The sequence below is a fragment of the Taurulus bubalis genome (assembly GCF_910589615.1).
Source record: "Taurulus bubalis genome assembly, chromosome: 14".
NCBI classification, from domain to species: domain Eukaryota; kingdom Metazoa; phylum Chordata; class Actinopteri; order Perciformes; family Cottidae; genus Taurulus; species Taurulus bubalis.
This window is the reverse complement of record NC_136602.1, coordinates 23,958,554-24,030,642: the sequence shown is the minus strand read 5'-3', so window position 1 is coordinate 24,030,642 and position 72,089 is coordinate 23,958,554. Positions and strand designations below refer to the sequence as shown.

The window sequence follows — 72,089 nt, the reverse complement described above, 5'->3', positions numbered from 1 at the left end:
ACAGAAAATAATGAACATGCAGTGGGGGTGATAGGCCTTGATTAAAAAAGAAACATGTCATATCACTGACTACTATCACTTTACTGCTTAAAGAATCTAGTAATGTATTGCATGATAACTGGTAAACACCCCTGGTCAAGTAGCTCAGTTAAGAATGGCTACAGGCATGTTTAAAAAAATAACTAATCTAAAATATTACTTCTGAAGTTCCCTAAGGCACTGTCTTAGATACATATCTGTATATTTTGTACACTAGTGCAGTGTCGTCTGAGGCATTCCCATTTGGAACGAGCCAGTGGTTGGATAAACCATTTGTCAATCAAACTTATATGAAGCGAGTCAGGGGAAGAGCGAGAACATCAGTGTTTCAGTGTCGTTCTTCTCTCTTCATTCAATGAAGAAATACTCTCCAGTTGTGATAGAACGAATGCTACTGTAGCATAGCATCTACGCTCACCACTTTAGGAGCCGCCACTGTTGTTCAGAACGACTCCTCTGGTTGTATAGAAGTCTATGCTTCATGTGTTAAAGCTGCATCCTCTCTCCCTACCACCAGGGGGAGACTCCTCTGGTTGTATAGAAAATTATGCTTCATGTGTTAAAGCTGCATTCTCTCGACTGACCACCAGGGTTTGACTCCTCTGGTTGTATAGAAGTATATGCTTCATGTGTTAACGCTGCATTCTCTCTCCTGACCACCTGGGGGCGACTCCTCTGGTGGTATAGAAGTCTATCCTTCATGTGTTAAAGCTGCATTCTCTCTCCTGACCACCAGGGGGTGACTCCTCTGTTTGTATAGAAGTATATGCTTCATGTGTTAAAGCTGCATTCTCTCTCCTGACCACCAGGGGTTGACTCCTCTGGTTGTATAGAAAATTGTGCTTCATGTGTTAAAGCTGCATTCTCTCTACTGACCACCAGGGGTGACTCCTCTGGTTGCATAGAAGTCTATCCTTCATGTGTTAAAGCTGCATTCTCTCTCCTGACCACCAGGGGGTGACCCCTCTGGTTGTATAGAAGTATATGCTTCATGTGTTAAAGCTGCATTTTCTCTACTGACCACCAGGGGTGACTCTTCTGGTTGTATAGAAGTCTATGCTTCATGTGTTAAAGCTGCAAAAAGCTGACTAACGCGTTTGAGCGAAGGACGCGGGGCGAAGTCGCGCCAGTTGAAATATCCCAACTCCGGCGACAAAAACGCGCGAGTCAAAGTTGCGTCATCCAATCAGCGTTGAGAATCAGCGTTGAGAAGCTCCGCCCGTCACCACCGCCGTCTTGCCGCCGCTGAATCAAACTGCTGCTGCTCCGCCAGAAGTAGCGCTGGTAGCGGCTTCATTCAGACGATGTTGTGGGACTACGGATAATATATTGAACCCAGACACCATGGAGTTTGATGTTCCGACGTATGTGGAGTTTACACAACAAGTATAAAGCAGAACTAGTGGTTATTTCCAAGGTGGATGGAGGAAACGGTAACTGTTTTTACGGAGATAAGCCAGACGCAGTTCCTGGAGGAGTCGGTGAAATTCACCGAGCTGTGTGCGGCTACGGATGATGTCATGAACCCAAACACGAGGGCGTTTCATGTTTGGGACTTCCACAACAAGTATAAAGCAGAACTAGTGGTTATTTATTCCATAGTCGATTGAGGAAAAGATAACTATTTTTCACGGGGAGAATCGACGGCGATAAGCCACGCCCCCTTTGTAGGGGCACGATTTGTCTTTGTGGCGTTTGGTGTGGACACCCTTGTTTCACTCGCGCGACCAAACTGAAGCGGTAAGCGCGACGCGACAAATCGTGTCGCGTCCCGTGTGAACACAGCATTAGTTTTGTTTTTACTCATGCTGTGATCTAAAAATGTTCTGTCACTGTTTTATGTTGTGTGTCTGAAACTTTGTTTAATGTGCTACTGCTGTCTTGGCCAGGACAATCTTGTAAAGGAGATTTTTAATCTCAATGAGGCTTTTCCTGGTTAACTACATTTTAAATTAAAAAAAAAGATACATGTATAAATCGATGGATAAACTGGTAGGTTTGCATCCTCCTGGCCTACTGTCGTTAGCTGACTGATGCTATCTAGCTTCTCCCTGCATGTACTCAATCGCTCACCTACATCAGAGGGAAACAAACACAACATGCATCCATTGCATCAACCTGAGGCCTGTATGACGAAGCAGGATTTGGGGTTAGCGAGGTAACTTCAGGGTTAACTCTGGGTTTTCTGTTTCACGACGGAGGTGCACTTCTTACCGGGATGGATCACCATGGTTACTTATGCTGAACACATAACCTGCTCCCGAGCGTGTCGGTTGTGTTGGAGATGAGAGATCAACTTGCATGAAAGTACCGCCTACTGACCAATCAAAGCTCAGTTCATGAACCGTTAGATAACATCAATGAAGAAGTTTGAGTCATAATCCAGACTAAAAGCAAAACACAAAAAAGACAGCAATGAATGGACACAATTAGCAATTAGAATGTGTGTCAGCTTCTTGAGCCGTGAGTCGCAGTGGGTTGTTGGAGTCGGGTCTCACAGACGGGATGCAGTGTTACTTTGAATATGAATTATAGAAGGAAACTTTTTTAGTGCTTCGAATTACAATTTTATATTTAGCTTTATTTGCCCCCAAGTCCGTTTCATACCGCTGGAGTTGCAAAGCTGAAAGAATACATGGAAGAAACATAAACATTAACATTAAGCGGTGATATTATAAATCATTCACACAGTCTATGATTTCTTGCCAGTTGTCCTTCCTGTCTGTTTTACTTTCAGACTGAATCGTGTGTTTAACTTCTTTGTATTTCTCCGATATTATAGTTTTCTCTTAATTTGTAAAACGCGGCGCTTTGCTGACGGCAGCCTTGTCCGTGGTTGTGTTTGGTGTAAATCACTTCAGTCTGTGGAGAGACGTCACTGGCAAACACTTCTTTCTCAGCGCAGCGTCCTCCAGCCTGTCAGCGTCATGGCTGCTTAGGGGATTATCCCCTTTTCCTACTGCTAATCTCAAGCAGTATTAAATCAGGATAGCTGCGACATCTTCCTCCCCTACATCCACAGAATCACGTTGATGGAGCCCGGAATAGAACTTTGATGATTGTTTCTGGTTTTCATTTACTTTTCACATTTGCCATAGGACTTGCACCCACTTGCAGTGTCTATCATTTACAAGAAAAACATATTTAATTATGTGCTTATGCTACCAATCTATCAATTGAAATTCCATACAGTAATTTACGAATGGAACGTGTGTGTTGTACTAGAGCAGTGGTTCTCACATGGGGGTACGTGAGATACAAAAATATACATATTTAAAATTAGCATCCATTTAAAAATCCTTTAATTTAATAAATATTCAATAAAATAAAAGTGTAAGTTCATGAACTGAATTGTACATGTGTTTCACTGTGTATTTCATCTTTTTTTCAACCCAAAATGTTTTGTGCTGGTTAGGGGGTACTAACTGAAAAACTATTTCTCACTCGAAAAAGGTTGAGAACCACTGTACTACAGAGTACATGCTGCACTGCAGTACACGTGCAGTAATCTTCACACATTGCAGTATTGAGTGTGTTATATTTTTGGGGATGTGGAAACTGAGCACATCAGTCTTTTCTCCTCCCCAGTCATTGTGTGCAGCCGAGAGGCCAAGACGCAGCGTCCTCAATTCATTTCCCAGGCTGCGGCTCTGCACCACAGCTTGAGAAACCCAGGTCCCCTTTAGTCGCTCCCTTCTTTGCCTCCTTTTTACCTTTCCTAAACAATGGACCCTGTCCCTCTTCAAGCAGCAGCCCCCCAAACACTCAGTGAATAAAGTTAGTCCAACATGCGGCCCTTAAACCCACCCCGAGACTGCTGCCGGGCAGCCACACTCGCAGAATTGTTTGTTAATAGTCCAATTAGATAATTGCCATCTTTCACTCCTTTTCCTCCCCGTTTCCCATAAAGGCATGAATGGCACTCAGGGAGGGGGGCAGATTTAAGAGGGCTTCTGGTCAGCTAAGGTGACAAGAAGGGCCAGAGAATGCTCCTTGCACTAGGCCACGGGTTTGAATTGAATCATTGTGGCCTAATCAATGGTCTTATTGGATTACTGGCCACTGCTGTGTTCAGAGATATTGTTGCACTGACAATGAAAATAGCTTTGAGTTGGTGGTTGGGTGGGTGTGTAGTGGGCTGGAAGGCGAGTGGTAGAGAGAGGAAGGGGCCATTCCAGAGGTATGCGTGTGTGAGAGAGTGTAGGCAGCCTAAACACTAATGACAAGCTTTGTTCCCCGTTTTTGTCGTTTTTTAAATGTGCAGGTTAAGAATATGAGAGCTGAAGGTGGCTTCTGGGTTGCAATCATTTGAATACTGAAGGATGTGGCGTTAGCGGCCGGGACCTCGCTGGGTTGCTCTGAGTAAACACAGGAAACGTGAACGCGATCCCCTGGTAAAGTCCAGCCTGGCGGTTTTGCAGCGCTCAGACCGGCTGGGTCCTCGTTGCCTTGATGCATTTTGAGCGGCGGGGATTTGTTCGTCATCCTTTTCCCCTGTCTCTCTCTCCGGCTCGCTCCCAGTGCCTCTCGCCTACGATAGCATAGTGGCGAGATCCGCACATTGCAGAATCCCGTTGATTGGTGAGAGAGCCGAAAGGAAAAACAGGATCAAAGTTCGCTGACATGCTGCGGCAATCAGGTGCGCTGTGAAAAGTCGGAGGACAATTGTCTGGCTGTGGTCTGCGGACGGAAGAATGAAGAACCCGGGAACTTTTTTCAGGTCTGGAAGAGTCGTACCTCTGTGATTGTGTTGGCGGAGGCTTGGTTGCGAGGCAAGACCAATCATTTGGCTTGATTCTCTGGGCTGAGAGCAGCGAACTGAGGGGGACGGGACGAGCAAACCCCTCTATCAAGACCTGATCTATTTCCCCAAACAATTTAGTGTATTCATGAGGCTACGCAAATGTGGAGGCAGCGAAATTACCGTAATCAATTGAAACAGCGAGTGCGCATCCATGGCTCTGATTATCTGGAGATCATCTATCAGCCTGATGTCTATGTAACGAGGAAAGGGGGGCATTGAATTACTGTTGAGTTTCACTGAGAAGTCCATGATCATTGGGCAAGGGAGTTTGGTCAGTGATAGTAGGGCTCCTCGGTCGGCGGACGGAAGTATTTCAGCAGACATTAGATAGCTGACTCTGCCCTGCTGAAAGGTGCTGTTTTGAAACTAAACCCCACAACTGTCCAGACGACCGGCGGCACCGCGCTCTCTGTAATTTTTTTTAAACCCGACAAAGGAAAAAAAAGAGGCGGACGAGCCACAGGTCCAGGAGGATAAACTGAGCATGGAGGTCAGGTACAACCAAGAGACGGAAGGGATGGGGCTGAGGAATGGACTAAAGAAGGGGAAAGACGACAAGGACTCCCAGGGAAGCTTGTCCAAAAGCTTCCTCAAGGAGCAGCCGGACTCCTTTTCCCCCTCGGGGGCCGTGGACAACTGCGACAAGAACAAGGGGATCACGGCGGACCCAGACTACTGTCGGAGGATACTCGTCCGAGGTAAGACTTGTGCTCTTTCTCTTTTTTTGTCGAACTTTCAAGATCATACAGTTCTCGTACGTAATCTTGAGGAAGCATCGTCTAGAATGCGGTTAGATGACACACATTTTACGTTGAAGGGAATGAGAAAGTATCTTTAAGAACAGAGCTGAAGTCAAGCTTTTGAAATATCAGACAGTAGTTGAAGATAAATAAAGAGAAAGTGAACAATTCGGAGGATTTCACTTAACGAGCAAAAATATTAGCAAAAATATTCTCTTTAAACTAAAATTCTATTTTAAAAAAAGAAGGTACAATTATAGGAATATACACTTGTAAGATAACTATTTTGTCATGAATATTTTTTATTCTAGGTCAGATTTATGACTTTTTTAATACACTGTGACGGGCAACATTTTGGGAGGAATTTCATACTGAAATAATACCTAATGTTAAATTACAAAAAAAATGTTCAATGTTAATTATCAAAATGAACAATTCACTTATATTCCCCTGGGTCCATTTAAATTCGACTCTCAGGCTGATAAATATTGAGATTACAAATATGAACACATAAAAAAAGAAGATGAGATTTGCTTTTACAGAAATTTAAACACCTGATAGCGTGACAGTGTGTGTGAGTGTCCGATGCCCAGAGAGTGATTCATGTAATGTCCTCCATGATGTGTTGGCCCAACACTGAGAATGAAAACAAACGATGAAAATAACTTCACCAAAACAATGGATTAGTTACGCAAGATGTAATGAGAAAGATCCGCCTCACGACAGGAATATAGAGAAACATTCCCCATTAAAATAATCACTACATTAATATTTGTTTTTAATAATATTAATCTATTTATTGCATCATTAAAATCACATTTATTTATCATTATATGGATTTGTAGTCAGTTTAATACTTTAACATCTTAAATAAATATGCACATAGTTGAACGGAGGTTGGGTTTATTTTGGCCTACACCCATTGTTGTAATTTCTCTTTGTGGACGACATGTGTGAACTGATATGGAACCACAAAATGTTCCTGTTATTCATATTATAATTATTTTTAATGTTGTCACTTAATTTGTGTACACATTTGTAAACATGTTGTAATTACGTAAATCTAACTTTTCAAAGTAATCTCATCTTTTTATACCAAATAGCAGAAATTTGAAGTTTTTTAATTCATAACATTTAATTCTGACTGATATTCCCTGAAATACAGACTTAATGTGTCGTAAACTATTAAATGTAGTGCATTATTCAAACAAACAGCATTTTTTTCTAATCACATAATATTACATTTACTTCACGTTATACACTTACGTTCAAATTAGTAAATAAAAACTGTATTTGACTGTATTATATATTCTCATAACCTCCATTACTGTGCTATAAAATAATAAAAATAATGTGTTGTGTCATGAAAACCTGTGTACACACAGGGAGATGTTTCTTATTTATCGGTTGTAATTGTTTGTGTTGTTAATCCAAAGTGAATTCAATTGTTCCAGACGCTAAAGGCTCCATCCGAGAGATCATCCTGCCCAAGGGCTTGGATCTGGACCGGCCCAAGCGAACCCGCACCTCCTTCACCGCAGAGCAGCTCTACCGGTTAGAGATGGAGTTCCAGCGGTGCCAGTATGTGGTCGGGAGGGAGCGGACAGAACTGGCCCGTCAGCTCAACCTGTCTGAAACTCAGGTATGCATTGTTCTTGTTCCACACTGGGTTCAACTGGACCGTCTAATGTGCAGAAGACATGACGGCTGCTTTTGCTTTTAGTGAAATAGCAAGAACATATAGTGTGGATTTAATTTAATTTCCTTTTTGTGTGCGTCTTCAGTTTTTACACCAAATACTTCCATCTATTTTGATTTAAGATGATCGTGTTACGATCTTTTAGGACCACTTGCCTTGTCACAAAGGACGGTGGAATTACCCATGTAATACAATTCATGTTGATTCATTTGCCTCTGCAAATAAATAATCAAGTCCATTCCTGACAAAGCAGTTAGAATATTTTAAAGACGCAATACATTTTCTTCCATGTACCATGAGGTACACTCACAGTTTATACGCCTGTTTGATGACAACTAATCTTTAAAGGCACGGATAATCATCCAAACACGGAGCAGGTTCCAGCTCAGTGTTTTGAATGTAGGCGCCGGGTGAACCTTTGTTTTGCATTCAGGTCTTGGGTTGTGTCTTTAAGGATTCCCCTCAGAAACAGTTCTAGTGCGCGATGCATTCGTTTCAAGTGAGTGCATTGGCCTCCTTCATAAATCGGCTGCGGTGTCAACATAGCGTATGGAGTGTTTGTCATTATTACCCGAAGCTGCTGAAATGAAAGCTGCCGTTAGAAGAAGCGCAGACTTGTGGGGTCAGCGGCGGATGAGCAGCTCTTTGCAGCCTGCCGCCAGTCGACCGGTCACCATGGAGGACCTGGACTGTTCCTTCAAAGCTTTGCCGTGTTTTCAGCTGCAGTCTCATTCATACTCACGTACTTGTTAATTCTATAAACGTGCAAAGCGGCTAACGGGCCACCTTGGTGTTCGGTGCTAATGCGTCGGGAGGAGGTCGCCCTTGAGTGGAGGTCTGCGAGGGGTCAACCGGTTCTCACCAAATCATAACCGGGTACTTGAATCTGTTTGTTGACGTGCAACAAACTCACTGTTCCCTTTATCAACAGCTACTTTCAAGTTTTTTAGCTTTCGTTTTTTACATTTGACATATTTTAAAATGTTGTCATTTTTATTTGACCGACACAGTTGCTGCTTTTCTTTTTTTTTCACAAAAATGAAATGCAAGTTAATAAAGTGTGTGAAGATGTTATCTGGCTCACACAAAGGTGATCCAGACAATAGCCTTTACTCCCTACTTAGGCAGGACAAAGCAGTGCTGATGAAATGCCTTTTAATGACAACATGGTGGAATTAACCTGTTGTTCCCTGCTACTCACGGCGTGTTGCATTAAGGAACGACAGCCATTTGCTGTGTGACAGCCTTCATCCTGTTAGAGCTCTCTTTGCACTGACTAAAGAAAAAGGATGTGTCTTTACGTGGCAAACAGGAACTATTGGATGGAGCCCCAGGGATTCTTCATGCAAAATGATTGTTAACAGCTGGTGGAGTTAAATTACAGAAAGAAAAATAAACCAAGATCATGATTGTACGAGCAGTAGGATTGCTGCTTATTCCATATAAAAGCAGTCAGGTAGATGTACAGGTGCACATCATAGAAAACTTAATGAAGATTATCTGGATATGTTGAGTCAGATGGGTGACTTGACCTGATTATTAAATTATCAATAAGAGCGCATTCTTTTTTCCTTCTTAGGTATGGCAATATATATATATATATATATATATATATATATATATATATATATATATATATATATACATATATATATATATATATATATATATATATATATATATATATATATATATATATGGGCGTATGAGTTGTTCTTCTTCTTGGTACCATTAACTACTGAATATGTACTGGACATACTTTCCATACGTTCTCAACAAAGTGTGAAACATTTGCAACATTTCTGAAAAGAGTAGATGGACTTTGCTATCAGAAATTACAAGAATAGCCAATAAAATGTTATCATTTTCCAAAGATAAGGTAATTATTTCAGCCTTTTCTTAGATTTTCACAGAAGAATTTTAGAATTTCTCAATTTTAGTCTGAGATTTTATATAATTCTACGTGGCTAGGAAATCCCCGGTGCTCATTAGAGAAGGTACGGGTCCTTCATGGTGCCATGTTCAATGTGGAGGTTGGAGAGAAAGAAGTTTAAATGTGTAGCTACAGTTTACAGCTACTGTAAACTTACAACATTAAGGGTGCAACTGAAATATTCACGTGATGAGATTTCCAATTGATTGCTTAGTCTATAAATAAATCCACTAAGATATTACATTTGCAATAATAAAAACACCAAATCCTCACATCCGAGAAGCGACTCCAGCTAATGTTTACGCTTTGTTTTTTATTATATTTTCAGCTGAATAAAATATAATGCTCGTTTTCTTTCAACATGATGAACACAACAAAAAGCAATAAATCAATAAACAATCAAATAACTGTATTCTATGTAGGTTTCAAAGACAAAATAAGCGTTGCGCTCAGAGTCCATGCTTGAACCTTTGGCCGTGGAGGCGCTGAAGAAGGTCTGCAGTGTTTCACATACAAAAGGCTCCGGAGCGAGTCGTGAGTGAATTATCCTGCGGCAGCGTCGCAGTGAGCCTCCTGCTCCATCACTGCAGCTTGAGATCAATCACCACCTGGCCGGTAACGCGAGGAGGCGTCCCTACATATGGCGCCGATGCATTAGTGAGTATCTGAAAGTGCACGTGGTCAATGATGCACAGGCGCTCTGCTACTTCTGATTTGTGAACAATAGCAATGAAGCAATCGAGCTCATCTGTGGAGACACCGTCGTATCGCTCATGGTGCACTTATCTCCAAATACTGAGATTATCAGATGTACTATTATATGGACTATTATCAAACTTAACTGGCCTTTTTTAGTGTCTTTTTTTGGGGGCATCTTTATTGAACAGTTGTGGGTATGACATGCAACAAAGGTCATGATGTGCTGATTACCTATCAGCTGTTTTATGATTGCTACACCAACAGTAGACATTTCTCTTTCAAAGTAATGCTCTACGTCAGGGGTGTCAAACATGCGGCCCGCGGGCCGGATCCAGCCCGCCAGGGGTCCAGTCCGGCCCGTGGGATAATTGTTAAAATTGCAGAAAAAAAAGAAAAGAAAAAAAACTACCTGAGTTGGGACTCAAACCACTGATCCACTGATTGTAAGACGGGCATGCTAACCATTGAGCCACAGTCGCAATTAATTTCAACACTGACATTACTAGAGATATTGCCCAACTGCGAGGGAATCTGCAGGGGTGACAGTGGTGTGATTTTACTGGTCCGGCCCACTTGAGATCAAAATGGGCAGCATGTGGCCCCTTAACTAAAATGAGTTTGACACCCCTGCTCTATATAATCATTTAGTTTTTTAAATAAATATAATAATACATGACTAAACTATAGTACATGAAGCACGTGTCTCTAAAGGCTCTCTCTCTCATCTGCGTTGCTCTCCAGGTGAAGGTCTGGTTCCAGAACCGCCGCACCAAGCAGAAGAAGGACCAGGGGAAGGACTCTGAGCTGCGCTCAGTGGTTTCAGAAACAGCAGCGACCTGCAGCGTCCTCAGACTACTGGAGCAGGGGCGGCTGCTGACGCCTCCGGGGCTGCCGGGGCTCATGCAACACTGTGGCAGCGGCGCACTGGGCTCTGCCCTGCGCCCTCCCTCCATGGCCATGGCCATGGCCAGCGGCGGCGGCGGCGGCGGCGGCAGCGGCGGCAGCAGCAGCGGCAGCAGCACCGGCACGGCGGGTGGCAGCCCTCCGCTGCCCACCGCCAGCAGCTCGGGGACAGCGGCCGGCCTGCAGGGCTCCCCGGCCGCTCACGGCCTCTTCAGCTTCCCCATGCCCTCCTTACTCAGTGGCGTCGCCACCCGCATGTCCTCCAACCCTCTGTCCATGACCGGCTCGCTGGCCGGAAACCTGCAGGAACTCTCTGCCCGCTACCTGAGCTCCTCTGCTTTTGAGCCTTACACGCGGACCAATGGCAAAGAATCCATGGACAAGAAAAGTGTGGAATGATGCTTTGTTTTCACATAAATGGATTCTTGTTTCGTCTGGACACGTTCTGGTTGTTTTCCTGGCTTCTATTGTCTTTGTTTGGTTTCGCTCATTCTCTTTCATCCGTCTGTGTCATGTTCTGTAGCAGTTCATGTATTCCAGTGGCACATCTGGCGCCTTGTAGAAGGAAGAAAACAAAGACCGACACAAGCTCATCTAAAAAGACAGGGAGGCGGAGGAAAGATTTTGCACAAAAGGTTCATATAGGACGTTGTTACAGAGACTTAGAAAGACTATTAATGAGATTAATGAGTGATTAACAAGTTTAGTTCGTTCTGTGAATCCCAAATTACAATATACGCATCACAGGGACCCAGAGAACATGGCTGCTTCTTACCTGCCGCTGTAGAAGTGGTCCATAATGTATAGCGAGGACCAGGATTGGTGACAGAGAGTGTAACGTGACGGTACCTTCCTGAATTGTGTTTCATTATGTGATTGTGTTGGGTAGATGTAGAGAAAGAAAGCTGTCAAACATCTGAGCAGAGGCCGGTGAGATCCAATCAGCAAATCAAAAAAATGTAAATGTAGAATGCAGCATTATGAATGAAGAAGCAAGGCCAATTTCTCAACACAGAATTGGGGGCGGAAAAAAAAAAAGTGCCTCCGTTTGAAGGTCACTGCAAGGCCGTTGTCAGCACCAAACCCAATGCATTGACACGTGAATGCGATTTGCTCACACGGATGCCTCGCGGAGATTCAGCGTACAAAAAGATCTTTTGTACGTCCGTCTGTATGAGTTTGGACCGAACCAAAACATAATCCAGAGAAGGTGTTGTCATACAGTACGATTGTTCAAGTGTTCAGTGTTGTTTTCTCTATGCTTTGGTGAGGACTTAAACATTTCACAAAAGAAGTCTTCACTTTGTGGCATTTTCGTCTTCAAGATGCAGTACCTGACTCTTCTTTTGTCTGTGATTTTAATACCACTGTGAGTTCTCAGAGTATTTGGTGTACAGTTTCTATTCCATGCACGAGCTAAGCTAAGGAAGGAGTCCCTGAAAGGGGGAGTTCTGCAGAAAAGCTTTTCAGCGTTAGTTGGCTGCTTGCTTTGTTGAACACGACAAGGTAACAGTTCTTCAACCATTAAGACAATACAACAACCTTTCCTTCCTGTGTGAACATAGCACAGCCTTCATAAAAGACTATTGCATATGGAGACTGGATGGAATATTGTAGTATAAAAGTACTGGAAATTCAAAATTGTTATTTTATTGTAAATTATTCACTTCTGTATCTAATAGATTATTAGTATATCTGGAAAATAATGAATGAATGAATGTATTAGCGGGTTGAGGAATCAATCAAAAGCTCTTTGGTGCTGTTGTTGTGAAATATCTTGAAATTTGTGAAACATGTGGTACAAATGTGCATATATATTATGTATGGCTACAGACAAAGACGAGTGAGTTTTTCATTTTTCTTTCATACATGTTGCTGTGAATCAAGTTATGATAAATTTCATGACTGTTATACCTCACACACCACTGCCTGGGTTATTGCTACCGGTACTTAGGATGTTATCGCCGCTAATCTTTGACTGGAGTGGAGCGACAACAGAGTCAAACTGGTAATAATAGAGTTATTGCAAATTGGAATGAGAGGTTTCAAAGAGCCATGACAGGAGCGCTAGCAGTCATGATGTTGGGTTCAATTTTGAGTAGATTTCATTTGGACTGCAGCTAAATATTTTCAATATCGTGGGGTTGATAACATTTCAGAGGACTGTGAAAAAGGCCGGTCCTTATTGGTCCCAATTTCCAAGGTGATGTCTTCAAACGTCTTGTTTTGTCCAAAACCAAAATATATATTACATTTACAAAGAAACAGAGAAAAGCAAAAAATCCCCACATTGGATATGTATTTTTGGTTTAATGTGTTTGTGTTATAAATAACCTAAATGATTAATCAACTATCAAAATAGTTCCCAATAATGTTTGTGTTTATCAAATGATTAATTCATTGAGTATTTGTATCACCTCTGGGTTCCACATTTGCCTGAAATGGGATATCCACTTTGTGACTAATGGAGGATAAATATGTGTCTCAGCAGGAAAGGTATAATTCCAATGGGAATGGGAACGTCCCCTCTCACTTTGGAGAAATATTATTTTGTCTCCCCATATTTACATACAGTTTTGGTTTAATATACCAACTCAAATCTCTCTGTCCAGCTGCTTTTCACCCGATGACGGAGTGGAGCTGACCTGAATGAGGATATTTATTCATCCATAATTACTGTGAGCTTCATGAGCAGCAGCCAGGGCTTCAGAGAGTCTGGTCGAGTCCCACCAGCGACCTGCAGACTACGTTCATGACTTCAAAGGTCCTTAATGTTGCATCTTTTTAGGGTGGAAAGAAATCATATAATACTCATTTTTATTTAGAGTTAATATTTAATCAAATAAAGATTAAAGATCGTTGAATCAGGTGAACTAAATATGATTTTAATATTTTAATATTTTGTTGGAAAGAACCAATTTCATTATGATGTGTAATTTATTAGAATGATATACATTCATGTAAAAGCAAGAAACAGCATTAATGAATCAAAACTCAAGGTCAACTTACTAGCTGTTCCAGAGCGTTCAACCATCTCATGGCTTTATTTACATTTGCTAATAAAGACTGTGAGACGTGGCTGAAAGGTCTAAAAAAAGATCTGTTTCTGTCAATTAAACTGAACCACGGTTTCCAAGGTTAATATTGAACGTTGGCGCTCCTCGTGTGCGTCCAGCGTTAGTTTACGGAGCACGACTAACCATTCATCGAGGACCTGGACTGAGCTGGCAGCGGGACACATGGAGCAGGAGAGAGGTTCTGGGTGAGGTTCTGGGTGAGGTTCTGGGTGAGGTTCTGGGTGAGGTTCTGGGTGAGGTTCTGGGTGAGGTTCTGGGTGAGTCTGCTTTGCCGGTTCCACCATTAAGAACACAACACCTCGCTGCACCATGAAAGACACAGGTCTCTTTTCAGACACACGTGAAAGACACTGAAAGCAACTCACGACAAAAACAGAGTCTGGAGTAATTTAAGCGTTGGCAGTCGGTTGTTGGACCGCAGCATCGGTGGTGTGTGTGTGTGTGTGTGTGTATGTGTGTGTGTGTGAGTCATGGTGTGCTGCTGGTGCCAGCATGAATTTGAGCTACTTCACATTAAATATATCCAATTTACATCAATTCAAAAACAAATCAGAGGCCATTATTCATATATTAATACATGTTATATCTCATTTTCAGATCAAGGTTTTACAAATAAAACAAGATCAGTTAGATACACATTAGACTTAGAGTAGATCTACATTTTCGAAGAATGCTTTAGTAATTTTCCTGCAGTAAAAGTTGCAAAGGGGCGTGTACAGTGTGGCTCTGCAACTTTTACTCAAGTAAAGGATCTCAGTACTTTGTCCACCGATGGCTGTCGCTGTGAACGGGAAGAATAAGACTTTGTTCTGTTCCAAGTTGAGGTGTACTGCTCCTGTAGAAACACAGGGACTGTCCAGCAACAGAGGAAGCTGAGGCTCTTTTGTGAGCAGAGCCAAAGAAACCAATCCTCCCCACTGTGTCTTGGGAATCTCCCCGGAGGAAAGAGAAAGGTCACATTTACGCCTCCTCTCTCCACCCCTCCCATTCTCTCCCTTCACCCCAAGTCCAATTAGAAGGAAGGTCGGGGAGGTTTTTGTAAGTGGGGGGTTTCGGGGAGCTGTGTGTGTGTGTGTGTGTGTGTGTGTGTGTGTGTGTGTGTATGTGTGTGTGTGTGCATGCGCAGGCAGGGCTGTTATAGCTGCAGACCACCAACACATTCTCACCCATCACATGGTCCGTCTTTAAGCTCAGGTCTTAGGAGGTGAAAGAAAGGCTACATCCTGTCTTGTTTTCCGTTGCTGTTTTTGGCCTCGTCCTTTTTGTGCCATACAGTGAATCTGGGGATTAACATGCAAAAGTTTTTCTGGAGAAGCGACCCTCTTCCAGCACGCTGATGCGGCAACTTAAAGCTAAGCAGAGCTACGTAGCTACAGGTTGTGAAAACCTGCACAGTTTAGTCACTCTGCTTCTTCAAAGAATAATTAATCCCATTAAGTAATCAAAGAGTGAGAGGAGGGTAAGCCTCTCCAAAGCAAGGGTTCCACTTGTGTATTCTGTGAAGCACTTAGCACAAAGCCATGAAATAACCATAATTACCAAATGTGTTGAAATACTACAATGTTTAATTACATCTGCAGCACCGTTGCTACTGTGTTGTATTGGCACTGAGTTTGCAGTTTCGAATACCAATATAGACACGTCGCTTTGACAATATCACTAATGCTATCAGTGGCTACTGGGATGGAGCACCACATCCTTAGTCAAATTAGCTACAATGGCTTTTGCAGTATAAGTATGTCAATAAAATGAGCAAAGCTAAAGACATTTAGTAGTGTCTCTATTCTGTTGGTTACTTATTTATGTATGGAACCACTTAAAGCTGCACTAGCGTTCCCTTCATATTAACAGCAGGTCACGTGACTGAGATGTAAAAAGATGACTGCAGTTCTCCCAGTTCTACGGCCTCTTTGAGCTCATTGTTTTAACTTTAAAGTCAGCTTGTTTGCCCCGATTCTGATTGTCTGTCTAAGAAGTTAACAGCAAGGCTTGAAAAACCTTTTTATATTGCAAAAAAAGAAAGAAAGGATGGGATGCGGCTGCAATCAATAATAGTTAAATAAATTAATAAAACAGAAATAACAAGGAGATATAGTCTGTGCTGTAGTTGAAACAAATACAGTAAGATAGTTATGAAGATCAGGTGGTGGAATACTGCGAACGAAAAAAAAGTGAAAAAAATAAAACAGATTACTCTTGAGTCGAGGGTCAGTCAAGAGAAACACGCACACACACACGCACGCGCACACACACACACACACACACACACACACACACACACACACACACACACACACACACACACACACACACACACAAAGAATATGGGGTCAAATCAAACTCAATACTCAAAACTAATCAATGTGCACACAGAGGACCTCTAGAGTATTTTCCCCTGTGTTTGAGTTGTCGTAGGAACCCCCAAATGAATTCCAATACTTGTGTTTATTGTATGTATTTGTTCAGCAAAATCTGCAAAAAAATCACTTTAAAAGATATTGTTTATCATAACTATGAACATCCAGCATGATATGAGCAAGATTTCCCCGAAATGCCTCCTTGAGCGGTCACACTGTTTTTAAAGGGTTAAAATGATATGACATTTTCATTAAAAACCCATTTGGCTGTAGATTCATGAACAAGCTGTTGAGCGTTGGCCAGCAGGAGGCCCGGCTCACAGCTACCTGTGACGGCCCCCACGCGTCACTAAAAGCAACCACGCACTTAATTATGCGAACATTCAGCCTTCATAGAATTTAAACGGGTGAGTTATATAACTTTTCACCCCCATACAGTTGTCATGTAGGGATATTAGCATGGAGACTAAACATGTTTATGTACCAGCCTGTAAACACGCTTAGTTCTGTTGTAAAGTTGGGCATTTCATAATGGGGGCCGTTGGGATCGACTTGCTTTTGGAACTAGCCTCAAGTGGTCATTTGATGAACTGCAGTTTTTGGCACTTCCACGTTGGGTTCATGTCACAGCACCGGAATTATTTGTAGCCAATCAGAGGTCATTTTCCAATCAATCACATGGCGGCACCACCACAAGGGTTTACATTCACATGATGCTGGAGAGAGAGCAAGTTGCACTGTAGGGGCAAGCGAGTGAAGGCAGTAACACACTTCAACTTATACAAGCGCATCATGTCTTCTCGGACAAAATAGAGATTAATTATAAAACCTGGCTATATCTGCTAGAACCCTTTAGAGTTTATGTATCAATAGGACATTTAAATGACTAAAAACAGTGTTTTGCTTAGAGTTCGGGCTTGTAAGTTTAAACAATAAGAGTGGTATACTACTACCCAATTTGCCATTGTGTTGCCATGTAGCACCAACAGGATGATTTACTTAATCAAGGGACAACAGGACAATCCACTACATGATTGGACAGATAACGACCTTATTGCCAGGACTTCCTCAAAGCAACCTTGAACAAGGTTGCTAGCATTTGATACCATACATTTCTCCAGACAATACATTGATATTGAATAATTCAGCTAACCACTGCTTGTATTCAGTGACAATGACATTCTTAACATTCAATGTCAAAGTTTAAAAGGGATAGTTCGCATTATTGGAAGTTTGGTTGCATAAGGTACTTATCTATGGTAACTATAGTGTAACTGCACGTACACAAGCTGATATTTCTTTAAGGTGGACCTTTCTTAGGGGGTCAAAAACATGTTTGGCTGCTGCAGAACCGTGCTGGTCTGGTTCTCCGGGCTGGGGGTGTGTCAACCGTCATTTATTTTAGGTAATGCACTGAGTGATGGGATAAGTACTCATAGAACCCTACTTCAAATCACCCACACTATTATTAAGACTGACAAATTAAGAATGAATCACTATTTTTAAGCATAGTCCTGCATGCATCTGCGGAATCACACTGGTGCTACTGATAAAACATGTTCACTGTGTAGCTACTGGAAGGAATAAGTCAAGCTAGTTCAGACAGATTTTGGAAACAACAACGTGTTGTAATACTGCAAAGCTGAGTGGCATGATAGATAGATAGATAGATAGATAGATAGATAGATAGATAGAATAAAATAGCGGAGCAGAACATATTACATTCAAGTAAATTAAATAATAAATAAAATGCAAAAATGCAAAGTATATACAGTGTCATAGAAGTATATAAGAAAGAAAGTATCCTTTATTAATCCCCTTGGGGAGATTCTTCTCTGCATTTGGCCCATCCCTGGATGGGGGGCGGTGGGCAGCCCTGGGGGGCACCTACGGGGGAACTGGGGATCGAGCCGGCTACCTTGTGGTTGCAGGACGACCACTCATCCCCCTGAGCTACAGCCGCCCCAATATATACAGTGACTAACTAAACGACAAAAGCGGTGCTAGGTTTATTGATGATTCAATTGAAGGAGAATCTGGCCAGAGGTGATTTATTATAAAGTCTCATTGAAGTTGCCCCGAATGTTTTCCTGTGTCTGTCCTTGATGAGTCTGTTGGAGAAAGTGCTCCGCTGTCCCTGCAGTAGGTGGTGGAGAGGATGGTCCAATATGGACAATCATTTATTCAGTGTCCTCCTCTCCACCACCTGTTCCGGATAGTCGTGTTTGCAGCCAATGATGGAGCTGGCCTTCTTCACCAGTTTATTGAGTCTGTTGGTGTCACCGGCTCCAATGCTGCTCCCCAGCAGACGATGGAGAAGTACAGGGCGCTGGCCACAACCGACTGGTAGAACATCCCCAACATCTTGCTGCACACATTGAAGGATCGAAGCTTCCTCAGGAAAAAGAGTCGACTCATCCCCTTCTTGTAGACAGCGTTGATGTTGGCCTTCCAGTTCAGTCTGTTGTCGATGGAGACATCCAGAAACGTGTACTTCTCCACCATGTCCACATCCTCCCCAGAACGCTCAGCAGTTGTGGAGCCAGCATTTTCCTCCTGAAGTCGACCACCATCTCTCTGGTCTTGGCCACGTTCAGAAGCAGGTGATTTCTACCGGCCCACTCCACAAAGTCACTCACCACTGCCCTGTACTCCTCCTCCCGTCCATCCCTAATACACCCGACCACTGCAGAGTCATCAGAGAACTTCTGCAGATGGCATGACTCTGTGTTGTACTGGAAGTCAGTGGTGTACAGGGTGAACAGGAAGGGAGACAGAACAGTTCCCTGTGGGGCTCCAACATCACTGACCACCGTCCCAGACAGCACACGGCCCAGTCTGACAAACTGTGGTCTGCCTGTGAGGTAGTCAGTGATCCAGGAGATGGTGGATGAGTCTACCCCCACCACCCGCAGCTTCTCACCCAGTAGCAGTGGTTGGATGGTGTTAAATGCACTGGAGAAGTCAAAGAACGTGACTCTCACAGAGACACCGGTTCCATCCAGGTGCGACTGGGCTCGTTGCAGCAGGTAGATGATGGTGTCGTCCACTCCCACATGAGGCTGGCATGCAAATTGCAGAGGGTCCAGCGACGATTTCACCTGCGGTCGGAGGTGGGCCAAGACCAGTCTCTCCAGCACCTTCATCACATGGGAGGTGAGGGCAGCTGGTCGGTAGTCGTTGAGGCCAGATGGAGTTGTCTTCTTTGGTACCGGGATCAGACACGATGTCTTCCACAGCACCGGGACCTCCTCCTGCCTCAGGCTCAGGTTGTAGATGTGCTGCAGGACACCAGACAGCTGGGTGGCGCAGGTCTTCAGGACCCTGTGGCTGATGCCTTCAGGTCCTTCAGCTTTGCCTTGGTGGAGTCTCTCCAGCTGTCTTTTCACCTGGTCAAGATGAAGCGGTGCCCTCGAGTGATCTACGGCAGAGGTTCCACAAAGTACAGGTCACACCCTGGAATGGTAGGGAGTGGAACAAGCAGCTTCCGGTGGTCTTTTTAGAGACGCTAAACTGACACTCCCCTTGGAAGAAGTGCTTGACATGGACAAGAGAAGGACTTCTTCTTCCGGGTTATTTTCCAGTGGGTTATCTAGGTGCCTTGCCACAGTGGGGCAGTCTCTTCTTACCAGGACTGGTACTGGCAAGTTCTTCGTTACACTAGCTCTCAGCAACGTTTTTCTTAACTCAATGTGACCTAAAAGAAGGGTGCACTAGAGCCCGAGGCAGCTGTGGGCATTGAGACTGTTTCTTGGAGGCCGGCAACGCCTCGACAGAAAGGTTGGCCTTTCTGGCCGCGTTCTGTTTCTGTGGCGCTAACTGGGCCTCTCTTCCAGATATACAAAATACATTTTAATTGTATTGAATCTGTAGTGCGACCTTATGATTCTCCAGCATTACAATTAGTGTTTCAACGTTTCCTGGGTGAAGTCTGAGCAGCGTACCTCCAGCCAACGAGTTCTCTTGGGCTTCCCGGGTGATAAATGGAGGTGGGATTGCAAAACTTATGTTCTTTCTAGATATGGGCAGCCATAGCTTCAAGGGGCAGTGGGCCTCCTGGAAACACAGAGGAGAGAGACGTAAGGTCAGGCAGGAGTGTGTTCCTCCCTCGCTCCTCAGTTTTCCTTCTACCCTCTGATAGCTCCTGTTCTCCTTCTTATGCAGCAGTCACTCGTTGCTTATGCTCCTCATCTGGGTTCCCTCCAGGTTTGGGTGAGCTGGCATACAAGAACCATTAAAACCAATTGCAAGAAATTCTTAAGGAACACCCTCCATTTTTCTATCGTACATGGGTTAGATCAGTGATTGTCAACCACTGTGCCGCGGCACACCAGTGTGCCGTGAGAGCATCTGAGCCTGCAATATAGTGGCTGGCAGAGTAATATAGAACAGCTCTACACCTTGTTCTGCTATAAAACAAACTAAACGGCCGTATGTCATTGATCTTATCTACAGACAGCTTGTCATTTCTGGGTCGCGTTACAACTCTTCTCTGCTCTCTGTGTCGCGCACGGAGGAGTTCTGCCCCGATGCGATGCAACCAGGTGAGACACAGCGGACAGAGAGCAGCGAAAAATATGTCGCGTGCTTTTCACAATGGGATTTGCTGCTGAAGTTATCACTATTTTAAGCTGTGAGCTCTCACTTTTAAAGCCCAACAGTTAATGTATTTGTAGGTCAAGACAAACATCCAACAGCCTGCAGCCTGGAGCTCCATAAATGATGTTTCTGACTTTGCATATCGAGGCTCTGGAAATATTCTTCTAAAAGCCTGAAAAACACACTGCAGTGACAAAGCCTGCTCACTTTGTGGTTGTCATTAAAATAAATGCTGTTGTGTCTCTCAACATGGAGCATGAATTGAGAGCCGTATCAAATCTACAACCTCGTTTTGAAAAGATTTGTAGAGGAAAGCAGCTCACTGCAGCCACTAATAGTGATGGCTCACATATCTGCACTCATTCTGTTTTGTTTTGCAAAAAAATAGCTTATTGTTTTCCACAATAAGATATTTAGTTGTAACTAAATATTAGTTATTTTTTGCATAACTTTATTTTCATTTTTCTTTGTCTGGTGGAGCAATCTGGTTTACTTGAATGCCAGTAGGTAGCGCAATAATTACCTACCATATATGCTGTATTATATAATGGGACATTAATAATAATTATCTACCATATATGCTGTACTGTTACAATGTGACATTTTGTAACTTTTTGGGTTGTTGGTGTGCCGCGGGATTTTTTTATTGTAGGAAATGTGCCGCGACTCAAAAAAGGTTGAAAAACACTGGGTTAGATGTTACCTTGCATGGCAGCTGAATTCTCGCGATGTCCAAAGATCACGTCGTCCGCCTGTAGCTGCCAGTGGACACTGATTGGTCCATGCACCAGCTCGCCCTACACAAACACATTACTTGAAGCGTGACAATATGGATCTTTTTGTAATATGTAATCATATGACTCTCGCATGATGGCTTGACACTGCAGGAATCATGCTGCCATGCACGGTAAGTGATGTCCAGTCTCCTGCATGAAGGTCAGATGTACACTCTTTCAACTTTCCAAACCCAAGACACAAAATCTAGACTTGTATTGAAGGCTGTGGAATCACTCAGTGTGAATGTCGTTCATAGGAGTACTGGACTGAATCTAACATACAGTTTATATTTCAGGACAGTGTGTGAACCCTTTAACAACAGCAGCAGACATACAACAGTTTGAGGGAAATCATAACCATTTCAACTCATCAAAAAAGACTCAGGGAAAAAAATATATATTTAAAAAATGAGGGCACTGCTCCTGTAGGCAGAAGCCCTTCACTTGCATTAATTAGCTATTTTTTTGCATGCGGCCTGAAACGTTTGGATGAGCTCTCTAGAGGTTTCCGTCAGCTTCACCATGGCGGTGCTTACCACTTCAGTCTGTAGTGCTTTTCCACCACCAGAGAGAGAGCTGTGCCTTTCTGTATGTGATGCCAGTGTGTTGCTTGTGATGGTGCAGGGGGCATGGTTCAAAATCATCTTCAAACAGCCGCTTACAAGCTATTGTGCAGAACATGCTGCGTCAAATGAGAATGTGTCAGTTAAAAAAAAGGGAAAAAACGCAAACTACGGGTTTTTAAGGGGAAAATGTGAGCAATTATGTAATCGTACCTGTCACTCAACTGTTCACTCACCAATACATTGTGTTTGTTGTGTGAGAGAGAAAGACTGAGGGAGACATAGAGAGAAAGTAAAGATACAGCAGAGATATCCACTTCTCCCAGCTGCAATTATCTAATATAAGTCAGATTTTAAATCCTTATCAACAAAGCAATTCCCATAAAATCTCAAAAAGTAGCCTAGCTGCAGCCTTTGTTTCAAATCTGCAATTTAGCATTTATTTTCTGTTTCCATTTTAAAGTATATTCTGTGACATTCTAGTCCCGTTTTAATGCTGTTTGGCGCTGCTCTCTGGACGTCAACGTGCATCCCAGGGTTTGTGACCGACGGACTGCACGCATACCAGGTGATCCACACTCAAGTCCAGTTGGTGCCGTGTGCCTATGTGTCTATATGGTTTGCCAAAAAGAAGAAGAAGAAAAAAGATGCTTGCTGAAGAGAAGTTGTGCGAAGAGATTTGCCGTTACCCACATTTATATAATTTGTCTTTAAAGGGCATGCAAAGACAGCCAAATGGTATTAGGCTTCTGCCAAAGAAAGGCATGGTGTTGTCAATTGTTGTATGGATGTAACCACGTGCACGTCCACACAGCCAGTAGAGGTCTGCAGCTGTCTGCGGATGTGGAAAGTATGTCCAGCTGTTTAGCTGTTCACATTTTCACATCTTGGCTTCCATAAGAACAACAACAATGTCATTAGATATAGACTGCTCTGCTGGTAAGAGTTGCTCCTTGAACAGAAACAGCATTCACATTAACAATTATTTAAATATTCTATTCTATTGTAAATATAAAGATGCTCCCATTTCTTGCACGCTGTTTATTGTGTATTGTTATGCACCACCTGCCATGACACATTCCTTGTATGTGAAAACATACTTGACAATTAATGGTTCTGATTCTGAATTATTTCCTGAAAGTTGACCTTCTTCTTTCTCTCTGTGCTTAGTCCTTGTCAGTGAAACTGCATGTGGAATTAATGTTGAGGAAGTTTGGAATTTCTCACGACAGCGATTACAGTATAGGCATGTTTGATGCCAGGTGTGTTTGTGGAAACATTTAGCTATAGGTATTATATCAGGTTAACCACATCCAGTGCTTGAATTCCATATCCTCTGGACTTTATTTTTCATTCAGCACCAACTGGTCATTAAGTATGAAAAATAAACACACAAGCTGTGATGCTGAAGACCAAAGCTCTCAAAAGCACCGAGCAAATCATGAAAATAAAACTAGTTCTGCTGCATAAAGAAGAAAAAGGCAAGTTATTCATATGTTGTTAATTTTGAATGCAGCAGAACTGGTCGCTAGATCTAATGACTGCATATGCAAAGTGTTTATATATGTATTATATTGACAGTGTTATAGTTACACACTTTACTCTGGCAACATGTTGTGATCAAAAGGTAAAACCTAAAGCTCTAACGTTACTCACCCATATGTTTTGCGCATGCGCGCGCCCATCAGTCAGCTCCATCCGCTCTCCACAAACATCCGGTTCCTCAGTGTCACATGACCGTCGCTCTGCTGTCATTCATGCTATTCGGAACCAGCTAGAAAAGCACATCGACCAACATTAGCTATCTCGGGTTTCCTGTTCTTCATCAGACGATGGCAACATTGGTATCTAACAGGGCGATGGACATCAACGGCTTGGCAGCAGCTGCGAGGACACACACCCAGGCTGTGACCCGAAACTACATCTCTCAACCTCGGCTAAGTATGTGACGTTGGCAGCCTGCTAGCTGCAGCTGTAGCTAGTGGCTAACAAGGTTGTTGTGCTGCATTCAATGACAAGGAAACTGTGAGGATTACGGTACTCTTGTTAGAATTCTCGCATACCATATACTATTGTTGCGGTTCAGTTGTACGTTTTATTAGCTAGCAGCCAGGACAGTAATGCATTGTATTAAATAGGTAACGTGAGTAGCACTGTCCAGGATCAGATGGATGAGAAATATTATACCAGTACTGTTGCTTTGTAAACATATGTTCAATGTGTGCTGTGTGACAATGTTCATGAAGGAAAATACACAGTCAGCCATGGCTTTTAATACAGAACTCTAAATACCCAGGGACCGGGAACGCAGCACACTTTAAGCTATCATGCTAAAATTGCGAATCACGACTACAAACCGCTAACGTTAGCCGCTGTTACGGTGTGGGGGGGAATGCGGGTTAAGATTGCAGCATAGTAGTAAAACTGTCATTGACATTTGCTTTACAAGCTGCCTTTATACAACTAGCTAAATGTTAAACGTACACCATTGGTGCCACACAGCGAATCAGCTGAGCTAGCATGCTAGCTTGTGGCTAACAGTGGCCAGTCCGGCAACGAGTCATCGTTAATCATTTTAGCTCACGTGACACTCAACTGTAACTGCATGCATTAGTTTTACGAAGCGTGGTCTCTTTAGTAGTCGTATGTACGTTTAGGGCCTCGTGCATTATTGTCACTATGGCGAAGACTGCGGACAAGAGCAGCGCTGCTAAAATCCGACACAGCTAACGTTAGCGAGATGCTACTAGCTAGCGCAGTGGATTAGCCAACATTGCTGACAGTCAGCTGACTTGATAGCCACACGAATGATTGAGTGTTTGTATTTAATGTGAGAGGTGAGTTGGACGTGGAAGCCCAGCATGGATTCCTCCCAAACGTTGGTAGCTTCAGCATATTATAGGCGAAAAGACTGGCGACAGATGGGATGATTGCTCATGTGACAGTCACGTGATGGGGCCAGATCACATGAGATGTGTCGGTCACATGACGGGTCACATGAGAGACGGTCTGTAGTGTTGACGAGACCAGGAAACCTGCTGGTTTCTCCTTTTGATTTACCTCAACCCACAATTGTTGAGGGAATCTGTTATTTCAATATGTGAATACAGGTACTATGCTTTTACAATTGAGTGTCGCTGCGAAGGTTTATCTACGTTGATGGTAATAGTTATTAAGAAATGTATTTTTGCCATAAAAGTTGGGATATTTCACAATGCATAGTGTCATGTGGCCTTTTAAATCCCAAATATGTCGTGTCCACGGGGAACCACATCATTGTAACACTGACGATTCTTTAGTTGTATACCAGAAACGTGTGAGAGTTTATGTTTGGGCTGTTGTGCCACAGTGTTGATTATTTTAAATTAAAAATCAAGGCTTACATACTTTGAAGACAACAATGCTTTTGTGATCAAATATTTTTTCAGGTATATTTATTAGATCGTGCGGATAAAAGGATTGAAGTCCACCCAACTTATTTGCAGTTAGTCATTATTGTCTTGTGGGGATGCTACTTAGAGGAAATTTGTCAGTTATTCTCGAATAGTCGTTTGGTATCACAAAGCCAATCTCATCAAATCTCTTATTTTGTCAGACCAACTGTCACAATCCCTAAAATATTGTATTGAAGATTAAGAAAGTATACAAGTTTTTTTTTATTTACAATTATTAATTGATTATCAAAATTAAATCACACACACACACACACACACACACACTGCATTTATAACACACACACACACACACACTGCATTTATAACACACACACACACTGCATTTATAACACACACACACACTGCATTTATAACACACACACACACACACTGCATTTATAACACACATGCACACTGCATTATAACACACACGCACACTGCATTTATAACACACACGCACGCACACTGCATTTATAACGCACACTGCATTTATAACACACACACTGCACTGCTGCATTTATAACACACACACACACACTGCACTGCTGCATTTATAACACACACACTGCACCGCTGCATTTATATAAGACACACACACACTGCACCGCTGCATATATAACACACACACACACACACACACACTGCACCGCTGCATTTATAACACACACTGCACCGCTGCATTTATAACGCACACACACACACACACACACTGCACCGCTGCATTTATAGAACAAACACACTGCACCGCTGCATTTATAACACACACACACTGCACCGCTGCATTTATATAAGACACAGACACACTGCACCGCTGCATATATAACACACACACACTGCACCGCTGCATTTATATAAGACACAGACACACTGCACCGCTGCATATATAACACACACACACTGCACCGCTGCATTTATAACACACACTGCACCGCTGCATTTATAACGCGCACACACACACACACCGCTGCATTTATATAACACACACACACTGCACCGCTGCATTTATAACACACACACACACTGCACCGCTGCATTTATAACACACACACACTGCACCGCTGCATTTATAACACACACACACACTGCACCGCTGCATTTATATAACACACACACACACACACACACACTGCACCGCTGCATTTATAACGCGCGCACACACACCGCTGCATTTATATAACACACACACACTGCACCGCTGCATTTATATAACACACACACACACACACTGCACCGCTGCATTTATATAACACACACACACTGCACCGCTGCACCGCTGCATTTATATAACACACACACACACTGCACCGCTGCATTTATAACACACACACACACTGCACCGCTGCATTTATAACACACACACACACTGCACCGCTGCATTTATAACACACACACACACACACACTGCACCGCTACATTTATAACACACACACTCGCTAACTTTACACAGACACTGCACCGCTACATTTATAATACACACTGCACCGCTACATTTATAACACACACACTCGCTAACTTTACACACACAACCTACACAGCCATTCCTATAAGGAATTTACCACGTGTATAACACTTTAGTTGAAATAAAAATCTAAACTATACATCTTTTTCCTTTTTTTTTTTTTAAATCAAAGAATTTTCGTATTCCATGAATAGTCTGAATACTGATTTACCAACAGCCTTATAATGTATGTATTTCATATTTGAGGGGATCACAAGTCAACTTTTCAGGGAAGCGTTATCAGGCTACAACATATTTTGTGAAGAGACATGGCATCAGTTATGAAGCGTAATCTACTGCGCTCTGATTAGTGGTGTTCATGCGCTGGTCGTATGGATCATTTTATGGCCATTGATTACATTATTTCAATCAACACATTGACTCACACATGTTGGTGTTTGGCACTTTGCTGTGTGGACCTGATGTTGAGTCTTTATTGCGACTTTGATTATGCTTTCGAACACCGAGCCTTGAAGCCAGCAAGGTAAGGTTATTTCAATTTTTCACTAAGTGTCAGAGAGGCAAGCATGGACTGAAAGCCTCTTCGCAAAGTAGAAGGAAATGACTTAATGGAGCTCGGGCCGTCGGAAAGGTAAGCATAGATCATGCGACATGGGCTAAAACCCTCGTCCTTAAAACATCTAATTATCCTACTTCTAAAATTCTCCTTATTTGCTGAATGGCTCGCCTTTTTTCGCTCCTCAAACGCATAACGAAGCAGCAGCAGTCCATTCTGATGTTGGGGCGGCAATTCAGAGCCAGAAGATTATCTTAAGAAACTCTTTAGGTGCTCCTCAAATCCTCCATGTGCTGCATTCCCAATATGTTGAGCACGTTTTAGGACCCTGCTGGTGGCTCGAGATTTTGATCCTTTAATGTGTCGTATACTGCTTTTTATACGGGAGGCCTTCAGAGGCCCAGGTCTGCAGGTGTACTTTCACAGAGTAGGTTACAGTACTCTTTTTCAGTCGACAGTGCGTCAGTGAATTATGGATTAATATTCAAGAATGTTGTAACGTTTTAACTTATTTTGCTGAGCAGAGTGAGGGGTTCCTGTTTTAAGTGTGACTTCCTCTTTTGTATGGTGTGTGTGAATCACATGTGCCAAACTGTATCGAGGGACAAATGAAAGCAAGATATTTTTAAAGATAGGATACCTTTTCAGATAAAAGTATTCAGATAACCTAGTGTGAACATAAAGGTCGGCTGAGAGCTTCACATTAGGTATGGAATTGCTGTACTTTAATGTCTCAGCCCGTTCTGAGGTCGGCTTTTCTGCTGTTGCGTCTTTCAAAACAGAAAACAGATCTTAGCTCAACATTGAGCATGAATTGAGAAGCCGTATCAAATCTACAACCCTGTTTAAAAAATATTTGTAGAGGAAAGCGGCTTATTGCAGACACTAATACTGTACTTTAAAGTCTCAGCCCGTCCTATAGAGAGAGATATCTATCTATCTATGGTTTCACAGTATATCACATCAAAACATTTTTTGCATGACTTGCCCTTTTTGATTTTGGTTTATGGTGGCTCATTTTTCTAAGAAGTGAATAAAAAAAAATACTTTTTTTTTGTCACCTTGTATGTATTGAAGGGTTGAATTACTATTGGGTTTGCTTGGTCCCACAACATTATACAATTAAATCAAAATGCATTAAAACTTGCATCTTAACAAATATCAATTCATATAAACATGAGTAATTTTATGACCATATTAAGTGTTAACAGTTTCTGGGTCGCTATACGTGGTGCTGACTAGTAGGACTGCAACAACGAATCGATAAAAATCGATTATCAAAAGAGTTGGCAACAAATTTCATTATGGATTCGTTGTGTCGCGTGATGATTACGCCATTCAAGAAGAAGAGCAGAGCAACTGGCCCGCCAGCGTTTCTGAGATTGGAGCGAGACACGGAAAAAAGCTGAGGTTGTGATCTTCAATAAATCATCTTTGATGAGTGGAGTCTTGGCCAATCGGCGTGAAGATGTCTCCAGCGTCTTCCTTTCCCTCAAACTTGTTTTTAATGAAAGCTAGTCAGCTTGCTATCACGTTAGCTAGCGTGTTTGGGTTGTGTGTTGTCAAAGTTCCGTTATGTTCCGTTACAGTTCAGTCTCGCTTGTAAAAAACGTAACGTGATGAAACATGCCGTCACCCCCCGGTCTGGTTCAGTTCACGCTGTCACTTGCTAACGTTAAACCGGCACACCGCAGGATCTGGCTGCAGGTTGTTGTTTTTTTTTTTTTTTAAGTAGAATGAAGCAAATCATGTATTTGGGCTGAGCCAACAACGTGAAAAAAAGCATAAATCTGTTTTTTGTGTTAGTCCATTTTTATTGTTTTTTTTAATTACCAGCTCAGGGATGTTTAAGGAGCAACCGGTTTGTGCTTTCTGATGTTTTGCACTGAAAAAAGAGGAGACGAGAGTGAGCATCAGACTGGGAAAAAAAAGAGGAAACATGATGACAATTATCTGGGTCTGGGCTTCACTTGGATTGGCGATGCAGATTGCCCAAAGCCACAGTGCGTGTTGTGCAGTGAGGTTCTGGCTAACAGCTGTCTGAAGCCTCTTATTTGCGCCGCCACCTGAACACCAAGCATGCCAGTGCAAGTCAGAAGCCCCTTACATTTTTTAGATCCAAATTGGAAGAGTTACGAAACAGCCAAAAACAATTGCAGTCTCATTCACGTGAGTCTCTCACTTTCTCCCTCTCTATCTCTCTTGCTGCATATGGACTCCTCCTTTTTTATTTATATCTGTTTCTGAGCCTGTGCATGTGCCACTCTTTGTTCTTTACGTGGCTTACTGTGTTTAAGTAAATAAATGTGAAATGCAATCTGCCTCTGAGTCTGTGCGTGTGTCCTCGCCATCCAGGGAGCTGTGCGACTGAGCTGTGCGACTCACCGCAAGGAGCTTAAAGTTGAGAATATTTCAACTTTTAAGCACGCCGAAAAAACGCTAGAAAAACGCGTCACGCGGCATTTAAAAAGCGCGCATGAAAGGCGCGCCGTACCATAAGAAAACAATGGTTTTGCTAGCGACGCGTTTTTGAGAGTCGCGTCTGGTGTGAACGGCCCTTTATTGCTCTTTAAAAGTGACGCCTTGTGTAACTGAAATGTATACAGTGGACTAAATATTGTAACAAACGCCACGCGCTAGCAAACAGTTCTCGCATTGGTCCGATTTTATGCAGCTATAAATAGGCTCTGTTGCGGTTTTTTTAAGGTGTGGGGGATTGGGGGTGCGTGAACCCGGTCGGGATGTAGAAGGGGGTGCGTGGCCTAAAAAGTTTGGGAACCGCTGCCTTAAAGCATCCCCTGCTTTATGGTCTGTTTGATTCTAAATGGACCATCATGCTGTATTGAAGACTTGAAACTAGCGATTGAGACATAAACTCGTGTTTACAATGTTTATAAATCCCAGAGAGAAGTCGAGTCATTTTCTCAGACTTCTATACAACCAGCAGACTCGCCCCTGGATGGACATTCGAGAGAATGCAGCATTTAAGACTGTAAAATGGCAGCTATAGTCAGAATGAAGACCTGACAGCTACAGATGACCTCAGAATCAGCCAGTCCCTGTTGGGTTAAAGCAAACGTCTACCTCGGTGTGTAGCGTAGGATATCCAAGACTAGTTCTGACCGTTCAGGCATCCAACGGTCCATAAGATCACAGCGTTGAGATGGTTTTCCCCTCGCTTATTGAATTGACGGAGCTCTGAGAGGCAGCCATTGAAAAGCCGCTGTAAGACTGAGCAGGAAAATAAACAAATAAAGAGATTTCTCATCAGACCAAGTCTTTTCTTGTTAGAGGCCTTTGTCTCTCTCATGTCAAATGCGACAAAAGCTATTAGCCCACGAAATGGCTGGTCTTTGTTTTAGTAGTGCATTCTGTCATTTAGTGCTATGAAAAGACATAGAGCAAGGCGCTATACTTCTTTGTGAGGATTTAATTAATGGTAATAATGTAGTCACGATAAACAAATGTCTCATCTGTCACCATGAAAGTCATTTCTATAAAATCAATGTTATTTTTGTAACAGTTCTATAACCCACATTCTAATTAGGCTTAAGCAGCTAGCTTGTCAGTAGAAAAGACTCTCCGTGGGCGTTTGCCATTCTTTTCATGAAAGAACATTAAAATGTAGGCTAAGGATTTGACACCATTTCTGTCTGTTGCCTGAGCAGAAACCATCCGCATGAACGGTACACTTGCTTTGCTGACCGCTCATCATTCATTTCCTGACATTTTTCATCTTAAGAATGGGTGGGTCATTTTAGAGAAGTGCCTATTGTCTGAAAACAAAAAAAATCCCCCATGTATCAGTCAGGTAATTTCCATAGCAGCTGTAATGATTCAATCTGTGTTCACATATAGAGTGGACACTCTTCACATAAACTAGTGATTATATACTATGTATTTACTATAGTTCTCTTCATTTAAATCGTTTGCTTTCTGGTTTTAGTTAGTAGTCGTGAGTAAGATGGTCTTTTTACACGTTCACATCTCTCCACATTGTCACACGGCTGCTTTTTTAAAAGGTTACATTCTGCAGAGAAGAGTGCGAGCCGAACTGTAAGCTATATTGTTGAGTTACCTCTTAGTGAAATGCTTTGAGTGAATTTAAGTTCCCTCTCGTGAGCGGAGATTCTGTGGGTCGGGCAATTATTGTGAAAGTTAAGAACGGAAAGAGTGAAGCAGTCACGCCTTTGACGAGGTGGGATCAATAAAGAATTTGATGTCTTGGTTCAGACTAAGGAGCCTCAGTGTTATTATATTACCTTCATAATATGCATAGGCTCATCTCTTAACCCTGTGCTACAGTAGTTCACTGCCACATTTAGTCGGCTTTGACGACGAGCCGTGTGTCGGCAAGAGCACTTGTATTTGCAGAGTGCATATGAGATTTAAAAAGACTGGTTGGCACCGCCACAATGAAGCTGAGTGTAGCACATAGACACAGCTCTTATTAGTACCCATAAAATTAACTGCAGGGTATTGCGATACCTTTTTTAGTATTCGTATACCATGCAGCACGACTCCAGCTGTGGCAGTGCTGATTTGAGTGACAGGATGTCTCGACATATTGTGATAGAGAAGGACAAATTATGGAGTTATTTCCATGGTGCTGAAATTCAGGTAGCCTATGCTAGGATTCCTTAAATAAAAGTAGTGCGGAGCAAAAGCTAATTTAAGAGTATTTAGGTTGTACCGCTCAAGTTGCCCATGGGTGCTTTTAGAGGGCCTCTTGGTCCAGTGAACCTAGAGCCAGTACCAAAGGATTTATGGTGTTATGTGTAATTTGCGGTGATGTTTTCTAAATCTATAATTGTATGTCATTTCTAAACATGAAACTTTTCTAAACTGGTGTATGTGAACTGTGACAAAGTCTAGCCTATAACTTTGTAATGGGGGTAATTGGGAAACGGTATAAAAAGCTTTGAAGTGGGCAGGTTGCCCGGTGAGCCAAAATGTGCCTCAATCAGTGACGTTCTGGAAACTGTTGCTCTGTCAAAGCCCATGCTTCTAGCTATTGTTACCATAGCGCCCCGCCACCTCTGTAATGAAGCTGTTGTGTTAACCAGCTGCTCGTCTGTATAGGCAGCTTTGTTCCTCTACTATACTACCCACCAGCAAAAAGGCCCTGCAGACAAGAGTCCCCACTCTGCTCGCAAATTTCCTGGTTTGAGCCAGATTACATTTCCTCCGTGCAGTGAGGTAGGGAGTCCTCTTTATGGAGTACCTGCGTACCTGCAGGGTTAAACGCCTGTGTCCTTTTATAGCAGTGTCAAAACACGGGCTGTTTTTGTGTAGGAAGGTTTCTAACCGAATGAAATGACCTCAAAGACCGTTTGAATTCTCTAAATACTAAGGTGCTTCAGTGCTTCTCCTCTTATCACCTTCAGCATAGGATACACTGAACAATTAACAATGGCAAGGAGATAATCGATCAAACCTTTCATACAGTGGTTACCAAATGCAATTAAATAAAACTCTAAGGCACGGTCACACATGCACAAAACTAACAATCGCCTCCCGTTGAATTCCACTCTGCAAGTTACAGGGTGACAATTTTTCTAATAGAAATACTAAATCAACCAGGACTGAAATGTTAATGATTGCCAGTAATATGTTTCTGCTGAAGGTTACCTCAGTTTGGTTTGATCTAGAGTCATTGAGACGGTAAAAACACAGTAATGGAACAAAAAAGCTGTTCTATCTATTTTGATGATTTATCCGTGCACGTGGCAGTAGTAGCCACTGACAGATTGGGTGGGCAGAGTGTTATGAAAGAAGAGGACGCATTGAAGTTTGTTTGATGTTTAAATAGTCAGTAGAGCGGTCGTCCACTGATCGGATCGGTGGTTCGATCCCTGGCCCCTGCAGTCTACACGTCCAAGTGTCTGAACCCCAGGTGGCTGTTAGTGTGAATGTTTATCGCTCCTGAGAAACAGGTGCCACGTTGCGCGTGTGAATGTTGGCTGGTGTTAAAGTGCTTTAAGTGGTCGGAAGACTATAAAGGCGCAATGTAAATGTACTTTAATTGCTTATAAGTCACAATTAGAACAGCCAAGGTTCAGGAAAGGGAGAGCATTGGATGCTGTGGATCTAGCTAATCGCCTTCCTCAGCATCTTAAGTATACAGCATTTTGCCTTGTAATCCAGAAACCAACCACTTCTACTCTGCTGGACTACCACCTGGCCCTAAGCCCCTCCTCAGGACAGAGCCGCTCTGATTAATGTGGGTCACCAACATGTGCAACATATAGAGTCATTTTATCCTTTTATGTGCCTCTGAGGTGATTGTATTTCCTTTGTAAGCAGTGGCATTGATACATAAAGACATAACAGGTACTTAATGTATTTAAATGCTCACTTGTTTTGTGGAACTTGGCCCCCATTTTACTCATTCCATTGCTTTGGTTTCCCTCTCCATGCTAACATGACTTGGATTGTGTGGCAGCTTGCTCTCTTGGGCCGGTTAGGAAATGTGAATCTTAAAGGATCGGTTGAGTTTTTCAGGTATCTGTTAATATACTGCTTGAGTGCCATAGGTACATTGGTATTCATTCTTTCTGTCAAGACCCATCACCAAAGGGTTAAGAGGAGGGTAAATAAATGCAGCGCCACACAGACGTGTTTACGGCCCTGTGGTTGACTGTTGCTTTAAGATTAGCGTACTGCTATTGTAAACCATCAACTGTCAATGGAAAAGTGACAGTGACAACATGGAAAGTCTGAGGATTGCAGTCATTTTATCGTGTGTGTGTTTGGGGGGGTCGTAGGTTTGAGGCAATTAGCATTCCCATGTCCGATGGGGCTGTGGGAATCCCTTGAAGTAGAGGCTAAGACGTGATTGTAAGGCTGCACATCACAGCAGCGACTGCTTTGTAGCGCTCATTTATTGTCAGAATGATGATGCACCCCATCTCCATCCCAGCTCTGACCCCCTCCTCCCTCTCTCTTTCAGATGGGAAATTGAATTGTGTTGGAATGCTCTGTGCCTCTTTTCTCTGGCACTTGAATGGGCTCTTTAGTATTTCACACTAAGGTGTCCTTCAGGGTGCGAGGTCAGGCTACCAAAACAGCTTCTAGTGGCGGATTAGGACCAATTAACATCTTTGTACACAAAGGGCTCTGGCAGCTGAACAGGCTGCAGGGTGACCCATACTTCTGTTGCATGCCAAGCCAGGGGACTGCTGCACTTGAGCTGAAGTAGCAAAAGAGGGGTGGAGAAAGTTTTCCAAACCTAATGGAAAATGTTGCTACTTCACACCTAATGGCCATATAGCCCATTGAGCAATCGTTATCTTGTGAAATGAGAGAGCAAACCACTTCTTTTTTAACATCACAGTTATACGCCGGAGGGTACCATGAAGATCTTTTTTCTTTCGTATACCGATGGGCTACTGTATATGGCCAGGGTTAGGCCTTTAATCCCTCTGGAACTAAACTTTCAATTACTATGCACACTTCAGATTTATGCCACCAAATGGCGGATACATTTGCGAACGAGAATCAACCTTAAAAACAAAACAAACTGTTAAATAGCAACTGATGATGCCGCTTTCAAATTTCCATTCTGTATGAATTTGTTATATACCGTCATACGGCATAGCCGTAACAACTGTTGTCGCCCTTCAGCAGGCAGCAAAATTTATTTTTCACCGCTGAGGGTGCAGCAATCTGCTACTTATGAGTCATGGTTATAACTTTAGTCATGGTTATAATGTTATAACAACAATTAATAACTCGCAACTAAATCTCTTTAACAGGGTAAAACACCCATAATACTAATAATTGTACATTTATAAGATTACACCGCCAAACTGCATGCTGGGTACAGCTCGCCCACTATCACAAACTCGCAGGAAGAGACAGACCCTTCCGGCCTTTTTTTTTCCCCACCTACATTCCCCTGGGTCCTAAGTCCCTCTATGTTTAGCTTCCTAACACCCTCTATGTCCCAACCTACAAACAGCTGCTCACCACTCTAACAGCTGTTCAGTTGGCCGGCGTCCTTTTCGGCGTCAATTAATGAATGTGCTTACTCAAAAAAAACAACAAAAAAAAACGTGATATACCGTGAAACCGCCAGAATCTTGCAAAATACCGTGATATGAATTTTTGGCCATACCGCCCAGCCCTATGATCTACTGCATGCTGTATTTGACATTTCCTTTCGGTAGTTAGCCAAATGTTACCAAGATCCCGACCATTATAGGGACTTTTAGGCCAATACCAATGTCAATATTTGAGAGTTTAAAAGATCCAGTAACTGCATATTTGCGAATTTGTTTTCCATGTTTTATAGTAGAATAATAAGTATGTATGTGCCCACCCGTGGACAGACTAGATCTTTGGCATTTCTATACTGCAATGTCTTGTTACTTGACCAAAATAAAAACAGAAATGGATGCATCTGCAATAAGTTATCGGCTGATCTAGTTCTGGTTTCAAAATGAAGACACAAATGGTTTTCAGTTTGGTTTAGGAACAACTTGACTGGCCTGCACTCAATCCACCATCCTAGCAAGTCCAGTTCTCTGTCCCAGGAGTAAACCGTGAATTATCTTTGTACATTTTCTGTATAATTGTCTACAACAAAATGTACAGTTATTCATGTTAAATTTTAACCAAGACTGTTGTCTAAACATCACCAAGTAGTAGGTTGCAAATAGAACTTGATGGTCACAATAAGTGAGGGAAGGCAAATTTACTACGGTATACATATTTTAAAATGACGTTTACCTCTTCTCACTGACCAAATATCAAGCTTCAGGATGCAGTAGGCTGATATATGATTGTATAATGATGTAGCCCGATTGTCCCTGCATCATCATCTGCCTTCAGGTAATAGCATATGCATCTCTTCTGAGACTTATAGGCTAAGATTAGCTGCCAACATGGGCATCTGCCATTTATGAGGAGGAAAGGGGATGGCCATTTAATAAAAAAAGATTTGTAGAAGTATTGGAATTTCCATAAAGCAGGTTTTTTGTTATGTTTGTGTATGGGGAGCGGTCTTGAGCTTTAAGTATAAAGTCATGTTCTGATCTTCATGGGAAAGACACTCAGGAGGTGATTGGTATTTTGTGTGGGACAAATCTACTTAACTTATTGTTCGATGCTGACTTGCCACGGTTCATCTGGCTCTATGGGGAAGACATCCAGAGGAGACGCATATTATGCAGATGAAATCCTCTATTGTGATTCATTTTATATCACAATATTAAAGATTTCTTCGAAAAATGATGTTGGCATTTTGTAGTTCTTCAGCTAAAGAACACTGACAAGTGTGTCTTTCTACCGGGAAATGTATAGCTTGATTGATGCTGGATTTCTGAGGCCGATACCTGTGTTGATATTCAGAGTTAGAATCTGTGATGAACTAATATTTGGCGGATATCTAATAAAATATGAATTTTGTCTGTAAAAAAAAATAAAATAATCTGTATGCATTAAAAAAAAAGGGTATGGATGTATTTTTTCTTTTCTTTTTTGGGGGGTAGAGCTGTATTTCGGCTGTAGTACACCACATTAATATTACACAATATTAGTTGTCAGACATTTCTTTTTTATTATACTTTGTTTTTATTTGTTTACTATGTACTGGCTCTGTGGCACTCTGAGATTGTTTTGAATGATGAATGCGCTAGAAAAAAGTACTATTAGTTCAAATTATTAAACCATATTCCCATTCAGTAACGTGCCCCCCACTGCAGCGCAAGGTCTTGTAGAACAAACAGAAATGTGTGTGAGGACGTGAGTCATTCACCAGCATGTGAGCCCTGAGGCGGGCACTGGGATAAAGGAAGGCTGTTTAGAGAAACTCGTTTTATTTGGGAGATGAAAATATTTTAATTTGTATATTTGTGATGCCCTTGGTTTTTATCATCACACTTGAGCCATCTTTTCTCTTGCCCTCTATAGTCTCTGCCCCACCACCTCCCACTCCACCCTCAACACGCGCATACGCTGTCTGGCGAAGAGAGGGGGAAATGCAGGTGTGTGTGGGAAATGGCTGCAATACTGTAGCTCATTGACATTGCCATTGACAGTTTTTTTTTGTTGGCCTCTGCCTAATTAGTGGCATAGTGGATGCACCCCGCTAAGCTTTAGTGCTTTACGTTCGTACCAGTCTGCTCTAATTTCCTCGTGCCTTTGATATTGGCCCAGAGATTGATGGTTCACACGTAAAGAGGAACGCCCGACCATGATGGGAAACCCTGTGGAAACAATGCGGTCTGCAATGGATTTCTTGCAAACTTAAATTGGCTTCCATGTCAGAGGTGGGATGCTAATTTAGACATTTTTTCTGACCGACCGCTGACCCTCATTAACCGGTAACCGTCGGGATCAGTCCCCTGCATGCAGGGTGGTTACAGCTGCACCGACAACCTGAAGCACAAACGGGTCAACGCCATCATTTATCACCGGCTGATGAGCAAAACGGGCATCCCTGCTCAGAGTCCACTTAAGGTGGGTTGGCCTTTTTTTTTTCAGGTGGACTATTCTCATTTTAGTGGCAAGCTGCAGCTTCGAGTTTTGCGCCGCTTTTCTCTCAGTTTCATAGACGGCATTATTTTGACATTTAACTGATGTCATTTATTGTGGTTTAGGAAAATTGTGAACATTACTACAGCAGAAGGAGTGCTGCTTCATTCAGAGAAAGACCTTTTAGGTCCAGACCCCTCGCTCCTCTGGTTTGTTTCTGATGGTCCCTTATCACTCCAATTATCTACTACAGCTATCTTCTGTGGACCAGTGAACCTGGAAGTGACTCATTGGACCTGTTGGAACAAGGATCTTGCTGCATTTGGTTGTTCTTTTGTTTCATTATGGATATTAATTATTAGCTGCTGAAAGATATCTGTTCCAATCATCAACTGTTACTACAGGCGTACTGCAATAATGTTTTATTTCTTATAAGACCTCTATGAATGTTCACTCTAAACAAATCTTTTCCTTTTGAGAGATGTACGCTCCTCTTTGATGGTGCTCATTGTGCTTCTACTAGAAAATGACTTTCTTTAGCATTTTGTCGCCAGTATAGAGGGGCTGAATCTCAACAGATTTAAAGTGATTCAGGATGTGCCAAATAACTGGGCTCGTATGATATATTCTGGGAGGAAAAAGTAAATCACAAAGAAATGGCATGGATTGAGGAGATGTTTTGGGCCAATGCTGATATTTGAGATGGTCTCAGATTGGCGAATATTCTTTTTCTTTTACTTTGTCAACTTAAACGATGTAAACACAATGTAAATGTTTAATAATGTGTTGTTTAATCTGATCATTAAAGCATAATGCCCAAGATGTGTCATCGGCAGGATTTAAAGAATACAATTTTACCGTCCCAAAATAATTAATAATTTCAACCATCTTAAAGTCAGTGTCAACCATCAAATGTAAAAATGTGCTCTGCCGTCACTTTGTCAGTCGATATTGTGATTATTTGCATAAAAATAAATAATAGAAAATAAAGTACTCATCCCTGCAGCACTATGATGCGTCAATGTAAGCATACAAAGTCACTTTGCAAGGCATAACACTTTCTTTTTAGGCCTCACAAATCATCATCTACATAAGGAAAATACCAACTATTGTTTTGCTTTCTACTTTAACCTGCACCACCATTTCCACTGGAAGTGAAATCTCAATTTCCCTTTTTAATGCCTTTTCAAAGAGGAGCAACAAAGAGCGGGTTTGCTGTGAATTGTTGTGCAATGATAATAGCTGGTTCTGTATAAAGAATGGTCTCCTCGCATTTGTGTCGCATTAAGTATGGATAACCTATTGAAGTTCAAGCTCAAATTCGCTCAGATGTTGATAGAAATGCCGCCAAACTTCTTCACGATGACCCAATCCTAGAACGGTATGCATTTGTCTAGAAATAACCTCTATTATCTGAGATGGAAATGAGGGAGCTCTGAGCACAAATGGAGACGCAAATCGCTGCTTCATCTTATTGATAATTAAAGAAAAGCAGCGCAGCGCAAGTTCAGGGAAATGGCAACTTTCCCTCACATATTTGATGTGCTGTGTCCATGGACTTCTAGTGTGTTCTTTTAGTCCACTGTGCTGCATTTATTATGATTTGGTAAGGCCACAGGCTATTTTCACTAACCTTCATCAATGATGACCCTTCAATTAGTGTTCTATTATTGTGAGGCTCAGAACTAACCACGCACCATACAAGTGAATTTTAATGCATTTCGTTCCTGACATTTGCCTTCCTCTTGACATTTGGGCCTGGAAGACCATGAAAGCTGTTTTAAATCTCACAGAGAAAGGTCAGCCTGTGATTATGAGTGTTGTTTGTAAGGATGTCAATTAATTCTCATGTGGATTGATGGCTTTCGGCTGCAGGAAGTAACGGGTTTATTGTCAGTAGGGCTCCAACTAACGATTATTTTAATAACGATTAATCGGTTGATTATTTTTTCGATGAATCGGATAAAAAAAAAAAAAATCAAAGCGTTCATTTCCAACCCTTTATTCAAAACATATTCAGAAAGTGCACAAACAGGTTGCTCCTTGAACATCCCTGAGCTGTTAATTAAAACAATAAAATGGACTAACACTAAAAACATACACATCTATGCTTTACATCTGCCAAATGTGAGCCCTTTTTACTGTAATTGATCCCTCCAGAGGCTGCATTTACATACCCTGCTTTATCAATACGTATGGATATATGTACTGGGACAGAGGGAAGCTGTACTGCTCCATATAGAGCGTCCTCTTCCTTAAACTCTTTCATTCTGGGTCTCTTATGACCACGACGTCACGTTTTTGGCTAAGCCCAAATACGTGATTTGCTTCATTCTACTTTGAGTAAAAAAAAAAAAAAAAAACCTGCAGCCAGATCCGCCGGTGTGCCGGTTTAACGTTAACGAGTGACAGCGTGAGCTGAACCAGACCAGGGGGTGACGGCATGTTTCATCACGATACGTTTTTTTTTTAAGACTGAACTGTAACGGAACATAAAGTAACTTTAACGACAACACACAACCCAAACACGTTAGCTAACGTGATAGCAAGCTGACTAGCTTCCATTAAAAACAAGTTTGAGGAACATGAAGACGCTGATTGGCCAAGACTCGACTCGTCAAAGATCTTCTATTTTTGAGAAGATCACGACTTCAGCTTTTCTCGTGTCTCACTCCAATCTCAGAAACGCTGGCCGGCCAGTTGCTCTGCTCCGCTCTTTTTTGTTTTCCCTCCGCGACTTATTGCCCGGCGTAATAATCGCGCGACACAACGAATCGATAATGAAATTCGTTGCCAACACTTCTGATAATCGATTTTTATCGATTCGTTGTTGCAGCCCTAATTGTCAGTATTGCCTGCCATATGACTTGGAATGAACAGATGAATGAACTCTGGAACTCTTCTGCCTTTCAGCCTACTCTACTGTGTCTGGTGTAAATGGGCCCCTGGTGATCCTGGATAATGTGAAGGTGAGGCTGTTCTATCTTTATTAAACGTTATATCTCCTATTATTACTTCTATACTCCGCTGCCAATGTAAATGACCACTGTGTTATTACGAGACAGAGCTACTCTTGCATGTATTCTATAATTGTAGTTTTCAGGCAGCTGTAGTGAACCTGTGTTGAATCTCTTTGAACCAGTTCCCCCGATACGCTGAGATCGTTCACCTGACCCTGCCGGATGGCACCAAGAGGAGCGGCCAGGTCCTGGAGGTGATCGGGAGCAAGGCAGTCGTCCAGGTGAGAAACAAAATCCAAAATTGCTGACCGACTGGCATCTATTGCAGCTCCTCCACAGCTGAAAATAATCCCCAACAAAGACAATTTACTCGGAGCCTTTTCAGAGGGGGAGGGGGTCAATGCAGACATCCAGTGCTTATATATTCATCTCCTGGCATCAAAACAGGAAGTCTTGATTTGATTGGTTGCCTTGGTCAATTGTGACATTGATGAATGGTACTGAAAAGTTGAGTACATTTTAACTTGTATACGTGTCTAAAAACACACAGAGGAGCGCATGCTTGTATCATATGAAATCCAGAACGTGCAGAAAGTTTCAAGTGACCTTCCATTTGTACAGGTTGCATAGTGATGTCTTCATCAGGAACAACTGGGCTTGGAGCTGAGAGGCAGTTAAGGGAAGTCTGAGCACTGAGAGGTTAACACATTGTGGGCTCTGGCCTTTGTGGGATGTGTTGTTGCTCTACACAAATCCTGAGTGGGTTTCTATATGACAGGAATGGCAAGGTGAAGTTTTCTGTCGACCTTAATGTGGTTAGGATTTTTCTCCTGTGTTTACTTTTGGGAATTTCTCCCAAACAATAAGGAATGCTGAATCCCTTTGTTGTCACTGTTTACTCTCCTGTTGGCCTTGGGAGGGATGCAAACACACAACAGCAAACAGCTGCAGGGAGCTGACAGACCAACATGTGTGAGTGTTGGTCCCACAACGGCAGTAAGGGTTGCCATTTTTTTTTTGTTAACAAAAAACACGACAAAACATTGTAAATGACAAAAAAGAGGACAAAATAAATAAAGTAAATTAATAGGGGGTCACCAATCGCTCATTACAATTTTTCATCATTCTTTTTAAAGAGGTAGATGCCCTACTTCTGAATTATATCGACAGGTATCAGTCCCAGATAAACAGTCCGTGGGTCCCTGGGGATCTTGTAGCATAAGATCTCCTCCAGAGTCTGAATAACTCTGTCCTAGAATGTTTGAATTGTTATACATGTCCAAAAAATGTGCGAGTGGTTGGCATTAATCTGCCCACACTCTCTCCAGCACCCACTTTTTAACAGAAACAAATATAGACGGGAAACGGCCAGAGGTACAGCCCAAAAATAAATATTTCTTGCATTAGTGATATTTGAATATTTCTGTTCCAGTCGGAACAAGAAGCAGACGACGCTGCGTGAGACGTTTGCTCTCCTCACAGGCATCTCTTCTGGAGACCATATTGAAGCAAATGAAGCGTGACTGACCAGCTGCCTGGTCTCACACTTATCTGGATCACTCGTACGAACGGCATAACAAGCATAACTGGACTCTGCCATTAGTGAGTTTACCACTCTTAATGATGTAAACAATTAAAATATAGTCATACTGGGAATTTCCCAATGTATGTATTTTTTTGGGCCCCATGGCATCACGTGGCGGAGCCTGAAGCTGTAATTCCACGGTCGGGCCTCGAAGAGAAGCAGCTTCAATGCCCGGCGCTCCTCCTGGGGGGGTCGGCTCAAGGTCGCCCATCCTACAGAACCACGGGGGCTCGGCGAGCAGCGGAGCTTGAAGCAACGAGAGCGGGCAGCTCGGCAACATAATGACACGGAGGATGCAAGAGGTGGAGCATCTATTGATGATGAACGCCGCCATTCCCAAGTTTCATTATAAAGTTGATAACTGGTTGCCAGCCTAGCAACAGCTTTTAAAAGTTGTGCCGAGCCCTGGGTCCTGGGTAGCAACCACATTGTGTGCGTCCTTTGTCCCCAGAGCATAACTCCAATTACCTCTGGTGATTCCCTTCCTTCTCCTCTAGGACCTCCAGCAGGTTGACATTTGGGATTCAGAGTGAAATGAAGGATATTTGAAGGATTGTCAATTTTCAACAGATGTTCATTGTTCTTAGAGGATACTATAATGACTTTAATGACACTGACTTTACTGCTCGCTTCAACAGCCGGTCAAAGTATTTTTTTAACTGTGCTGTGATATCTCTAATCATGCTCCAATGGTGTGGACTGAACTTGCCACTAACCAGTGGAACGTAACCTTAACGGCTCGTCTGTTTGTTCAGGTGTTTGAGGGAACATCCGGCATCGATGCCAAGAAGACGGCGTGCGAGTTCACCGGCGACATCCTGCGGACCCCCGTGTCGGAGGACATGCTTGGTATGACGACCTGATTTTTTTAATTTTTTTTTTATTGCATATTTAAACCAAAATTAAGTAAATATTCATCTGATTAGTCCATAGTTCAGGTTTGTTTACAGCCACACAGTCCCCCCTTTTCACCCGTCTATCTTTGTTTTACAAAGATGACAATTTTCAAGCCTGTTGAATGCTATTTAAAGTGTTATACTGTATTTTCCTTCAATACGCTTATTTTACTTATTTGTTCAATCAGTAAATGGGAAAAGCAAAACAGCACTGAATCAAACCTTTTTGTCTCGGTTCTTGAATGTTTCAATCAGTGTGATTATCTCGGCACGGCACAAGGTTACATGTATTTCAATAGCAGCAGAAAGTAAACCTGCTTTTGTTTTTCAAGTATCATTAATCACGTCCATGAATTTATAATTACTTGTACTTGTAGACTCGACGAGAGCCATCAGAGCCACTCTTATCTGTTTAGAGTCTGATACAAAACAGAAAAGATCAGATGTGGTTGGAAGCGTCAGCTAATGAATTTCCTTTTGATCTGTGGGTTTTTAGTAATTATCTTTGAATTCAACTTCCAGAGAAAACAGATAGTTGTATTTATCAGATAAAGGACGTTATCCGCTTGGCTCAGAGGAGAACATCTTCTTCTTTTCAGGCCGTGTGTTCAATGGCTCGGGCAAACCCATCGACCGTGGGCCCAATGTTCTGGCTGAGGACTACCTGGACATCATGGGTATGACCTGCTGACCTCCTGTCTGCTGCATTAAAATGACACCATTTTATCAGCGTGTTTGGTTTCTTCCACTTCAGACCATCCTTTAACACCCCCCAAATATTTAGATTTTACAAAAACAATAGAATAGGCAACTTCTTTCATGAACATATAGCTCAATAAAAATACTGACGGCACATCTGTAAGCTCAGCCACACAACCTTTTGAAAACCCACCTATTGTTAGGCCTCTGTCCGAATGTCATACCTAAACTAAAAAAGGTATATCTCTGCAACCACTAGGGCTATTTGAATTATTTCCGTGTTAAAATAAAAGAGTATAATGATAGTATAATATATTTGCTTGTGATTTATACAGTTTTTATAGGAATATCTGCCATAGACCCATATGGGCTCCACACTTACTTTAAAAAACAGTATTTCTGACAAAAACAAGACATCAATGTGATCTTAGTCATTAAAAATGTATGTTTTAAAGTGTACTAATGAAAGTGGAAAGCCTTAATGATTGGTCTAATGCAGCCGTTTCTTTGTCGCAGGTCAGCCCATCAACCCTCAGTGTCGTATCTACCCCGAGGAGATGATCCAGACCGGCATCTCGGCCATCGACGGCATGAACAGCATTGCCAGAGGACAGAAGATTCCCATTTTCTCCGCTGCTGGGCTGCCCCACAACGAGGTGAGACCACCAGTTCATGTCGTCAGCTCCAGGACTACCAGCATCCTGGGAACGCTTTCTGAATGGAAGGGAAGTGGTATCAGAAGTCCAGCATTGGTTGGGCCTGAAGGCTACAAGTTTGAAATATAAAGTTTATAAAGTATATCAGTTTATATATCAGTCTATATATCAATGTATATATCTATATATCAGTACATACACTCACCTAAAGGATTATTAGGAACACCTGTTCAATTTCTCATTAATGCAATTATCTAATCAACCAATCACATGGCAGTTGCTTCAATGCATTTAGGGGTGTGGTCCTGGTCAAGACAATCTCCTGAACTCCAAACTGAATGTCAGAATGGGAAAGAAAGGTGATTTAAGCAATTTTGAGCGTGGCATGGTTGTTGGTAACAGACGGGCCGGTCTGAGTATTTCACAATCTGCTCAGTTACTGGGATTTTCACGCACAACCATTTCTAGGGTTTACAAAGATTGGTGTGAAAAGGGAAAAACATCCAGTATGCAGCAGTCCTGTGGGCGAAAATGCCTTGTTGATGCTAGAGGTCAGAGGAGAATGGGCCGACTGATTCGAGCTGATAGAAGAGCAACTTTGACTGAAATAACCACTCGTTACAACCGAGGTATGCAGCAAAGCATTTGTGAAGCCACAACACGCACAACCTTGAGGCGGATGGGCTACAACAGCAGAAGACCCCACCGGGTACCACTCATCTCCACTACAAATAGGAACAAGAGGCTACAATTTGCAAGAGCTCACCAAAATTGGACAGTTGAAGACTGGAAAAATGTTGCCTGGTCTGATGAGTCTCGATTTCTGTTGAGACATTCAGATGGTAGAGTCAGAATTTGGCGTAAACAGAATGAGAACATGGATCCATCATGCCTTGTTACCACTGTGCAGGCTGGTGGTGGTGTAATTGTGTGGGGGATGTTTTCTTGGCACACTTTAGGCCCCTTAGTGCCAATTGGGCATTGTTTAAATGCCACGGCCTACCTGAGCATTGTTCCTGACCATGTCCATCCCTTTATGGCCACCATGTACCCATCCTCTGATGGCTACTTCCAGCAGGATAATACACCATGTCACAAAGCTCCAATCATTTCTAATTGGTTTCTTGAACATGACAATGAGTTCACTGTACTAAAATGGCACCCACAGTCACCAGATCTCAACCCAATAGAGCATCTTTGGGATGTGGTGGAACGGGAGCTTCGTGCCCTGGATGTGCATCCCACAAATCTCCATCAACTGCAAGATGCTATCCTATCAATATGGGCCAACATTTCTAAAGAATGCTTTCAGCACCTTGTTGAATCAATGCCACGTAGAATTAAGGCAGTTCTGAAGGCGAAAGGGGGTCAAACACAGTATTAGTATGGTGTTCCTAATAATCCTTTAGGTGAGTGTATATCTATATATCAGTATATATATATATATATCTATATATATATATATATATATATATATATATATATATATATATATATATATATATATATATATATCTATATATATATATATATATATATATATATATATATATCTATATATATATCTATATATATATATATATATATCTATATATATATCTATATATATATAGATATATATATATATATATATCAGTTGACCTATGTCTCACTGGTTTTAAAATTCCAATCCATTCCACTTAATAAATAACATTCAGCAATGGCCACCGATGATTAAATAATAATCATAATAATTAACATTAAATATGGACCAAATGAATAGTTTTCAGCTGTTTGAGACTTTTCACAGAGCTTTGGGCAGGTATTAATTAATGTTGGTGCATAGGAGAAAGGAAAAAGCTTTCTAGTGAATAAGTCCAGTCTAGGTCAGTCCCAAACCCATTACAAGAAACGACCTATTTAAAATAAAAGCACGGGATACTTTGACTGCTTCCTTAGTGGTCAGAAGCTGTTTTAGTCACCTTCTCTGTATGTGAAGTCAAATTTACTTCTGAATGTGGAACAAATTGTGTTTGTCTTTATCAAAAGTCACATTACATAGTCGTTAATCGTCTTTTAATGTTTTATGTGACATTTTAGTTTGCAGTGATTTAGCCATTTTAATGCCAGGGCTGTTCTCCTCATGCGCAAAACGCCCCCCCACCCCAAGACCACCGATTGGTTTAAAGATGATTGTTTTTAACCAATCACAAGCCAGAGCTTGAACCAAGTGTGGAGAACGGTCTGTTTGTGAGACTAAAGTATTCCTTAATGCAGTCAGGCCTCTTCTCTCTGCGACGCATTCTAGTTACAAGACATGATGGCTGCAAACATTGCAGTAGTTTGTCACAAAATAACTCGTCAACTCTCCTTTAATGTATTAATTTGCTTAAATGAAATGCAATTCTTCTATTTGTTATGATTTATTTCTAAAGCAAAGTGGCAATAAACTCAGCTACTTGGCTTTACCTGAAACTAAGCAGCTAGAAGTGATCCCAAGGTTGAGAAGGAACCTCTGAATTGCAATTTGTTTTAAATAGATCCAAAGATTTTCCACTTAGAGCCGTAATCTGAAGACAAAAGCCCACGGAAGATGTTTATTTATTTCTGTGGCAGCCTCACAATGGGAATGTTTAACGTTGATGACTCGGGTCGTTCATGGGTGTCAGCTGTTTTCCTCAGTGTCCCATGACCACAATGTGACTTCTGCTTCCTCTGCAGGGTTTTTCACGCCTCACAATAGATATGCATGACCCCGTTGTCCCACTTAAATCACAAGTGTGTTCCATATTAGAATATCTCCTGTTGTATTAATCTGTTGAGATGAAGTCAAACATTTGACTGAGGCTAATTGGTGAGTGCCGTAGTTATGGTTACTAAAATTAGTAAAATAAAAAAAACGGGAAGAAAGAATTCCTCAGCAGGAAGTACCAAGTCTGTTTGTGGTGTTGCTACTCCACCGTTATGCTGCGCTCACCAAACACGCCCCTTTCTCACCAAACACGCCCCTTTCCACTGTTATGCTGCACTCACCAAACACGCCCCTTTCTCAACAAACACGCCCCTTTCCACTGTTATGCTGCACTCACCAAACAGGCCCCTTTCTCACCAAACACGCCCCTTTCCACTGTTATGCTGCGCTCACCAAACACGCCCCTTTCCACTGTTATGCTGCACTCACCAAACACGCCCCTTTCCACTGTTATGCTGCGCCCACCAAACACGCCCCCTTTCCACTGTTATGCTGCGCCCACCAAACACGCCCCCTTTCCACTGTTATGCTGCACTCACCAAACACGCCCCTTTCCACTGTTATGCTGCACTCACCAAACACGCCCCTTTCCACTGTTATGCTGCGCTCACCAAACACGCCCCTTTCCACTGTTATGCTGCGCTCATCATGTTTTAATATCCAGTAAACCCTTTTTTAAGTTGTTATGACCGCCAAATATTGAACCACCTTGACACAAGACTAGGGTTAAACTTCATTTTTATCTGCCAAATGGAAATATGAAAAATCATATTTTTTTTTGTTTGAGTAGTAAAATATAAAAGGGATGGCTTCTGAATAAATCTAATTGGCATGCTGCCTGTTTTTGAATCTCATGTCTGTAAAAATCAACAGTCGGGACTGTAAATGCTGATGTCGCTGTTAAACTCTGACTTTAAGATGGTTTTTCCTCTCCCTCGCTTTCACTCCAGCCAACCTGATAAAGAGTGAAATATTCCATGGAAATAGTTTGAATAATTGTACCTGCTTTCTGCACATGCTTACAAATAGTCAGATTTGGGTTTACATCAAAGCAGATTGAGTCTTTTTTAAATTTTTATTTTGTTTATTGTGTACAAGTACGAAGAGCTAAGTGTAACCAAAGTCAAATGTCATGTCTGTGTAAACACACATGGCCATTAAATCTGATTCTGATTGTAGTGTTAACCAGTGTCATCACGGTTTAAGGTAGCTTTATTTGAAGTTCCTATGTATTGACAAAAAAATACATATACATAGACTACAGATGAAAAATAGCCTCTTGGCTAACTCTGGCTCGTTTACAGAAATGTTTTTATGAATATGCACTGTCCCTTCATCAAATAAACCAGTATTATTAAATGCTTCCAGTGCAACGCCCGCTGTTCTACCTGCTAGCGCCCCTCACAGCCGACACACAGGCAGCAGCTCCCAGTGAACATAGTGGAGCATTCAGCAGCTCCTGCCCTGAAGCTGCTGTGGTGAATTACCATCAGAGTGGTTGGCAAACACAATGAGACTCCTAATGCTTGACTTGAACTAGTATTACAGGGAAACTTCACTGAGCAAATCTGTCATAGCATCCCTTTCTTCAAACACTTATTGTGTTACATGAGCGTAAATACAGCCATCGGGCCCAATCCCCGTCAAAAGGGTCCCGCTGCGGAACCGGCCAAATAACCACGGCGAGTGTTGTCCGCCTAATGATGACCCTGCTTGTCGTGCCATCGGGATGGTGTGAAAACTTGGCTCATTGTTTCATTAAGCGCATGTCACAGAGGTCATCCATGTGGCGGTCGCCTCTATGGGCCAGGTGCCTGGACTCGGGGTCCACGGGGAGGTCAGGCCGGATCAACACCGGGGCGGCGACTTTGTGATGAGCGTGAAATTCCTCTTTCATTCCACAAATTCATGAAGTATCACACAGACGCTTCCCTCTACTGGATTTAGTGGTTTCAGTCCAGGCAAAGGTCGTGGTTCGTGGTGTGACACGTATCTAAAAGAATGGAAGACGAGATGAGTTATTTGTATTCATACACAAGTGGAATATGTCAACCAGAGACTGATATTCTAAATCTGTGTCAATTTAGCTGCAAGCCACTTGATTTTTACTGATAATGGTATGTAATTGGAGGTTTTATTTTTAAACTACCGGTAAGCCTTTTTAAAAACACCTTATTTTTAAGCCCTTTCCTCAAATGTCATCCCCAAACTAAAAAGTGTGTATCTCTGCATCCACTAGGGCTGTTTGAATTATGTTGGTGTTATAATAAAAGGTACACATGTGAGATTATGTTCAGATGTGTAAATATCAGTCGATATGTTACTGGTCAAAAGTAAATGAAGATGAAACACAGAAAAAAATGAAAAAGTTTCAGGTCCGCCTATAAAAGAATCACTTTCAGGATAATTATTTCTTTGAAATGATGCAGTTGTAAGGTCCAACTCTAACCCAAATCATAACTCAATATGTGAACATTCTCTAACCCAAATCATAACTCAATATGTGAACATTCTCTAACTCAAATCATAGCTTAATATGTGAACATTCTCTAACCCAAATCATAACACAATATGTGAACATTCTCTAACCCAAATCATAATACAATATGTGAACATTCTCTAACCCAAATCATAATACAATATGTGAACATTCTCTAACCCAAATCATAGCTCAATATGTGAACATTCTCTAACCCAAATCATAGCTTAATATGTGAACATTCTCTAACCCAAATCATAACACAATATGTGAACATTCTCTAACCCAAATCATAATACAATATGTGAACATTCTCTAACCCAAATCATAGCTCAATATGTGAACATTCTCTAACCCAAATCATAATACAATATGTGAACATTCTCTAACCCAAATCATAACACAATATGTGAACATTCTCTAACCCAAATCATAGCTCAATATGTGAACATTCTCTAACCCAAATCATAATACAATATGTGAACGTTCTCTCTGCAAAGGTTGACTTTGATAAAGTGAAGCAGAACAAAGTTAGAGAGGGTTTAGAACAGAACATTCAGGCGAGGACTACAACATCTGTGACATTTGAATTTGTTCATGTACCAAACCATATATTTCACTTGTATATTACTTATGGTGTTCAATACATCCAAATACAGCAGTTTTGGGCTGTTTTTTTCATAAAACAAGCTATGATTTACAGTTTTATATAACAATCACCATGGGGGGTGGAGGGTTTTTAAAAGTTTAAAATAGATTAAAGGTGTGCAAAGTAAGTACGCTCCACTTGTTATTAAAATGAGTATTTCTTGTGTTGCTCATCTAGTTTTCAGGGCGGAAATACAGGTTGTACCACTAAAAGCAAGTGTTTCTGCATTCTTTCATGCAACATATCTCAATTGAATCTGTTTTTTGACAAGTTGTTTTAACCTCAGGCACTTGCAAATGTTAAAAGCTAAATCCAGTTGCATATGATAAGGGATTGAAAAGGATTTGCACTCTGGATACTGGATTCAGATCTCTACTTGACATACCCCTCAGACAGACAGCAAGTTACCGCTCACATAAGTCGACATCTGACATGTCATTGCGTACTGCGTGTCGGCCTTGAGAACTCTTTGCTGTCTAAATCCCACTGTCTGTTTTCTCGCTCCCAGATTGCTGCCCAGATCTGTCGCCAGGCCGGTTTGGTGCAGAAGTCCAAGGATGTGATGGACTACAGTTCTGACAACTTTGCCATTGTCTTCGCCGCCATGGGGGTAAGCGGACCCCCCATCTGTGACACTAATCCCCTTTTAACCCTGACGTGACACCCTGTCCCTTCCCTCCCGCCCTGCTGGCTCTCCTTTATTCACCAGGTGATTTAACCTTTAAGTCCCTCTTGTTACTTCTGCACCTCTGAGCATATCCCCGTTCATGTAGACCGGTTACTAATTCAACAGGCCCTTTACCGCTGTCGGAGCCACAGTATCAAGTTCTCTCCTCAGCTGCTCCTCCTGTTCCGCCTTTTGGGACAGGTTGACCTGACACACACACACATACACACACACACACACACTTGCTAAATACTAATCCTTCCCTCTTCCAGCAATTCACATCCCATTGTGGTCCGTCTAGCAGGAGAGAAATGCAGCGTTAATAGGGATTTGTGCAAGTCAACACTTGCATATGCATTTTTTTGTTTCCAGGACAAACTGAAGGACATTATGTTCACAATAAGAGCAATGCAGCTGTTTGATGGTAGAAAAACTGTGTATAAAACTTCTAGTCAGCCGAGGGAATGGCTCCTGATAAACTTTAGTCTCCGTCTCAATCCTGAGAGCAAAAGTTGAATGTTTTACTATTTTTTTCTTTATTTTTTTGTCAGTGTTTTGACAAATTACCAACCAAAAACTATGAACTTTGGTCTAGTTTTAAAAGTAAAACATTTGAATATATTGTTTTACTTCATTGTAATTGGCACATACATGTACACACACATCTCTGTTTGAATACCTTCGCTGTAACTGATGCATGGAGCCTGTTGCGTCACATATTTGATGTCTGAAAAGGGCTTATGGTTAATCTTTTGTTAAAACGGTGCCTCTGTATCATTAACTTCAGGTCAACATGGAAACTGCCCGCTTCTTCAAGTCTGATTTTGAGGAGAATGGCTCCATGGACAATGTCTGCCTTTTCCTCAACCTGGCCAATGACCCCACGTAAGAATCTGAGCAATGAAAGTTGTCTTTGTGCCAACCGATCCCACATTTAACCCTTATTCTTTTCTGTGACCAATCAGCATCGAGCGTATCATCACCCCCCGCCTGGCGCTGACGGCGGCGGAGTACCTGGCCTACCAGTGTGAGAAGCACGTCCTGGTCATCCTGACGGACATGAGCTCCTACGCGGAGGCTCTGAGAGAGGTACCACCACCAGCAGCTCCTCTTGTGCTGCGTTCACACCAAACGTGTCGCGAATGTTACTCGTGCCTGAAAGGGGGCGTGGCTTATCTCCGTTAAAAACAGTTACCGTTTACGCCATCCACCATGGAAATAACCACTAGTTCTGCTTTATTTTGTTTGTTTTGTTTGTGTAAATTTCACATACGTCGGAACATCAAACTCCATGGTGTCTGGGTTGATAAATATGTATATATATATATATATATATATATATATATATATATATATATATATATATATATATATATATATATATATATATATATATATATATATATATATATATATATATATATACACACACACACACACACACTACCGTTCAAAAGTTTGGGGTCACCCAGACAAATTTTCAGTTTCTTCGCAATTTCCTGCATGGAATAGCCTTCATTTCTAAGAACAAGAACAGACGGGCGAGTTTCACATGAAAGTTCTCTTTTTCTGGCCATTTTGAGAGTATAATGAACCCACAATGTGATGCTCCAGATACTCAACTAGCTCAAAGGAAGGCCAGTTTTATAGCTTCTCACCAGCATTACAGTTTTAAGTTGTGCTAACATAATTGCACAAGGGTTCTCAAGGGTTTTCTAATCATCCATTAGTCTTCTATGCGATGAGCAAACTCAATGTACCATTAGAACACTGAGTTGCTGGAAATAGGCCTCTCTACACTATACACATACAATATGTAGATATTTCATTAAAAACCAGACGTTTCCACCTAGAATAATCATTTACCACATTAACAATGTATAGTGTATTTCTGATTAATTTAATGTTATCTTCATTGAAAAAAACAGTGCTTTTCTTTGAAAAATAAGGACATTTCTAAGTGACCCCAAACTTTTGAACGATAGTGTATAAATATATAATATTATATTATCCGAAGTCCCACAACAGCGTCTGAATGAAGCCGCTACCAGCTCTGGTTCAGGACGAGTGATGAGGGGCGGAGCTTCTCGACGCTGATTGGCTGACGCCACGCCAATTTTACGCAACACTGTTGGTGTGAACATGAGACCTCCTGGTCACGCTCAGCGTTCAGAATGTTCACATACAAAAAAAACTGTATTTCACTCCTGGATATATTGTGGTTATTGTTGGCCCTGCTGGAAACAAAAAAAGAAAAGGGTAGCACTAAATGGACACTTGATAAGTAGACCCCGTTAAAGAAGCGCTTATTATGTGTGTTAATGTGTTCTCAGCATGAGTGACGGGCTCAGCAAATTACCAGAATATCATTTATTTTGTCCATTTATGGCATTTACTCTGACATACTGTATCAAGGTCTGAGCTCTGAGGTCCTCTCTCTTTATCGCTTCATTCTTTAGCTTCTACTATTCACTCTTACCACGTCTGAAAGGATTAAAGGATGAGTCTGGCATTTTAAAAATAATGTTCTTACCATCAACAAATCTCATGAAAAGGCCCAAACCAACAATGTGTTTGTGGATCTGACTTTATTACTTAGCCCCAAAGCCCTTTGATTCCTACTGAATATTTACACACTTTAAATCTGTTCACAATGAATAAGTATTTCATCAAAAAGGTCAGTCATTTCCTAGAACAGCTGGCCAATGTCGTTTTTAGCAAATGTTACTCAAACTGGAGAAAATAGATCATGTGTTTGGGACTATTTTAACAACTTGACAGTCATCAGAAATATGTCTAACTGTTCTGTCTTCTTAGTGGACAACTACCACATATAGTATAGTACATATTGAGTCCTCCTTGAACACAGCAACACACCAATGTCGATTCTCTGCAGCATTAGCACACAGGTGATTGACTCACTAAAGTATTGTGCTCCTTGCTGAAAGGGAGCATAATGTGTCCTTCATTCATACCTCAACTTCATTCTTGTCCGATTGTCCCCTTGAGGCGAGGAGTCGGGCCTCTTTGACTCTCTGTGATAATTCCTTTATGTGGTACAGTTTGCGGTCTCGCTATGCCGGCAGCACAATGCAGGTTTTTAAATGGTCCATGTGTATATGCGTTATTCCTCCTTCGCTCGCCGTCCATAGCCTTGGCACTTGTTCGCGGCACCAATCGTCGGCTCGGGCAGCTTGGCTGTATGAGCCGACACAAAGAGCCAGGAGGACGTTAACGTTCAACTTCTGCTCCCATTCACGCGCGCGAAGGTTGAGTTCTGCATTGAAAATATAGTTCGAAAGTGTTTAGCCTGCCCATCAACCTTTTGAAATTGACGATGAATGGGATGCATTTTCTTTCCCTCTTGCTCTTAATTCACTTGACTTTAGGAACAAGAATTTGCTTTTGGTCATTTTTATCTAAAAACAGAATGGTGACGTTTCCAACCAGCTGTTTGCCTCTTGTGAAAGATTCTGAAGGAGTTAGCATCACTTGACTCCAACAGTAAACGGTTTTAGTATTCATGTATTTTTAGTATGGTAAAGAAAATGCAGCAAAATGAAGTCTCTTAAGATACAAAATAATATCTCTTTCTGTCTATTTACCACCCTGTTAGCAGTGGAACTTTAATGATGATCTTTATTTTTATAAGACGGCCAGTTGAAATGTCATGTCGTGAATAACTAACAGATAACTTTATGTGCTGCCTGTCCATTCTAGCATAGCATGTATGCAGTTTACAGGGATAGTACTAGCATGGAGAAGCATAGCAACGTTTTAAATGGTGCATCCTTGATTTCAACTTTAACCAGCACCGATCAATTTCTTTCTCTGAAACAACCGTCTCTTGCTGGTTTCTAGTGGCATTAGCAAGCTAGTTTGGTTAGCCTGAACTGAGTTAATTAGTTTGGTTATCCTGAACTGGGTTAATTAGCATAGTGCTATCAATAAGCGGGTGTTCACCCGCTAGTCTCTTATTGATAGCTAGCTCCACTATGCATATTGGAGCATTTAGAAGCCAAATAGCCAGATATTCCTCTCAGGAGTTGATGCAGACTAAACGTGAGCTCTAAGAGTGAGAATTGGACTTAAATTCAGCAGGTGAACACGACTCCAAATGAACAACATTATTGCTCTGATTCTGCTATCATCGCCTCCCTTTTTACATTCAGCTTGTTCTGCTGCTCCAAATAAGTCGCCGACAATGAATGCATGCAGCATTATAGCATGTTCTAAAACTTAATGAAATAAAATGTAAATGCATGTTATCAGCCTTGTTCCCTCTAGCTCAGTGTTTTTCAATGTTTTTTGAGCGGCACAAAATCCCGTGGCTAACCAACAACCAAAAAAGTTCTAAAAAAAAAAAAAAACAGCGTATATGGTAATGCAAGGCAAGTTTATTTGTATAGCACATTTCAACAAGGTGATTGATTCACAGTGCTTAACATAAAACCATTGAAAGCATCAAAAATAATGCAGAGAAAACAGGATTTAAAAACCGTTAAGAAAACATTAAAACAGTCAAAAAGCAAAATAAAAATTGAATATATGGTAGGTAATTATTGTGCTACCTACTGGCATGGAAGAGTATTTCATTACTAGACCAGACACTATATTGCAGCTCAGACGCTCAACAATGGAATGTTTTTGGACCGATTAAGTGAAATTGGACATTTTCCCACGGCACACCTGACGATCTCTCACGGCACACTTGTTGAAAATCACTGCTCTAGCTTATGCTAGTCCTAGCTCTCATGTTGCCTCCCACTCACCGCCCACTCCTCCCCTGCAGGTCTCTGCTGCCCGAGAGGAAGTGCCCGGCCGCAGAGGCTTCCCCGGCTACATGTACACCGATCTGGCCACCATCTACGAGCGTGCCGGCCGAGTGGAGGGCAGAAATGGCTCCATCACCCAGATCCCTATTCTCACCATGCCCAATGACGGTGAGGGCAGCAGCTGTAGCGCAGGAGCTTCCTCTGCTTTAACAGGGTTCTTACCGTCATTTAATGTTATGTTCATGTCGTTCATTTACGCTGAGTTTGAAATAATGAATATGCTTTTAAAAGAAAGACTCAAAATATAAGCAGGCATGCATACAGGCATCTATATAAATGTTTATTCTTTTAATCAAACTATTGTCTCATTCATTTGAGTCATTTAAGGTTTACTGTATGCTTTGTATTCTCATTGTTAGTTTAAATACTACATTTACTCACTTTTTACTGTCTACAATAAGAAATTGTTTAAAGTCATGTAACTCATTGGTCAGAATGTGTATGAACCTTTAAGTCTTCACATCCGTCAGCCTTTTGGGGACAATGTTATGATTTATGAACGCATGTGTTTGATGCGTTCAAAGCAATGTTGATAGTCTTTGAACGACGGTTGTCGGCATCTCAAATGGACCGAGGAGACATTTTGGAAGCCTGCAGTTACCATAGCAACACGTATGAAGAGCCCCCACCCATTACGGCGTCACAGGGAGGTGATTGTGTCGGCTTTTTACTCAACGCTGCCGGCGCTCCCAAGAGCTCTTGATTTAGAGTAACGGCCTTTAAAACAGGAAGCTAACATGAATTCTATTTCTGCCCAATGTGACATTCTTTTGAACACATCGATTTTCAACTGTAGCTCTTCTTCTCTGTGAATGTAGCTCAATGGTATATGTAGTGTTTACATTGCAAATGCGTAATTATTTGTGTGTTATGTTGTGATTGAATCCATCGTTGTGCCTCTGACAGACATCACCCATCCCATTCCTGATCTGACTGGATACATCACAGAGGGTCAGGTCTACGTTGAGAGACAGCTGCACAACAGACAGGTATCAGCAGTCTTCATCACTTTTTAAAGCCTTTTCTTAATGCAACATTCATCCAACTTGAGTTAAAAATGCCACATGTTGCTCTGGTCATTTGTACATGCATTTACATATACACAATATCAAATGCTAACCCCTATCATTTTGGTAGTTTAACCAAGTGAGAACAATGTATTAAAACTCGGGCATCAGCAAATGTGACCCAGTCGAGTTAAATTCTTAGACATCCACACAGTCAGAAATGTATTTATATATTGATTTCATATTATTAATTGATTGCCCCTTTTATTTGATGTAGGAATGACTGGAATTAAGATTGTCTGCCTCATTAAGAGGGGAAAATAGTACAAAGATGGTTTGTATTTATTTGTGATGAGATGACAAGTCGTCATTTCTTAATTAGATTACTTATCACATCTCAAGTTTGATCACTAAATATCACATTCATATTATATTCAGTTAAGTTCACCAATTGGTCAATCATTTTCCTTAATTACTTCATTTGCTTGGTGTCTCCTAATGTAGTATTATTATTATTATTTGGTAAATGGGCCGTAATCAGAGTGACAGCGTGTCCCTGAACTGGAATGATCAAAGTTTGGGTTCCCTTCAGACTCGGATCGCATGAAGACAATACGACTAGACGTGTGGACATGTCCGTCTCTTCTTTCTGAAAACGTCTCCCATCTCATTCCGGCTTATTGGTCGAGACGTTTCCTCATTATTACCTGTAGAATTCACTGGGGAAGACCCTGGTGGTTGAACCTTCAGTTTAGTCCACGTGAAATAATAGCAGCGTCATTTGGTTTCTACTTTTCTGTTCCTCTTCATCACAAAGCAGGACGAGTTAAATCCTCACCGAAGAACATTTACATCAGAGCAGACGGCAGCAGTAGTAGTTATGAGGCATGATATACTTTGTGTTTATGTTCATCTTATTGTCATTTCTTTCTAAATTGGCACCATTATGTGTTGATGTAGCGCTCCTGTTTGCGATCACTGGATTACTGAAGAAGACCCTTGAGCGGTTATCGGCTAGGAGTATGTTTTCTATGATTTCTCAGTGGATTTTTAGCGATGGACATAAAGAATAACATGATATCCTCAGGTCAATGGAATCTAACAGAATGTGTATTTAGATTCGATTGAGATTTGACTCGGAAGAAGGGGCCGAAATATCATAATCCCATTATGTTTTATGCTTTATTCGTCCTCAGCAGGGAAATATACACTTGTGCACAATTTAACATCTAATTGGTTAAATGCAGAACTCTGCCATGACTGGACGGGGGACGAGAAGCCCAAAGTCAATACGTCCCCAAGTAGACCTCCACTAAGAATTGGACCGAGCATTTCAGTATACGTTATCTTTTAAAGTAAAATCAGTTGAACACTTTGCTTTAACAGCGCATGTATTCTCATGGTTGTCTTTCAGATCTACCCACCAATCAATGTGTTGCCCTCTCTGTCCCGTCTGATGAAGTCAGCCATCGGTGAGGGGATGACCAGGAAGGACCATGCCGACGTTTCAAACCAGCTGGTAAACAACCTCTTGTACCTAAAGAAAGCAGACAGAAGGTTGCCCTCTGAATAGGAACACAAGTTGGAAGAATAACTAAAAGCACTGGCGATGATAGTATATGGAGAGGAAAGGGACGACTCTGTTTGAACGCCTCATGAGCCGTTATCATTGTGACTCTGTCTCCAGTACGCCTGCTACGCCATTGGGAAGGACGTCCAGGCCATGAAGGCCGTGGTGGGAGAAGAGGCCCTCACCTCTGACGACCTGCTCTACCTGGAGTTCCTACAGAAGTTTGAGAAGAACTTCATTGCTCAGGGTAAGAAGATGCAACCATTCACCCGTGTTCAAGCGGCTTTTCGCTCTCTTCACATCCCAAAACGCTGCGTTCGCCACAGAGAACCTCATGCAGATGTTGTGCTGTTTCATTTCAGCCGTGTGGGAGCAGGATGAGTCTGATTTAGTGGTTGGTCACTGTACCACATGTAGGCCTCTAGAACAGAGTGGACTGCTATCACATAGTGAGCAGTGACGGTCATTTACCGTAAAAGTCGGGTTACAAGCCGCTTCTACCTCCGGTGGGTGTCCCCGCTGTAGCAAGCTAGCAGCGGCGCAAGCTAGCAGCGACGCAAGCTAGCAGCGGCGCAAGCTAGCAGCGGCGCCAGCCAGCAGCGGCGCCAGCCAGCAGCGCCGCAAGCTAGCAGCGGCGCCATCTAGCAGCGGCGCAAGCCTGCAGCAGCGCAGTCAAATAAGGTTTCAGCATGGAGAAATGAATGAGACCCCATACGAAAACATCACTTCATAGGGATTATAATGGAAAGTCATAAGTGGGAATGCGGCAGTGCAATAGGGTTTAGTAAGATAATGAATACGAGGGTGAGAGGTGTGTGTCGGTAGCGGTCTCTAATTGTGACACTCGGTGACTCTGAAGTCATGCGTGTGTCTGAGAGATTCAGTTTCCATGCAGTCTAGACAACTTGTACTGGAAATGTGTTTGTCGCTTACTTCCTGTCACATTTGAGCAGCCATTAGCATCCAAGCTAATGGACTTTGATTGCAGATGCCACACACTGTATTGTGCAACATGCTGTTATTATACTGTTTAAAGTAAAGCCACAGAGGCCTTTACATTTGTCTTCTCATTGAAATAAGATCAGTATACATGTAGAGTGGGTGTAGGACAGGCCTTAAGGTTATTGCTTATATATTACAATATATATATATATTGCTGGTTGAAGTGGCATCCACATTGGATTCCATCTTTACATTTGTCCCTTGAAAATATTGATCTATTTGGGTTCCTTTTGTTGCCGACTCACGCCTGAGTATTTTGCTCCATCTCTTCTCTAAAGTGACGGAACAAAGCCGGGTGTTGCAATGATTTAATGGTCTGTGTAGATACTGAACATACAGAGCTGTATTTCTCCTTTTTAACACGCATAGATTCCACAGGAGAATAGTTATCAATGCATGAGAGAAATATCAAGAGAAATAGTCTTTTGTCTAAACGGTCTCAGTACAACAACAGCAGAGACCAACTCAACTCAGGTCATTGATGAACTAAACCCCTTTGTTTTGATCAGGTTTCATGTACGCCACTATGAGGCATTTCTTCTATGACTACTGCAGCTTCCCATCTGGGCTCCACATGTTCTACAATGGAGTGTGTACTGACACTGAAGAGGTGATTGAGTCCAGCAGATGGAGCGGAGTTGGATACGATTAGCTTAGCACAAAGACTGGAAACGGCTAACTTAGGGTGTCATCTGCACGGCTTGGCGTGAAGACTGGAAATGCTTTAGTGAATTAGCATGCTAAGTTTAGCTAATTCACCAAAACACAAAGCACAACTGAGTGTGTACTTGTTGCAGCTATCTAGTCGTAAGCAAGAGTATTGTACCAATCTCATGGCATTCCAAAAGTAGTTGAGACATTTCACTCAAAACCACAAACGTCAACCTAGCTAGCGCTAGATGAAAGCCCTGGGATCACTAAAGTCAGGAGGGTTCATCCTCTGGGGATCATGAATGTTTGTACACTTGGGAGCACCACATTATGAAGAGATTAACTTCTCATGGTGACTTTACACTGCCTCACATCAGGGGATTAAGACGAGCTAACGCTGCTTTATTGTTGCCTTCTATGGGATACATTGAAGTGTTTAATGTTCCGTTTGTGTAATTGAGTCACGGATATTTAGATGAATCATGATGCAGCATTATTATACCAAGCTTTCGATTCAGAACTGTGTCTGCAGTGTCTTCCACCTGAAGTTGACAGCCATAGAGGAGTCCTTGCTCTTCCAGATGGTAACCTAAGAAAAGAAAGTGACATCTTTGTCTCAAAATGTGTCCTTGATCAGGATTTGTTGACGCCATGTCACAAACCACTCAAGACCTTGCTGTTGTCACAATAGAAGCTCTTGGTATGTTGGCCTTGAAATGGTAACAGCATTGACTGGAGGGTACGTCTTGTGATTTCTCAATATTTAACAAATAGCAGCACAGCTACAGTGTGATGACTTTTACATCACATGGTTCTGTTTCTGATGATTTAATCAACTTAGGGAAAAGAAAACATGCATGGGAGCCTCTTCTCAGACGGTCCTCTAACCACCGCTCTTTTCAGGTGTTGAGGGATGGTGGTCTTCAAAGATGCACTGATAACTTTGAATAAGCAAAGCTTTAAAGTGGTCACTTAATGGGAACCCACCAATAATGATGACCAACGCTGCACTTCCCCTCTGCTTTAAGGAGCCTTTTAGCTCATTTTAGCTCGTTGTTTTGGTTTTACAGCCCACCAGCTGTGCTTTCATGCTCCTCACTCCCAGCAGGCAGCTGTTTTAGTGAGAATGAATAGTTGGAACAAGCCACTGTTCACTACCTGCTCAGCACTAAACCGCTAGGCGGTTATCTGGTGGAGCGTTTAGCCACCAAAGAGCCAGAGGAGTTGGTGGAGACCAAACCAGAGCTAGTTGTGAATGTTGGACTTCAATCCATCAGGTGGACGCAGAAATAACTGATTGGATGATAACCTCACAAGTCCTCTTTTCAAGTCCAAGTCTCTTATGGTGGTGATGAGCGTTTTATCACCTGCTGCATACAGCTATACATGAAGGACTCAAAAGAAAAAATCATTTATCTATCAGCAAACTAAAAATGAAAGCTTTCCTTTAAAGTGAATAAGTGTATTTGACCTTGTCGCATGAACATGCAGCTACAGTAGAGAACCACAGGGTTCTGAGGTCATGGTGCAGGAGATATGTATGAATGTGTTCTTTCTGAATACAGAGGGTACTTTACTCAGGAGAACAGGAAAGTGTTGCTGACATTATTAGCCATGCAATAATAACTGTAGCCTGTTCTAATTACACTGGGTCTCTACAAACGGTCATGAGTTAATCTACTGTAAACTAGCGCATCCCTCGAGCCTCTCGACCCTAAAGATGCTCACACGTCACTGTTTAAGGTCAAGTCTCACGTTTGCTCCTTGTGTGAAAAAGCACATTTTATATAAAGCACTCTTGTTATATATTATGTCAATGCCGTGAATGCAAAATGTATTTACTGCAGCTTTAACACTCGTGCTGCGTTACACACGCCACGCGAGTAGATTACATGCAAAGTCAATGCTCAGACGCCAATGGTTGCCAAAAAGCAAATTTAACGCGGAAAAAAAAACGTTGCGTTGCGAAAAAACATGGAAACCGTCAGAGTTGAATATTTCAACTTGACACGATGACGCATAGAGTACCTCGTGAAATATTTGTAAGAACAGTGTTTGCTTCATGTGGTCGGTTTGGGTCGTAACCTGCAGCGCTCTCCCCCCCCAGGCCCGTACGACAACAGGACGGTGTATGAAACCCTGGACATCGGCTGGCAGCTGCTGCGAATCTTCCCCAAGGAGATGCTGAAGAGGATTCCTCAGAGCACCCTGGCCGAGTTCTACCCCAGGGAGTCCGCCGCCCGTCACTGAGGCGCACACAGGGGGCGCCCTGATCTGGTCCCGTTCACCCCGTTTACCACCATCCTCTTCTACCTTTTATTCCTTTCTTTCATCTCACCCCGAGGTGCCGTCGCCCTTCCCCTCCCTCTCTCCCTCCCTCCCTCCCTCCCTCCCTCCCTCCTGATTACGCCTCTCCCGCCCCTGAAGGGGAGCGGCTGGTAATCTCCCCCTGCTGTAGATGTGCTGTAGTGTAAATGTGTGCAGAAGTGTGTGGAACGTGTCTGTGGTTGTAATGTCTACCCCTTTGATTGCAACAAAAAACAAGTGAACATATCCTAAAAGTGATAAATGAGTCGTTATTTATTGGGGTGTGTTTCTGCTGGATCCCCCTCTCCTGTTTCCTTTTTAAATAAATACTATGTTCTATCCATCCCCCATTAAAACAAGACGTTTCCACCTGAAGAGAGATGTGTGTGTACATAAGAGCGTCAGACAGTCAGGGAAGCTCATAGCGTTTATTCAGACAGAACCAATCAGATGCTGATTCAACTTGTCGTTTACTAAACTAAAAGGCCGACCATACGCTGAACAAGTTTACACAAACTGAACCACATAATCGTCCCATATTGGTATTTTATAGTCTAGTACTTATTAATTTATCCCCACCCTTTGTATCGTTTAATAACGAGCAACTGCTGTGTTTCTTTTCATGTCCGTGGCTTAAAGTTGGCTATGACTCGGATGTTCTATGACTCCGTGGTTCTCATGGTTCTCGTGAACCCGGCCCATCTGGTCCAGACGTCTGCTCCGTGTCGCCTGCAGTACTTTGGCTCTTTCTCCCCTCTTGCTTCCTCTCATCTGCTCTGGAAAAAAAATACTGAGAATGTTTACATTATTTCTGTCGTGGCGTTTTTGATTTGTGTTGCAAAAAGACGAGTCTGTAAGATTATATTTAACATTCCCACCTGTCTGCAGGAACTAATTCTTTGTTGTGCAACAATAATGTTTTTTTGTGAGGTAATGTGTCGATGAATAAATTAAATTATGAGTGTGCTGACTCATCTCTCTTCTCTTGACCCGTCACCTACATCAACGATGTGGTCGACACATCAAGCTTATTAACGTGACAACATATCAGTCCCTTCCAACAAGATGAGAATGACTACTTATATTATAGCAGCATTAAATGCACATGTATGAATACATAGATAATCACAGGGTTCATACACATCTTGACCAATGGGTTCCATGACTTTTCCATGACTTTAAACCAAATGTCCATTACAAACATTTAGTGAAATCTGGGTGTAAACAGTAAAAAGTGAGTAAATGTATTTAAACTAACAATGAGAATACAAAGCATACAGTAAACCTTAAATGACACAAATGAATGAGACAATAGTTTGATTAAAAGAATAAACATTTATATAGATGCCTGTATGTATGCCTGCTTATATTCTGAGTCTTTCTTTCAAAAGCATATTCATTATTTCAAACTCAGTGTAAATGAACCACATGAACACATGAATATAACACATTTACATGACTTTTACTAAACCTTTGGGAGTTTATTTTTTTCAAGGACTTTTCCAGGTCCTGGAAATAACCATTTTAAAACTCCATGACCGTAACAACCCTGTTATATATATATATATATATATATATATATATATATATATATATATATATATATATATATATATAATATATATATATAAAATATATATATATATTATATATATATATATATATAATATATATATATATTATATAATATATATATATATATATATGTATATAATATATATATAGATATATTATATACATATATATATATAATATATTATATATATATATAATAATTTCCTCCTCCCAAATAGAAGTCCCCCTTCGCTCCCTGAAGCCGTGGCTCTGCTCCCAGCGAGGCCAGCAACACTTTCCCCTGGAAGATGCCGGAGGAATCTTCAGAAGATACAAACCTCTATAGTAAAGTCCCTCCTGAGCCGGAGGCCTCTTCAGACTGCAGGAGCGTTGAGATGTCAACATGAGTGCTTCTACCAGGGAGGAGCAGCTCTGTCGGCTATTGTACACATTATTGAGATAATTGATTATTTACAACAGGCATACGTCGCGATAATGTGGACAATAGCCTCATTCTTGACAAATGACTCTTTCTTTGTTGATTTATCCTCATCTGTCTCCTGATGTCAGACTATTGTTTTACTTTCACACAAGCATCTGTTGCTTATTCTTTCAAACACGTGTAGTGTGTTGTGGCGTATCAATGGGAACACATGATGCACATTGCTTTGTAAGAAATACAGTCATGATCATGCTTAATAGATTATTCTGTTTGCCCCTTGTACCTAAAGTATGTATGTTTTAGAGTATGTTATGATCATATTGTTATTAAAATATATCTTAATAGATGATAGTATGCCTTGCCAGAACACTTTAATGGAAACAACGTTAGGAATGTATACAGTATATACAGTACACAGACTGTATACAGTCTGTGTACTGTATACAGTCTGTGTACTGAATACAGTACATAGACTGCATACAGTATACAGTCTGTGTACTGTATACAGTACACAGAATGTATACTGTATACAGTCTATGTACTGTATACAGTACATAGACTGTATACTGTATACAGTCTGTGTACTGAATACAGTACATAGAATGTATACTGTATACAGTCTAAGTACTGTATATATTCTAGGTACTGTATTTGTATACAGTCTATGTACTGTACATATAGTATATGTACTTGTATACAGTCTATGTACTGTACTTGTATACAGTCTATGTACTGTACTTGTATAGTGTCTATGTACATGTATACAGTCTATGTACTGTACTTGTATAGTGTCTATGTACTTGTATACAGTCTATGTACTGTACTTGTATACAGTCTATGTACTGTACTTGTATAGTGTCTATGTACTTGTATACAGTCTATGTACTTGTATACAGTCTATGTACTGTACTTGTATAGTGTCTATGTACTTGTATACAGTCTATGTACTGTACTTGTATAGTGTCTATGTACTTGTATACAGTCTATGTACTGTACTTGTACTTGTATACAGTCTATGTACTGTACTTGTATAGTGTCTATGTACTTGTATACAGTCTATGTACTGTACCTGTAGCTTTCGGGCGGGACTCTCGCGCTACCTGTCAGGTGTGTCGCGCGCAGCACTTCCTGCGGGACTTTGGACGCAGCGGGTCAGCATGTCCGCCGAGGAGCTGGAGGAGAGCTCCGTGATCACAAAGCTGTACAACCGAGGTACGTCTGGCTCAAACTGGGTCATACTAGCTCATACTGGTACATACGGGTACCTACGGGTACCCACGGGTACCCACGGGGTCCGCGCGGCACCGACCTCTGACGCGCGCGCGGGAGAAGCTCGCGCTCCAAACCAGCGACAGACCGTGATCAGTTAGTTTGGAGCACTGCCTTTCATAACTGTCTGAATGGCGTTATGGTGAACAGGTGAAGCCGCGGTATGGTCATGAAGGCTCCGGTGTGGTGGAGTACTGTCATTATTCACGGGACTAAAGTTCTCCACCTGCTTCTCAGTGTGTTCTCACGGTCAGAGTCCACGCGCAGCAGGTGGACTGGCTGTGAAGCTGCATTCCTCTGTGTTCATGTCCAACCACCTGGACTTTAAGAGCTCGTAGTGTTTCAGAAGGAGACATACTTGTGTTTAAAAACGTTCTGCACATTCTAAACATGATTTAACTTATTTATGTTCGAGGGTAAGTCATGATAATGCAAAAAACATTCTTGAACTAGTCACCTCAGCACCTCAGAGAGTGTTATCACTCCAAAGATACTGGGAGTTGAATTGAACTGAACCAGTTGGGTCGACCTTTCTCTGTTGGTCCGACCCGTGTACTGGTCCAGCTTGGTCTGCATAGGAGTGAAAGTATAGAGCATTAACTCAAATACTACTGTACTGACCATAAGTACAATTATGATATACTTTATACTCCTCTACATTTCAGAGGGACATATTTTGACTTTTTACTTCACTAGATTTATTTATAAGTATATGAAGTACAATGTATTGTTAAGCAGTAAATTGCCGCTCCAGACCAGCTGATTTTGAGATTTGCGCTGGTGTTACAGCAGCTAGCGTTACAGCAGCTAGTGTTACAGCTGCTAGCGTTACAGCAGCTAGCGTTACATTAGCTAGTGTTACAGCTGCTAGTGTTACAGCTGCTAGTGTTACAGCAGCTAGCGTTACAGCAGCTAGCGTTACAGCTGCTAGTGTTACAGCTGCTAGCGTTCCTGCAGCTAGCATTACAGCTGCTAGCGTTACAGCAGCTAGTGTTACAGCTACTAGCGTTACAGCTGCTAGCGTTACATTAGCTAGTGTTACAGCTGCTAGCGTTACTGCAGCTAGTGTTACAGCTGCTAGCATTACAGCTGCTAGCGTTACATTAGCTAGTGTTACAGCTGCTAGTGTTACAGCTGCTAGCGTTACTGCAGCGCAGCTGGCGTTACAGCAGCTAGTGTTACAGCTAATAGCGTTACAGCAGCTAGTGTTACAGCTGCTAGCGTTACAGCAGCGCAGCTAGCGTTACAGCTGCTAGCGTTACAGCAGCTAGTGTTGCAGCAGATAGCGGTACAGCCGCTAGCGTTACAGCAGATAGCGTTATAGCAGATAGCGTTACAGCAGATAGCGTTACAGCCGCTAGCGTTACAGCCGCTAGCGTTACAGCCGCTAGCGTTACAGCAGTGCAGCTAGCGTTACAGCAGATAGCGTTACAGCAGATAGCATTACAGCCGCTAGCGTTACAGCAGTGCAGCTAGCGTTACAGCCCCTAGCGTTACAGCCCCTAGCGTTACAGCCGCTAGCGTTACAGCCGCTAGCGTTACAGCAGCTAGCGTTACAGCCGCTAGCTGAAGTGCTGTTCGCCCTCCTTGTGGCGGGGAGGAGTATTTGGCAAGTTTCTGCCACTTTTAATGTAATCCAATTAACAAACCATCAAAACAAACACAGACCTAGGACATATTTAATGCAGCTGGTGACACACACGATGACTGACACCAACTACACCTCCGAACTGCTGTGGCTCAGGGGTTAGCATGCCCGTCTTTCAATCAGAGGATCGGTGGTTCGAACCCTGGCTCCACTAGCCCATGTCGATGTGTCCTTGAGCAAGACACTTGACCTCTAATTGCTTCCTGTTGCTGTGTCTACGGCAGATACATTAAATAGTTTCCACCATTCCACCTCAATGCCACCAGCTGAATCAACATTTGTGGCTAAAGAACGTTTGCGCATCATTCATCGTATCTGAAATCCTGCCTCTCCCCACTGTGGGATCCAGATCAGTTTTCCTACCAAGCTTATCGGACTGATAAGGATGCAGTCAACCAGCCGCCCTGCAACACCTGGAATCACCAACACCTCCACACACATCCTGTTCATAGACTTCAGCTCTGCCTTTAACTCCAAAACCTATTCAAACTCTTCTGGACATGAACATCAGGCCATGTGGTCTTCTTGTGGATCAGACCACAGAGGATGAAGGTTATCAACCGAACCTCAGCACAGGAGCTCTCTCTCTCTCTCTCTCTCTGCTTATTGTTAATTTGATATACTTTAAATCCAACAACAGCTGGTCTTCAGTTATTCCTGCTGTCCATTGAACGTACTGTACAATCTTTTCTGCTTCCTTTACAAAGCCTTCGATTCAGAGCTGACTCTCTGCAAGGAAACGTCACCTGAGTCAGCTTCCTGTTCCGTGATTCATGAGCAGCTCGAGGAGCTGAATTTAGTTTCTGATTACATTTGTTCCATGAGGAAAATAACATCTGTTCTAACTGCACTGTCTTCTGTTTGTAGTGTGTGTTTGTGTTTGTGTTGGATTCAGTTTGTGTCTGTGTTGGAGTCAGTGTGTGTTTGTGTTTGTGTTGGAGTCAGTGTGTGTTTGTGTTTGTGTTGGATTCAGTTTGTGTTTGTGGTGGATTCAGTGTGTGTTTGTGTTTGTGTTGGATTCAGTTTGTGTTTGTGGTGGAGTCAGTGTGTGTTTGTGTTTGTGTTGGATTCAGTTTGTGTTTGTGGTGGAGTCAGTGTGTGTTTGTGTTTGTGTTGGATTCAGTTTGTGTTTGTGGTGGAGTCAGTGTGTGTTTGTGTTTGTGTTGGATTCAGTTTGTGTTTGTGGTGGATTCAGTGTGTGTTTGTGTTGGATTCAGTGTGTGTTTGTGCTGGATTCAGTGTGTGTTTGTGTTGGATTCAGTGTGTGTGTTGGAGTCAGTGTGTATTTGTGTTGGAGTCAGTGTGTGTTTGTGTTGGATTCCGTGTGTGTTAGTGTTGGATTCGTTGTGTGTTTGTGGTGGATTCAGTGTGTGTTTGTGTTGGATTCATTGTGTGTTTGTGTTGGATTCAGTGTGTGTGTGTGTTGGATTCAGTGTGTGTTTGTGTTGGATTCAGTGTGTGTGTTTGTGTTGGATTCATTGTGTGTGTTGGATTCAGTGTGTGTTTGTGTTGGATTCATTGTGTGTGTTGGATTCAGTGTGTGTTTGTGTTGGATTCAGTGTGTGTTTGTGTTGGATTCATTGTGTGTGTTGGATTCAGTGTGTGTTTGTGTTGGATTCAGTGTGTGTTTGTGTTGGATTCAGTGTGTGTTCGTGTTGGATTCATTGTGTGTGTTGGATTCAGTGTGTGTTTGTGGTGGATTCAGTGTGTGTTTGTGTTGGATTCAGTGTGTGTTTGTGGTGGATTCAGTGTGTGTTTGTGTTGGACTCATTGTGTGTGTTGGATTCAGTGTGTGTTTGTGTTGGATTCAGTGTGTGTTTGTGTTGGATTTAGTGTGTGTTTGTGGTGGATTCAGTGTGTGTTTGTGTTGGATTCAGTGTGTGTTTGTGTTGGATTCAGTGTGTGTTTGTGGTGGATTCAGTGTGTGTTTGTGTTGGATTCAGTGTGTGTTTGTGTTGGATTCAGTGTGTGTTTGTGTTGGATTCATTGTGTGTGTTGGATTCAGTGTGTGTTTGTGTTGGATTCAGTGTGTGTTTGTGGTGGATTAAGTGTGTGTTTGTGTTGGGTGCAGTGTGTGTTTGTGTTGGATTCATTGTGTGTTTGTGTTGGATTCATTGTGTGTTTGTGTTGGATTCATTGTGTGTTTGTGTTGGATTCAGTGTGTGTTTGTGTTGGATTCAGTGTGTGTTTGTGTTGGATTCAGTGTGTGTTTGTGTTGGAGTCATTGTGTGTGTTGGAGTCAGTGTGTGTTTGTGTTGGATTCAGTGTGTGTTTGTGGTGGATTAAGTGTGTGTTTGTGTTGGGTGCAGTGTGTGTTTGTGTTGGATTCATTGTGTGTTTGTGTTGGATTCATTGTGTGTTTGTGTTGGATTCATTGTGTGTTTGTGTTGGATTCAGTGTGTGTTTGTGTTGGATTCAGTGTGTGTTTGTGTTGGAGTCAGTGTGTGTTTGTGTTGGATTCAGTGTGTGTTTGTGTTGGATTCATTGTGTGTGTTGGAGTCAGTGTGTGTTTGTGTTGGATTCAGTGTGTGTTTGTGTTGGAGTCAGTGTGTGTTTGTGTTGGATTCAGTGTGTGTTTGTGTTGGATTCAGTGTGTGTTGGTGTTGGAGTCAGTGTGTGTTTGTGGTGGATTCAGTGTGTGTTTGTGTTGGAGTCAGTGTGTGTTGGTGTTGGAGTCAGTGTGTGTTTGTGTTGGATTCAGTGTGTGTTTGTGGTGGATTCAGTGTGTGTTTGTGTTGGACTCATTGTGTGTGTTGGATTCAGTGTGTGTTTGTGTTGGATTCAGTGTGTGTTTGTGTTGGATTCAGTGTGTGTTTGTGTTGGAGTCAGTGTGTGTTTGTGTTGGAGTCAGTGTGTGTTTGTGGTGGATTCAGTGTGTGTTTGTGGTGGATTCAGTGTGTGTTTTTGTTGGACTCATTGTGTGTGTTGGATTCAGTGTGTGTTTGTGGTGGATTCAGTGTGTGTTTGTGGTGGATTCAGTGTGTGTTTGTGGTGGATTCAGTGTGTGTTTGTGTTGGACTCATTGTGTGTGTTGGATTCAGTGTGTGTTTGTGTTGGATTCAGTGTGTGTTTGTGGTGGATTCATTGTGTGTGTTGGATTCAGTGTGTGTTTGTGTTGGATTCAGTGTGTGTTTGTGGTGGATTCAGTGTGTGTTTTTGTTGGAGTCAGTTTGTGTTGGATTCAGTGTGTGTTTGTGTTGGAGTCAGTGTGTGTTGGTGTTGGAGTCAGTGTGTGTTTGTGGTGGATTCAGTGTGTGTTTGTGTTGGACTCATTGTGTGTGTTGGATTCAGTGTGTGTTTGTGTTGGATTCAGTGTGTGTTTGTGTTGGATTCAGTGTGTGTTTGTGTTGGAGTCAGTGTGTGTTTGTGTTGGAGTCAGTGTGTGTTTGTGGTGGATTCAGTGTGTGTTTGTGGTGGATTCAGTGTGTGTTTTTGTTGGACTCATTGTGTGTGTTGGATTCAGTGTGTGTTTGTGGTGGATTCAGTGTGTGTTTGTGGTGGATTCAGTGTGTGTTTGTGGTGGATTCAGTGTGTGTTTGTGGTGGATTCAGTGTGTGTTTGTGTTGGACTCATTGTGTGTGTTGGATTCAGTGTGTGTTTTTGTTGGAGTCAGTGTGTTTGTGTTGGAGTCAGTGTGTGTTGGTGGTGGATTCAGTGTGTGTTTGTGTTGGAGTCAGTGTGTGTTTGTGGTGGATTCAGTGTGTGTTTGTGTTGGATTCATTGTGTGTGTTGGAGTCAGTGTGTGTTTGTGTTGGATTCAGTGTGTGTTTGTGTTGGATTCATTGTGTGTGTTGGATTCAGTGTGTGTTTGTGTTGGATTCAGTGTGTGTTTGTGTTGGATTCAGTGTGTGTTTGTGTTGGAGTCAGTGTGTGTTTGTGTTGGAGTCAGTGTGTGTTTGTGTTGGAGTCAGTGTGTGTTTGTGGTGGATTCAGTGTGTGTTTGTGGTGGATTCAGTGTGTGTTTGTGTTGGATTCAGTGTGTGTTTGTGTTGGAGTCAGTGTGTGTTTGTGGTGGATTCAGTGTGTGTTTGTGGTGGATTCAGTGTGTGTTTGTGGTGGATTCAGTGTGTGTTTTTGTTGCACAGTCATTTCCAAAGACTGGGTCATGACCCACAGGGGGATTGCAGGAGATTGTATTAAACTCAAATCATGTTGTGCACATGTTTCCATCGTCTTTGATGTCTGCGTTACATTCAACAGCACATCTTATAACATTGACTCTAACATGAAAGCTTAGTGTACATTCAGCTTTACAAAAAAACAAGAACCTGTTCACCTAAATGCATTCATTTGCTCTCATGAAGTATTTAATAGGTGTAAATGTTTTCAATAACACACCTGGGTTTATGTTCTAATCTTGGCAGC

At 42.0% G+C, this 72,089-nt stretch overlaps 2 protein-coding genes and 1 long non-coding RNA gene across 3 annotated transcripts; 2 read left to right on the top strand and 1 right to left on the bottom strand.

The window, feature by feature from the left end:
* Window positions 1-5,309: 5,309 nt before the first annotated feature.
* vax1 (ventral anterior homeobox 1) lies at window positions 5,310-11,216 on the top strand (the record flags this gene model as incomplete). Its single annotated transcript, XM_079230036.1, has 3 exons — window positions 5,310-5,541; window positions 7,038-7,225; window positions 10,656-11,216. The coding sequence occupies exons 1-3, from the start codon at window positions 5,328-5,330 to the stop codon at window positions 11,214-11,216; spliced, it is 963 nt and encodes a 320-aa protein (XP_079086162.1). The 5' UTR covers window positions 5,310-5,327.
* A 12,805-nt stretch (window positions 11,217-24,021) lies between these two features.
* atp6v1ba (ATPase, H+ transporting, lysosomal, V1 subunit B, member a) lies at window positions 24,022-63,775 on the top strand (the record flags this gene model as incomplete). Its single annotated transcript, XM_079229964.1, has 14 exons — window positions 24,022-24,130; window positions 41,031-41,086; window positions 41,260-41,358; window positions 43,418-43,511; window positions 44,158-44,235; window positions 44,774-44,913; window positions 51,281-51,382; window positions 52,227-52,324; window positions 52,405-52,528; window positions 56,232-56,382; window positions 57,181-57,263; window positions 58,696-58,800; window positions 58,969-59,098; window positions 62,612-63,775. 14 exons carry the CDS (start codon window positions 24,022-24,024, stop codon window positions 62,752-62,754), a joined length of 1,512 nt encoding a protein of 503 aa, XP_079086090.1. The 3' UTR covers window positions 62,755-63,775.
* Window positions 63,454-66,017, bottom strand: LOC306746974. The gene is made up of 3 exons (XR_013771135.1): window positions 65,877-66,017; window positions 64,704-64,804; window positions 63,454-63,587 (listed from the first exon to the last, which is right to left on the bottom strand). It is a non-coding gene; the product is annotated as an uncharacterized lncRNA (long non-coding RNA).
* Window positions 66,018-72,089: the final 6,072 nt, after the last annotated feature.